General features: G+C 50.2%; 2 protein-coding genes and 1 long non-coding RNA gene across 3 annotated transcripts; 2 read left to right on the top strand and 1 right to left on the bottom strand.

Annotated features, from left to right (window-relative positions):
• Positions 1-11856: 11856 nt before the first annotated feature.
• BPIFB1 (BPI fold containing family B member 1) lies at positions 11857-33068 on the top strand. Its single transcript, XM_074347140.1, has 16 exons — positions 11857-12006; positions 14327-14483; positions 17013-17148; positions 17829-17936; positions 18873-19022; positions 19764-19845; positions 20942-21005; positions 23386-23471; positions 24491-24670; positions 25587-25640; positions 26140-26298; positions 28429-28496; positions 29391-29436; positions 30359-30422; positions 31405-31481; positions 32901-33068. Exons 2-16 carry the CDS (start codon positions 14369-14371, stop codon positions 32928-32930), a joined length of 1419 nt encoding a protein of 472 aa, XP_074203241.1. The 5' UTR covers positions 11857-12006; positions 14327-14368; the 3' UTR covers positions 32931-33068.
• On the bottom strand, positions 13060-14330 carry LOC141574043 (uncharacterized). Its single transcript, XR_012500600.1, has 2 exons — positions 13614-14330; positions 13060-13438 (listed from the first exon to the last, which is right to left on the bottom strand). It is a non-coding gene; the product is annotated as an uncharacterized LOC141574043 (long non-coding RNA).
• Positions 33069-38660: 5592 nt separating the features above from the next.
• LOC105073557 (uncharacterized) lies at positions 38661-56904 on the top strand. The gene is given in 15 exon segments (XM_074346904.1): positions 38661-38769; positions 39753-39969; positions 41908-42012; positions 43053-43184; positions 44016-44100; positions 44207-44270; positions 44625-44710; positions 45498-45680; positions 47984-48037; positions 49014-49166; positions 50242-50309; positions 50552-50600; positions 50988-51045; positions 53703-53782; positions 55912-56904. Coding segments are annotated over 15 exon segments (1476 nt in total). The 3' UTR covers positions 55945-56904.
• The last annotated feature ends 4044 nt before the right edge of the window (positions 56905-60948 follow it).

Raw genomic sequence — 60948 nt, forward strand, 5'->3', positions numbered from 1 at the left:
CACCTTGCTAAACCCTTTAAATGCAGGATCTTATTTAATCCTCACAGACAGGGTGGCTCTAAGGCTCAAGGTCATACTACTTGCAAGCAGTGGCTCCAGGATTCAAATCCCAGACGTCAAACTCTGGAGCCCAAACTCTGCCAGAGTTTGCAAACTCATAATCCTCAAGCCAATTCTGGCACATTGTTTTCCATTCTTATTTTAAATTACTTTAAGTGCTGATTATTCACCAATTGGCTACTGATTTTAAATGCATTCACCTTTTCCCCCAATTCATTATACCAGATTGTCTTACGCTGTTAAATGCTCGGCCCCAAAAGTAGCGTTGCCTGATCTACCAATATAAATACAGGACACATAGCTGAGTTTGAATTTCAGATAAACAATAAATTTTGTGTGTGTGTAAGTATGTCCCAAATATTGCATGAGACATACTTAAACTATAAATTATTCATCTTTTATCTGAAATCCAAATTTAACTGGGCTTCCTGTATTTTTTTCTGGCAACCTTACCCTACCGGCATTTGCATTTCTAACTCCTGCCCTGTATCCCATTCCCTCACAGTGGGGACCATTTACTGAGCATCCACTCTGTGCTGGTTTTGAGTGGAGCCCAGAGCAATCAAGGCCTCTGCAGCAGCTCCAGGCTGCAGTTCAAGCAGGACTGTCGCTTAAGCCATGTGATCTGGTACTAGAAGTATCTGTGATAAAGATGCCACGTGGAGTGTTTGACAAACCCCAGTGAGAGAGTCATAGAGAAGACCACTGGAGTTCTGGAGCAAGGCCATGCCATCTTCAGCAGAGAACTGGGCGTTGTTAGAAAAAAAAAAAACCCAGCTCCTGACCTGCTACTGGCCCCTGGTAGAGAAGGGCCACCTGATCATAAGCCATCAAGTGACCATGAGGCCAGAACTTCCCATCATGCACTAGATACTGTTATGCACCAAGTCATAAGGTCAGGCAGGACAAACAGCTCTCCATCATCAGGTAGAAGTAGCACATCTAGCTTGGGCTCGAGGTCCAGGGGGCATAAGTAAGCTACATGAATAGGTGGCCCAGACACCCATCTCCCATGTCACCTACTAGTGTTGCCCCTACACTTCCTCCTTGGTTCACACCTATGGCCAAGTGACCAGCTTATGGAGGAGGAAAAAAACTTAGCCTGGTCCATGAAGGGGTCGGCTCTGTATCTGTACCTGTGTAAGCTGAAAGTGGATGCCGTTTCAATACCCCTGCTTAGGAGTGACCTTGAAAGACAAGGATGCAGGGGAAATCCTCCCAGCGGGCGAGGCTTCAGGCTGAACACTTGGTCACTGAGTTTGATAAAAGAGAGAAATGGCCAAATACTTATAGTCTCGTGGCTGAGGCAAATGGCTAAATAGTTTAGTCAGGGACCTGGAAGAAATAAGATTTAGAGACTGGGGATGCCAAGTCTGATCAAGTAACTGCCACTGAAGGTATATATGACCTGCCACCAACAGGGCCCAACACTGAGCGCTTGATATGGTACCATCCATTCAGGTGACCAACCAGCTGCTTGGCCCAGCAGAAGGGCTGAGGATCAGGACCACTGAGAATGGATATGAGTATCAGTTAAGTTCTCATGATCAACTGCAGCATCACTTTTGTAAATTTCCCATGAATGATGACAGGACCAGTTTGCTAGAGCTGCCATAACAAAATACTACCGACTGGATGGCTTAAACAGCAAATTTATTTTCTCACAGGTCTGGAAGCCGGAAGCCCAAGATCAAGGTGTCGGCAGGGTTGGTTTCCTCTGAGGCCTCTCTCCTTAGCTGGCAGGTGGCTGCCCTCCAAGTTGCTTGTCAGTTGCGTTGTAATCAAATCTTTAACCATGCCGCGTTAAGTCTTGTCATTTATAAACAACCATTGTTTTACTCTGGGATGCTGTCTCCTGGGCCACAATCCTCATTCTGCCCCAAATAAAACTTAACTCACAACTCTCATGTTGTGTGATTTTATTTCAGTTGACATTATAAAATGAAGAGCTTCAGGAAGATTCATAAAAAGGGACTTTTAAACAACATGTATCTGATAACCTTTAGATCATACTACTGGACTGGTTTAAATTATAAAACTCTAATGGAAAATCTGATGACTTCATCCAAATAACAGGAATTAATTACATGGGACTGAATGAACTGATAAATATAATTGATAACTTTATGACTTTTTGAGAAATATCCTGGCCTTTTAACTTTATTTTCCAGAAAACCTTTCCTCTTATGCTATGACCTACCACAAGCCGATAATGTATGCCTTTATAAACAAGGATGAAACATTTGTCTTTTTCTATCTGCCTGATCCTTTCAGAATTTGACTTCTCCTGCTGGTTCTCCTGTGGATTATTGCAACCAGATTTTATAGTAATCATTGTCTTCATGTGTTCTTTGTTTCCAGATTGTTACACCTTGTATGACTTTATTAATGTTACTAGCTGTATTGCTTATATTCTGCCTATTTTATAAGATTGTTGTCTCTTACATTACCCAGTATGTAACTAGGCTTTCAACAAAATTGATGACTAGACACCTTGAGGGAATAGATCACATTTATAACTCTACATAGAATAATTTTAATAGTGTGATTCTAAGTATGGGAAGAAGCAACAAGGGAAAATATTTCTCGATAGTAACAGACTAGTAAGACAGGCTATCCAGAGAACTTTAAATCATCAAAAGGGCCTGATCCAGAAATTAGCACCCTGAGTGGTGTATCAACAGAATCTTCGCCTCATCTAAGAATAAGCTTTCCTAGTGCCATGGGACAAAATTGGTCATGAAATGTCCCCCAAAATATTGGTCAAATTTAGGACCAAGGGGGAGCGCTGTGAATAAAAAATATTGCCAGCTATGTCAGTAAACAAAGAATACTGTGGCCATCAAGTCATCAGCTGCTACCGTCACCTCCAGCAGTGAGCGGAGGGAACTCAGAATGCAGACAAGCAGGCAGCCCACCTCTGCTGCCACCCCCAATGTTGCCCCTGAGGGAACTCAGGATGGGAAGGAAAAGGATACTGGCCTTCCATAGCTAGGTGCATATCAAAGGAATGATTTCGATGAGCCCAGAACTTTACACCTTCCCATACATAGAAAAGCACTAAATTCCTTAACTTGAGATATCTGGTTTTATATAACAGTAATCTTTTGATGTTCTGACTACCTGGACTTTGTTGCAAAAACTCATATATCCTGGCTTCTACCTTGCCGCTTTGGAACAGCCTCTTAGAGTGATCTGAAACGCTGTGTCCCAGGCTCGAGTCCTCAGAACATCTGCTGAATAAAATATCACTCTCAACTTTTAGGTTGTGCATTTTATTTCAGTCAACAGAAGTGTCTACAGTGCTTAAAACTCCAGAGAGTACTTACAAAACAGAAACAGACTCACAGGCATAGAAAACAAACTTATGGTTACCAAAGGGGAAAGGGGTGGGGAGTGATAAATTAGGAGTTTGGAGTTAGCAGATACAAATTACTATATATAAAATAGAAAAACAACAAGGTCCCATTGTAGAGCACAGGGGACTACATTCAATGTCTTGCAATAACCTATAATGAAGGAGAATATATATATGTATATATATATGTATATATATATATATATGTATATATATATGTATATATATATGTGTATATATATATATATATATATATGTAACTGAATCACTATGCTGTACAACAGAAACTAACACAACATTGTAAATCAACTAGACTTCAATTTTTTAAAAACTCCAGGGAATACAGTGGGTTGGGATGAGGAACATGTATGCCTGTGATTCACTCAATATCCTTCTGTACTGGTAGGAATTTTTATCCTACAAGTGTATGATTTTCCCCCAACATTTTACTATAAAAATATTCATATAGGAAATTTGAAATAATTACATAGTAAGCACACACAAAGAACACCTCAATTCCATAACGAACAGTTTGCTATGCTTGCCCTGTCATACCTGCTGCTCTCCATCCTTCCATTCACCCAACCTTTCAAAGTACATTACATTTCAAAGTAAATTGCAAGTAGCAGTTCACTTTATCTTGAAACACCTCAGGTTACATTTCATTAACTAAAGTTCATGTTTATGTTTTTTAATGTTAAGGTAAAATTCATACAGAATGAAATGCACAATTATCTAAGGGTATCTATGTATCATTTTTATGCCTGATTTTTCTTAAACTTTATTAAAAGAGTGCAGGCACTGGCATCCTTTGCTCCTCTTTCAGCCAGTACTTACTTGGCCCCTACTGTGTGCCATGCGGTGTGGCGATGTGCTGGGGAGGCACAAGGGACACAACTGAGTGGCAGTTCTCATGAACTCCCCGTCCAGTGGCAGGGGGAGGGGAGCAGACAATAAGTACATAAATTATTATGTAAATAAGATCACTGCAGGCTGAGTGAAAGAAGCCAGAAGCAGCACACACTGCATGTTTCATTTACATGGAGACCGTGAACAGATGAACCATGAACCAACCTACGGCGGGAGAAAATCAGAACCCACCCCCCACAGAGGTCTGGGAGAAAACTGGCTGGAAAGGGGCATAAGAGAACTTTTTGGGATGATGGTGAAATTCTGTATCTTGAAAGGGGTTTGGGTTACACAGATGTATGTATCTGTCAAATCTCAGCAAATGGGCACTTAAGATCTGTGCTTTTCATTATATATTGAAAGTTTTTCCATTGCAGCCCACAGACTGGGCAGTCCCCAGGATCACTTTAATGGTTCCAGAGAGTTCTCTGGCTAAAGATAGGGGCCACATCTGTCGGGCAATGTTGATAGTCTTATCAAAAGTGACATTTCCTCTGCTCTTAATGTATTTCTGCTCCTTTCTGTCTCTGTGTAGTTCCTTGAGGGCTGTGATGATCAGGTACCTCTCAGTCTGGGACTGTGTGTTCTGAACGGTCAGTTCCACTGTAATCTGCAGACCTTTCTAGCCACAAGTTGTCTTGGCGATGTCATCACTAACCTTTTTTTTTTTTCATTTTTATCGAAGTATAGTCAGTGTACGATGTTGTGTCAATTTCTGGTGCACAGCATAATGTTTCAGTCATATATCTACACACATATATACATTTTCATATTTTTCATTGTATGTTACTACTAGATATTGAATATAGTTCCCTGTGCTATACAGAAGAAACCTGTTTTTAATCTATTTTATATATAATAGTAAGTATCTGCACATCTCAAACTCCCAATTTATCCTGTCCCACCTCTTTCCTCTCCTGGTAACCATTAAGTTTGTTTTCTATATCTGTGAGTCTGTATCTGTTTTATAAATAAGTTCATTTGGATCTTTATTTTAGAACCCACATATAAGTGATATCATATGATATTTTTCTTTCTCTTGCTGGCTTACTTCACTTAGAAGGACTAACTCCAGGTCCATCCATGTTGCAGCAACTGGTATTATTTTATTCTTTTTATGGCTGAGTAGTATTCCATTGTGTGTATATATATTTATATGCATGTATGTATGTGTGTATATATATATATGTATATGTATATATATGTGTGTGTGTGTGTATATATATACATATATATATATGTATATATATACCACATCTTCTTTATCCAGTCATCTGTTGATGGACATTTAAGTTGTTTCCATGTTTTGGCTATTATAAATAGTGCTACTATGAACGCTGGGGTACTTACATCTTTTCAAATTAGAGTTCTCTCTAATGCCGAGCAGTGAGATTGCTGGATCATGTGGTAAGTCTATTTTTAGGTTTTTGAGGAATCTCCATACTGTTTTCCATAATGGCTGCACCAAACTACATTCCCACCAACAGTGTAGGAGGGTTCCCTTCTCTCCACATCCTCTGCAGCATTTATTGTTTATGGGCTTTTTAATGATGGCCATCCTGACTGTCATCACTGTCATCACTGCTTCTGAAGACCCAGGGAGCCAATTTGGGAGGCCAAAGCAGTTGTGGCACCCACTTTCTCATGGGCACACAACTTTGATCTTGTTGGGTAGAATGTGGGCATCATGGAGGAGCTGGTATTGGATGAACCCAGATGCCAGACGACCAGAGACAGGTGCACCTTGGCCTCCTCTGAGCCAAAGTCCAACTGCAAGCAAGTGTTGAACTCTAGGTTAGGATATGGGTGCTAAGTACTTAATGGGAAGCCTACTGACATCTGCAACTTAGCTTGCAATGCATCACACAAATATAATGAATGGGCAGAATTTCAGTGGTAAAATTTAGTGTTATCTGTAAAACAAACTGCTCTATATTTTAAAGCTTTCTTGAGAAAATATTAGGGCTCTGGCTACAGTGCAGAGGGGAAATTTGAGGGGACCAGACCAGACTCAGGGAAGCCAGTGAGGAGGCTGCTGCCACTGCCCCAGGTAAGAAATGAGGAGGCTTAAGGTGAGGCCAGCAGCGGGTGGTGGAGAGGAGGGAAGTCAGAGACACCATTTCTGGAAAGACGCAGGAGGTGAAGGGGAGGTGAGAAATGAGTGGAAACAGTTCAGAAGAGAGGCCCCCTGTGAAAGCCTGGAATGGCCTCTCTCAAAAGCGGCGGACACTGAAAGTGCAGAGAAGCAGAGGCGGGAGGGGGCCGGAGGGTGTCCTGAACGTCCCCTCCCAACACAAAGCGGAACAAGGAAAAGAGTTCCTGCGATGCCCCCACCTCCAGTTGGGTCTCCTGGTTCGCCCACTAACTCCCCTTTCTCCTCTCCTAGGGGACTGGGTGACTGAGCACGGAAACCTCCCGGGGGGTGACTTCGAGGAAGGTGCCAGTGGGTCCCTGTGCTCCCCTCCCAGCCTCCAGGAAGTCGAGATAAGCAGAGCAAGACATTCATAATCCAGGGAGCTCTAGAGTCCAGAAAAGGTGCCAAGAGGTTTGAGAACTCATTCAGTTCGTGTTTTGGAGCCTCCACTCGTGCCACTGGCCACAGCTGCCCACACGGTAAGAGATTTGTGACCCGGCTCACACACACTTTGAGATCCAATCCTTTCTTGAGGCATGAGAGGTAGCTTGACGCAGTGTTTTCCAGCAGCAGAGCTGCCCCTGACACCATCACCGGGAGACAGTGATTCGCCTCATGCTCTTTCTCAGTCCTTCGAGTAGGTGAAAGGCTCAGCGGAATTCAGGTACATCTCCAACGCCTGTTCTCCCTGGGCGCCTCGAGCCAGCGACATCCCCAGCCAGAGCTCCACAATGTGTTCTGTTTGTTTTCACTGTGACTTTAGAAAAAGTATGTCACAAGGTTGTTCTATAACTTTGGGGAGTGTTATACAGTTTCCTGTTAGAAGTAGAAAATCAAGTGTATTTAAGTTTCAAATGTGATTCCACTCATCAAAATGCATGTTGAGTAAATAGTAAACTTAGGGGTTGGCAGATACGGCAAAATGTAACTGCAGGTGTGACACGCAAAGAAGGCGGTACTCAAACAACAGGCTTGTGGGGATGACGGCTGGAAGATTAGGAGCACAAGTTTCGGAGTCAGATAGACCAGAGTTCAACTCCTGGCATCTTGTCCCGGTCGCCGTGTGACCTTGAGCCAGTCTCCCCACCTGTGTGTACCTGCATTTCCGCATCTGTGCAATGAGGAGAATAGCAGTGAACGTGCGGGCTGGAAGCTCAGTCTGGCTGGTAGTGAGCTGTCCCTGTCCTATACGTCAGGCAGCCTCTCCTTTCATACATCATTAGCCCCCTAAACTGTTCCAAACTTGGGAAATGTGAAAGTCGAATGAGGAGAGATTTACACAAGGGGGTGTGTGAGTGTGTGTGTGTGTGCGAGGTGTTGAAGGAGGGCAACCAGTTCCCAGGGGGCTAAAGCTGCTTAAACTCTCCTGACACTGTGGGTACCGTTCCCGCATCCCGTAAGCATTCTCTGTCCTTGCGACTAAGACAACTGAACACTGACAGTGTTTTTCCATTTCTTTGTCCGTTTCTGGTTCACTCTCTGTCTCCCCAGGAGAATGTCCCAGGAGGGCAGGGGGCAGTCTGTTTGCTCCCTGCTATGTCCAAAGCACCCAGAACTGTGTCCGCACACAGAGGGTGTATGTGTAGTCCAGTTAGCTGACTGCCCCACTGACTGCTGACTGCATCTGACTGTCCCACCAGACCTGAGTTATTAAAGAGAATGAAGGAGTCGGGAGAAATACTGGGGACAGAGCCCTAAAACTGCATGAGTCCCCACACACAGGAAAGTCTCACGCTCCAGGCGTAGGCATCTTCCTGGTCCTGCCCTGGGCTGCTGCTGAGGCTTCCATCACCATCCTGAGCTTAGAGGACAGGGGTAGGGTCGGGTGGGGCCAAGCCCTGAGAGTCTGTCTCTGAAAATGTCCATTTGTGGGGAGATGAGGCTGAAGCCCTGAGTCCCCCCAAACTGAGGCTTCCCATTCCCTCACTTCCCTTAGAATCAAAGCACCTGGTCCAGCACAAGCACTGTGGCCAGGCTTAGATCACAAAATGGCTATTGCCACAATGGCCCCTCTTATGTCAAGGAAGCCTTTCTGGTTCTCTCTCTCCTGGGGTCCCTTAACCTGTCTGCTTATACAGACAAGTCCCCACCCCAGACTCACTGTTTCCAAAACCTACCTCCTTTCTTTGCCCCTCCAACTGGAAAGCCTTCTTCTCCTAACCCACCACGTCAGCCTCTTTTCATCAGCCCAGACCAAAAGCCACCATGAAACCTTCTCTGAACTATCCCCCTCCCCAATCAGGCAGTGCACCTCCTCCAGGCTGTTGGCAACTGTCACCTTCAAGACGGGTGTGGACCAAGCTTCCTGCTCTACCATCTGACACCCTCTGCCTGTGTGCCACACATTGGCCTCCGTCACAGACCTCCCAGCTGGGCCCGGGCTCACTGCCATTACAGCACAATCGCGCTGTCTGGGTTTCCCTTTGCTAGAGCACTTACTTACCGGGGCCCAGCTGGCCGCCACCTCATCGCGTGCTCCTGCATTGGTGGGAAATCTCAGTGCTCAGCCCTCTGCCCACATTGACTCTCCTGCGACCCAATGCCTGTCCTTTCTGTCACTTTAACTGTGACAGGACAGATCTGTTCTTTGTTCCCCCACCCCTCCCAGAGCTAGGAGTCTGGTGTAGTCAGGATTGTTTGCCTTTACTCTAATCTATTTCTGTCCCACAAAAGAGGAATTATACCTGCAAGTTTTCAATACAGATTTCTTTTTTCCTTTTCCTGGTGGTTCCAGGACTAGCGTGACCAAGCTTTTATTTCAGCTATTAACCTTGTCCCCTGGCAGTGTTCCCCCGGAATCCTGACTTGGTGGGGGCTGTGGCCCAGCTCTGGGAAAGGAATGAGCTTCCCTCCACTCCTTTGTTCTCTGTCCAACCTGTATTTACTCATCTTCAAGCCATTTCATGGGGTTGTTTGCTGAACAAAACACGAAGTAAATGGTAAAGGTCACCTCTGATGATAAAATCAATAATAGGCATTGTTACCATTTTGGTGCATTTCCTTCCAGTCTTTTTTCTAGCTGGAAAGAATACTTTTAATAAACACACACACACACATGTGCTTTGACCCCTAGCAGAGAGCAGTCATTTTTCCCTCGCAGAAGCCGCTCTGCCCCGGTGACTCAGTTCAGCAGCCCGTATCTCTCAGACAGGAGACAGAATCCAGTCCAATGCATGTCCCTGCTCCAGGGTCACCCTCCCCCAACCCCCGGGCCTGCACGGTGGGGGACAGACATGCCCTGCTGTCCTCGGTGAGAGATTTGGAGGAGGGACCATAGCTGTCTCCTAAGAAATGTCTTCACAGATCTTCCTCCTTTACCCTCTTCACCCTTTTGTAACCTCCATCTGGATCAGAAGCCCCCACAAGACGGACCCAAGAGCTGTGCCTGTGGCTCTTGGTCACCAGCTTGCACTGTGGTCTGGCCCCTCCCCTTGGTTTATAGCATCCATAGAACTGTGGAGCCTCAGACAACACTTGAGTTTTCGGAGTCAAATAGACATTAGTGAGGACACTCACGAATGGGCAGCGGTCAGGCAGCTTCCACAGGTCAGATACTGCCTCTGAACGGGGCCTTAACGGTCAGTAATGTTAATACTTCAATCATGATAACAGTATTTCCCGTTTACTAAATTCTCAGATACTCCAAGCATTTCAGTTTATCTTCTGTGACCCTGAAAACAGTCCCGTTTTACAACTGAGGGAAAAGAAGCTCCCAAGGAAGCCGTTTTCCCACAGCCGCACATCTGATAAGCCCAAGAGCAGGGATCAACCCATGTCTGTTGGATTCCAGACGCTTCCCGGGCCCTGCTGCCCAGACAGGGCAGGAGAGCGTTTTCAGAGGGGTGGCTGAGGCCTTCCAGGAGAAGGACATAGCAGATGAGGCCGAGACAAAGAGGCCCTGAGCAGTCCCAGGGCTGGGGTGTTGAGCAGCACTGAGGGCAGGGCGGTGCAGACCCATGGTTCCCAAATGCGCGGGGCCTGCAGGGGCACCGGGCCTGCGGGGGCACCGGGCCTGCTGACCCCAGCGAGCGTGTCAGATCCAAGAGGCAGAAAGCGGGAGCTACTGCGGGCCCAGGCCCTGGCACTGGCTCAGGCCTCCCACACAGGTGCATTGTCCATGGGCAGCAGCATAACCAGCTGAAGAGCCCAGGAGAAGGCGCTTACCTCTCTGGAGATGTACTCAAGGACTGGCAGGGTCCCTCCAGCAGGACTCTGGCTCCAGAAGCATTTCAAGTGGGCACTTTGCAGACATGGCAGGACGGCCTGCGCTCTTGCCTTATTCCTTCTGACAGCTCCAGGAGAGGGGGGCGGCCAGCGCCTGGCCGTGCACTGGATGGCCCCGTGCCCCTCACTGTCCCGTCTTATCCCCCTGCACATGAGACAGGACTCAGCAAGGGCCCACCTGGCTCTGAACCACAATCCCAGCTTCTAGACTGAAGTCAGGCAGCAAGGATGATTCCAGATTATGCCAAAAGGCCCTGTTTGGGTCCTCCTCCCTGATACCAACCTGGAGTCCCTGGGGGAGGACAGTGCAGTGAAGAGCTCTTGGTCTGGACTGGACAATAAACTCAATCCCAGCTCTGGAATCCTGAGGCATGGACCTTGAGCAAGTCACTCACCTCTCTGGGCCTCAGATACACGGGGGAAATTCAAGGCTGCTGACACCCCACTCTGGGTGACTGCAGGTTAAGGGAGCCAAGTTCTGCACCTAGGCAGCGGGTGAGAGGGGTCCTGTGGGCCTATTCATTTGTCCCCTCGGTTCACGGTCATTATTCATTCTTTCCACAAATAATCCCTGAGATTCCTGGAGGCACAGGCAAGGCCAAGTTGGTGTTAATTGTTGCAGAATGAATGACTAAGAGCACGTGCTAAGTCCTGGGTGAGCACACACCTCAGTGCATGCTCTCAGCAGCCTGTGAGGGAAGTGCTACCATTATCCCCATTTCACAGATGAGAAACTGAGACTCAGAGAGGTTAGGGAATGTGCCCCGGGTCACACAGTGTGGAGATAGTGGAGCCAGGACTCAAACTCAGTCTATCCCAGGACCCCCTGTGTCTGCCAGGCCACAGGGACGTCCTTAGATAGGTTTTGAATCATTGCTCTGCTGTTTGCTGATGCCTCCATGGTAAAAACAGGGTAACAGCACTGACGCTGGTGGAAATAAGACTCCACTGATAACACTGGAGTGACACCTGGTGCTTAATACGCTGTCACTGCTCCAGTTCTCATCACTGTCCCCATGGGAGTGGCTGCCCAGGAGGCAGGGAGCCCCTTGCACAGGCCACAATGAGCCTGGTCCAGCTCCCTGCCACGTGCCCAGTGCCCCACCCACCCCTCAGGTCAGCCAGATCCTCCTTTCCCCAAACCACAGGAAGCTGGAGTCCCAAGGCTGATTCCGGCCAGGACTGTGGTTCACCAATAGCCACAAATATTTACCTTGGAGACCTCAGCCCAAATGCAGAGGGTGGGCAGGATATAAGTCTGGACTTCCAGATAAACTTCACAGATGAGGAGAGCAGCGGGCCGAGGACTCCGTGTGTCCAGGTAAAGATGTAGGGAAAGAACTGGAGGCCTATGTCATCAGGAAGGGTCTTAGCTGGAGACAACTGTGGGGGTCAGGTCGGAGCAGGAGGGAGGCTTGGCCCTGGGGTAAGGCCCCTCAGTCCATGAGGACCCTCTGAGGGTCAGGACCGGGCGTAGAGAGGTACCCAGCTCCAGGGCCCAGAAGACCAAAGAGCAGTGATGAAGGAATTGGACAGGCTGAGTCTTTTTCCCTGGCCTCATCCCGATGACAGAAGCCCACTCTGCACACACCAGTTGCTCTGTGCCCAGCCCTGTGTTGTGGTGATTCTGGGGATAAGAAGCATCGGGGCAGTCCTGGCCCTCAAGCCCTCAAGAAACTCCTTTACGAGACAATGTGGTCCAGGCTGTGCTCAAGGAAAGCCCAGGGACAATATGGTGGAGGACAGTCAGGGAAGGCTTCCTGAAAGAGGTGATATGTTGGTTAAGAAGCTGAGTAGAAGTTGGCTGGACAAAGGAAGGGAGAAAGGTATTCTATACAAAGAGAACAGCATACACAAAGGCCAAGAAGTGAGAAGCCACGTGTGCAGGGGGTTGGTGGGGAGGGTTTATGGTGATTGGATGTGCAGAGGAGATAATTTTCCACAAGAGGGGGTGCTACTCTCCTCTTGGTTCCCTGAGTGCCCCTGATCAGAGGAGGACAGAAGGGTGTGAGAAAATAATGGAGGAAAAATAGAATTAAGGTAATTGAAAGAAAAAGGTTATGGCTTGGGGATGGGGGGTTTCCCAGGTAAAAGAGCTGGATGCAGGTGTCACCTCAGTCTTCTGGCTTTGACTGCAAGGCGGTTCCCTCTGACCCCAGTACTAGCAATAAAAACTGTCATAATCACAGCAGCAAGTAGTGAGGGCAGGCATCCAACTCAGGTCTGTCTGACTTCCAGGTCCATGATTTTCTCTTCCACCCTTGGGTTTCCTGACAGAGAAGAGGGGTCCTGTGATTTGACTGGGGTTCCCATGGCCCAGACCTCCATCAGGGTCACATTCCCTCCTTCTTGCTGGTGTCCCAGAGACCATTCATTCATTTAGCAACCATTTATTTATTAAATACCTACTAGACCAGGTGCTAGGGATACAGTGGGGAGCAGGTAGACCCAACCCTTCTTTCCGGAGCTCATGGCCTGGTCAGGGAGGCAGATATTGAATTGTTCTTGCCAGCGCCTCAAAGAGCCCACCCTGTTCAGCCCACGGAAGATGCACATCATTCCACATTTGTCTTTGGCAACAGGAAGCCCATGTGCTAAGCCAGGCAAGGGCTCAGGTCTCTGGGTCAGCATCCTCCATCTCTCCGAGCAAGAAAGTCCACAGGTGGCAGAAGCTTCCATGGGGGCTTGAAGGCAGAGCCAGGGTGCAAGCTGGGAAGCTCAGGACGAGGTTACAGCCGCTGGTGTCCCATCCCCTGGAGAAGACAGAGCAGCCCAGGGGCCAGAGTACCCTAAGCTCCTCTCCCAGGAGCCACCCATGGGCCTCTCACCTCTCTTTGCCTTCCTCTCCCTGGCTCCTAGCAGCCACCCACTCCCTCTGCAGGCCCCTTCCTGAGTTTCTTGGATTAAGCAAAGCCCTCTGAGTCCTACCTGAATTCTCATCTCTCTCCTGCTTCCAAACTTCCTGTCCTGGGCATGCACCAGCCACCAGGGCAACACTTCTCCAGGGTCTGTGGCTGCAGGAAAGGGAAAGTTTGACAGAGAAAGGGATGCAGAGGTAGAGTTTTAAAGAACAAGTAGGAGTTCGGCAGGCAGGGGACGAAGGGGGCAAGCACTACGGGAAGCAGGCAGAGCAAGGGCAAAGGCAGCGGGAGTGAACAGGGATGTTCTGGGAGCTCCAAGCAGCTTGCAGTGACTGGAACTTTACAGAGCAAAAGGGAGAAGGCAGGAAGTGAAGCTGGCTGGGGTGGGAGGGTTTGAGTGCCACAGTGACAGGGTCGGGGAAATCAGCAGCAGAAGTGTTTTGTCTTGAGCACTGATAGTGGGGATCCTTCAAGAAAATAACATGTTTTCCAAAAGCTTGCCATTTGAAAGGCACTGTGCTAAACGCTTTCTAGATACGAACTCATTTAATCCCAACTTTATAAGTGGAGTTATGACGCACATTTGCCAGATAAGAAAACTGAAGCACAGAGAGATTACGTTGATTGTCTAAGGACAGAGGCCCAGTTGGGCTCCAGAGCCCACTCTCTTCACCATCTCACTAAACAGCCTCTCCTGGACCCCACGCCCCCGTCATCAGACCTGGTGGGCCTGGCCAGGCCTCTCTGCCCGGCTAACTGGGCCCTCTGTGCTCACCTCAGGTTCTGCCACCTGCTGCCTGCTACTGACCAACCCTCAGGAAGATGGCCAGCCCACGAACCTTCATCTTCCTCTGTGGTTTGATGGCAGCCAACTTGGTGGGAGCCAACTTCAGCCCTCCTGCGGTTCTCAGCCTCAGCCCAGAAGTCATCAAAGAAAGTAAGTCTTGGCCACCCTGGCCTCACCACCATAAGGCAAGGGGGCAGGTGGAGCAAAGGAGGAAGGGAGCTCCCCATCAGTGGGAGTGTGCAAGGCCCACTGGGATCCCAGATCCTGGGTGAGACTTGATTGGGTAAGTTACAAAGACTGGGAGTGTCTTTGATCAAGAGTCCACGACTCCAAGGTCCCCTTCTTCTTAAATTCCATGATTTCAAAACCCACTACTCTGTGGTTCCCTGGTCTGTGGAAGGGGTGTGTGGCCTCCGAATGTGACGGTGCAACTACCTCTCTGCCCACTCTTGCTTAAACCCCATTGCCAGAGCACCTTCTCTGAGTTAGACCCAGGGCGCAAGTAGTCGTCAGAGCAAAGCCCCTCGGCTGGGAGTCTGGCTGCCTGGCCCTGGCACAGCCTTATCCCACTCCAGCTCTGTGGCCCTGGCAAGTCTCCAAGCCTTGGTTTCCTCCTATAGAAGAGGGCCTTCCTCCCCGGGTTGCTGGAATCACCCAGTAGGACAGGAAGTGACAAGAGCTTAATGACCTCTCCAGCTGAACTTCTCAGTCTCATCACGACTGATCTTGTGGGCCAAATACGTCTTTATTGTGGTGGGCTGTCCTGTGCATGTCCTTCCTGTGTTTAGCAGCATCCTGGGCCCAGCTGTGACCACCAATAATGTCCCCATACATTGCCAAATGTCTCCCAGGGGACACTGCCTCAGTTGAGAACCAGTGCTCCAGTGTTGTCCCTTGAGAGGGAACGAACCAGTCAGCTCCGGAGGGACTGAAGCACGTAGAGCCCAACCCTCTGCGTGCAGTGGGCCCCGGCTGTGGCTGGATGGGCAGGGCCGGGCCAGGTCCTGCAGGGCCAGACAGGCATTGTAGCCAGAGGAACTATCCCCAAGTAGGGATGGGGAGCAGAGAGGTCTGGGTGCTGGGCGGGGAGGCAGAAGTACCCCAGGCCAACACTGAATTGCAAGCACGTGGAATTTCAGCCAGAAGGAGCTTGGAGAGGAGCAGCCAGTCAGGTTCCCCGAGCCACAGAGTCTGAGTTGAGAGTGTGCCAGTGGGGGGATTTCAGGCAATCCCGGGAAACACATGCAGGAGATGGGAAGCAACCCAGGTAAGGGCAAGCCAGTTACCACCGCAAGCTGAAGCTCAGTCCGACTGGGCATCTGCGTTATTCATGGCCAGGCAGGAGGCAGAAACCATGCAGTGAGCCCAACAGATGGGTTTGTTTAAAGAACTATTAGCAAGAATTGGAATAATGGGAAATTGGCTAAGGAGGAAAAAAGAGAGAATTCCAAAGGATACCCTAGGGATTGGGACACAGCAGGGGGCTCAAATCCATGTACAGAAGAAACCTGAGGGGAGAATCCTCCCCAGACCTCGTGGAAGAAGAGGGGTTGAAGCCCCCTGAGCTGGCCTGGGTCAGAGCCAGTTCACGGTTGGCAGGCTGAGGCCAGCTGGCAGAGAATAGCCTACCGGGGAGCCAATGGAATTCTCTGGGAAGCAGACCCAGGAGGAAGGGATTGCTCTTGACTCCTTGGGATGCTGTCTCTGGCAAACTGCCTGGAAGGGAGCTGGGGTGCCCGCAGTCACTAGCTGCCCATGGGAGTGCTGCTCGACTTGCAGCCGGGAGCCCTGGGAGGTGACACCACTGGAGTCTGGCAAGAGGAGCACACCAGCGCCAAGAGGGGAAGCTCCTTCCTCCTCCATGTCCCCCCACTGACAGGACTTAACACTGCACCAGCCGGGCAAAGAGGATGTTTACAGGGACGAGCTCCATTGTCACAGGGCAGACAAAAAAGCTAGCTTTGTCAATGAGAATCAATAACACACAGGGACTCTGGGACATAGTGGGGGACACACACAACTGAATCATCCTGCCCAAGAGTTGAGGGAGCTGGGGTATTTATACACCAATTCCCATCAGTCATTGGCTGTGGGCTGCTTCCAGAGTATCAGCTCTCCAGCACTCGGACCTACTCTGTACACAAACCAAAAGGGCTCTGGCTGCCAGGGAAAAAGTACAGTAGGGACTTGAACCCAGGGCACCTGGCTCCTCCTTTCTCTGCTCAGCACCTGGGGTTCTTTGGACCACAGGCTGTAGGATATGGATGCCAGAGAATCAGTAAGTTTGTTTCAGCAGCGAAACAACCCCAAACAGGGCCTTATGAGTTCCCTGCCTCTTGGCTCTGGAGTGTTTGCCCCTGGCCAGTGAGAGGGATGCAGCTTCTTGTGCCAGGTGTCCTGGCCAAAACTCCTGGCAGAGGCTGGCGATGTTCAAGGGTGTGAATGGTCCCACATGTGTCCCCATTGCAGACTGCCTATGAAAATGACCCATCTGGACCATCATCCTCAAGTTCACATCTACACAGTGGAGATGGTCAGAATGGAGTCATCTATATATACCCTTGCCTTATGTCCCAGTCCAAGTAACCCTGAGTGATGTCCCCTCCCAGCCTGGAGCCCGCCCCAAGCCATTCTTCTCTCCCCTCCTGCTGGACCCTAATCTCTGGGCTCTGCCTGCAGAACTGGCAGAGAAACTGAAGAATCGAGATGCTGTCAACACTCTCCAGCAGCTGCCACTGCTCAGTACCATACACAACGAGCCAGCCAGTGGCATCATCAGTAGACTAGTGAAGTCCGTCCTGAAGCATATCACCCAGTAAGTGCAGCAGAACCAAGCTGGGAGCTCGCTCTCGGCCCACACCTCTGCCCAAAACACACTTTGCACGCTCAGTTGATCAGCCAGCAAGTATCAGTTGGTGTCAACTCTGTGTCTGACCATGAAGAATGAATCAAACAAAGCCTCTCCCCTCAGAGGCTCCCAGAGGAGTTAACAATAACCATAAGAGTGACATAGGCACTCTAAAGAGGGGCGACCCCCGAGGAAGGTCGCCTGGGGTGGGACGGTGAAGAGACAAGGTGATGTTTCTCAGTAGAGGTGACAGGTAAGTCAATGACTTCATGCTCACCAGGAGACAAGGAGAAATGGCATTCTGGGCAGAGGGACCAACCTGAGCAAAGGCACAGAGGGTGAGAGTCAGAATGGCTGGTGCTTAGACCCCAAGGCGAAGAGTGAGAGGCCAGCTGGCCCAGGCACAGAGGCTCTTATAGGTCAGCCTCAGGAGCCCAGATTCATCTCCTAAGTGAAGGGGGAGCCATGGAAGTGTTCTGGGCAGGGGTGAAGGGAAGGGATGGGGCAAGACCATGCTGAGGAGGAGTCAGGGCTTGAGTCCACCTGCTAGCTGGGCACTGGGTGGGGGCCAGAAAAATGGAGGGGACTGGTCTGGGGATGATGATCAGTTGAACATATGGCTCTCATTTCTCTTTTGTCCCATCCAGGCTGAACATCACCTCAGCTAGCATCCTCCAGCTGCAGGTGCAACCCGGGGCCAAAGACCAGGAGCTGATAGTCAAGGTCCCCCTGGACTTGGTAGCTGCATTCAACATGTGAGTGTTCTCCCCGTCAGACACAGCGGGCCTGACAGCTTCACCTACTAGGTGCTCCCCGCCCCTATCCTCCATGCAGGTGTCTGGAAAAGAGACTTCCAAGCAGAAGGAAAAGCAAGTGCAAAGGTCCTCAGGCAAGAGTGCACTTGCCTTGTTCAGAGAAAGGCATGGGGGGCAGGGAAAGGGGGCAGAGTGGTAGGAGGTGAGGCCTGCAGGCAGCTGTGGCCAGATCATGCAGGGCCTTGTGCGCCAAGCTGAGGACTTGGTTTTACCAAGATGGGAGCCAGGCAGGGCTCTGAGCAGAAGAGGCACATGACATGACATTCTTAAAAAATCCCTCTGGCTGCTGTGCATGGGGGCGAAAGTGCAGGCAGGGAGGCTATCCCGAAGACACGGCAACAGCTCAGGAGGAGACAATAATAGCTTGGACTGGGGTTTGGAAGCAGGAGGTGGTGAGAAGTAGTCGGATTCCAAATATGTCCTGGAGGTGGGTAGGAACAACAGGATTTCCTGATGGATTGAATGGGGGCTCTGGGCGGGGCCGGGGCCAGGGGAGATTGAGGAGTCAAGGCTGCTGGGCAACGGGCAGCTGGAGTGGCCAGCAAACAAGGCAGGGAAGATCGGGAGAGGAGCGGGCTTGGGGAAGGGTCCAGAGTTCAGTCTGTATACATTAAATCTGAGATGCCTGTAAAACCTTTGAGTAAGGAGTTAGGCATAAGTTTGGAAGCTAGTGGCATATTCAGAGGATTTAAAACAGCAGAGGATTCCAAAAACTGAGCCTGGGAACCAATGAGGTAAACATTTGAGAAGATGAGGAGGCCCCAGCAAGGAGACCGAGAAGGGAGGTGCCAGAGCCGGGAGACAGAGAAGGACAGCAGGCTTGCTCCAGCCTGAGGCTGGGATGGAGCTCCCAGCAGTGGGTTCCTCCACTCACAGGCCCCTGCTTAAGTCCTTCATGGAGATGCACATGCAGTTGGAGGTTGAAACCATCATCCAAGTGGAGACAAGCAAGGCGGGCCACAGCCATCTGGTCCTCAGCAACTGCTCCGACATCCGCAGAAGCCTGCACATCAACCTGCTGAAAAAGTGAGTGTGGTCACCTCCCACTGGCCACCTCCTAGCACATCTGGGAGGGAAGCCAGGTAGTGGCCTTGCCCCCATTTTACAGACGGAGAACACTGAGGCCCACAGAAAGAAAGGGATTTATCCCTCCTGACTCCTGATCTGGGGCTCCCTCCAGGAAATCTGTAATAGCAAAGAGAGTTCAAGACACCAGGGGACAAAGCAAGAAGGATGGGATTTCAGGCATCATGCCAGAAATTGCGGCAAACATTTGAAGGTGGAGAGGAGGCTCTTTCCTAGGCCTCCTCTAACCAGTGGGCAGGGCTAAGTGGAGCCATGGGTAAAAACTGTGGAGTCAGGCAAACGCATCTCCTTCATCTGCGTCCAGGTGACGCTGAGCAAGTCACCTCCCCATACCTCGCTTTCCAGGCCACAGTGAGAGGATTAGATGGGGCAGCAGCCCTCAGCAGTCAGCAGATGCTCAAAGACATGGTGCTTCCCTCCATTCCTCCTTAGCAGGCCAACTGCCCTCATCCCAGTGTCTAGCACAAATTTCCAAAGACAAGCCCCAGCCCCCATCCCTAAGAACTCTCTGCCACCATCTACACTGGACTCTGGGTCTATACCCAGCCCTGTCTCTACCAGGACCTGTGCCTCAGGCAAGTTCTTTCCTCCCCTGGACTCAGTCCCCTCTTCTGTAAAATGGGGGAGGGGGTGATCATCTCTGACCCCTCCTAATCTCTCTCCTCTTCTCCTCTTGGGAAGGTACTCCTTCCAGGTCAACTCCTTAGCCAACAAGTTCATAAACCTCCTGGCACCAGCCCTGCCCAAACTGGTGAAAAGCGAGGTAAGTGGCTTCAGGGTATCTCTGGCCTGTGAAGACTGCTCCCCCTGCGGGGCAGGGGTGGAACTGCAAGTTGGTGCTAAGGGACCTGAGTCTCCTTGAGTGGGAAGCTTCTGGGCATGCGTCAATCTGTCAGCAGTGGATGGTCGAGGTCAAGGTAATGAAACTGCTATAAGTCAGCCAGGAGTCCTTGAACAGTGATGTGCTGATAAACTGTCAACAATTTGACTTAGGAGGGGCTGAAGGAAGGGAGCCCTGATGTGTAGCATTTACTGATTTCCCTGGTATAAACACTCCCTCCATGGCTAATTCAGGCTACTAATGTGACGTCACTGAGCAGAGTCAGGAAGAGATGCGTAGTAGCTCGCTCTTGTATGGCATTTCCTCCATGCAGATATGACAGGCGTAAACTCGAGAGCAACAGATAATAGTAAAACACAACAAAACAATCAGGACGCAATGAGTTTTGCACTGTGGGGTGTTCACCAGCATCCCTGGCCTCCACCCACTAGATCCCCCTAAACTGTGACAACTAAAAACATCTCCAGAAATTTCCAAGTGTCTCGGGAGACAAAATTACCCCCTGCTGAGAACTTCTGGAATTTTGAGGGGAGAAGAGTTCAGGGGGCAAAGAGATGTGCTGGGGCTAGAAACCCACAATAATTGTTCACAAGTCTGGTTGGGTCTGTCTTGCTGGCCTCTGTTCTAATCTGACGTGTGGGAGGGACTCAGTAACGACTGTTTGAATAAGTGAAGGAAGGAATGCGTTCTCCATTTCCCTCTTACGAAAATGTGGGTTCTTGTGAACTCAGTGAGTCTGATGGGGAGGGCAGCTGGCAGGCCAGGCACACCCTGGACACAGGGTAGGGGACAAACCATCGCAAAAGATCCCAGACGACACCAGGGGACTGTGGTGGGCTCTGAGCAGCGGTGATGGCTGGGGGAATGGACCTATCACCGAGTCCTCAACCCCATGGGTGAAAATCTGGCTGGCCATGGGCACAGCGACCAGCCCAGCCCAGGTGAGCTGGGCCCAGGTGACCGTGGGGCTGTGTGCTGGCCCCTGGCTGATGCAGGCCCTGCATTTGTGCGGTTGCAGCTGTGTCCTGTGGTCAAGGCGGCCTTTGAGGACATGCGTGTGGACTTCCTGAACCTGGTGAGGGGTAGGTACACCACTCTCTCCCGCCTTTTTCCTTTACTGCTGAGCTGGTTTGCAGGCCCTGGCTCGGCCCAAGGCAGTCCTCCCCAGATAAGGCCTGAGCAGCAACCCAGCCCAGGAGCAAGTGGGACAAGCATCATTTGACCCCTGCCCAGGGTGAGCAGGCAGGAAATCCCCACAGCTGTGACTTCAAAAGCACATAGTATGTGTGAGGTTCTATGTGAGCCAGTGGGCGCCCCAGATAAACCCAAGTTCAAATCAAGTTCTGCCACTGACTTGCTCCATGGCTTTGAAAAAGCCAACTCCACCTCCTTATTCTGTTTCCTCATCTGTAAAATGGGGCTTATATGTCCCTACCTCATAGGATGGTTGGTGAGGATTAAGAGTTCACAGGAGGCCTGATCTCTTTTTTCCCAGCCGGCCCCATGCTCTGAGGCCGCCGCTCTCCCTTCTGAGTAAGATGGTCCACGTTCTGCCTGTGGCATGTGTATCTCCTAGGCCTTTTCACCTGCCTTTTGAGACGGCCCACACTCTGTCTACAGAGTGTGTATCTGCTTTTACTTTAAACACCCACCCCCATGCCTCATGGCCTCTCTGGCCTTCTGAGATGGCCTGCATCCTGTCTATAGAGTGTGTATCTCTCCGTCTTCACTCTATATAGCTCACTCTTGAATTCTTTCCTGCTTGAAGCCAAGGACCCTCACTTGGTGGGGCTTGTCCCAGGGACTTGACCAAGACCTGCGACACAGCCATCCTCTCTCACTCCATTTTTTCCTTTATCATTTCCTCTACACTCTCCTCTCCCTACACAGTCTTTACCCAGAATATCTTATCCTTTACCACAGAAGCTGTGTTCTGGGAAGGTGGTCGCAGGCTGATAGCCTCAGAAGAATGAACAGACCCTCCAGAGTTTCTCTGAGATGCCAGGTGGATTCATCAGAATTAAGCCTGGAAAATGCCCTGATTGTTGTCGCCTTTCTGTTCTACCCAGTTTTTCCATAAAACCTCAGGACACCAGTCCCAAGATGGATTCACAGTCTCTAAGGCACTAGCCAGCTGTGCCTCCCCTTTGCCTGGCAAAGCAAAAATGCTGTTCTTTTCTAATTCTTCCCCCCCTCCTCTGCCCAAAAAAAGAATGTACAGAAAAGTTCCAGGCACATAGCAGGTGTTCTGCCTGACACAGAGAGGGGCTGGATTGATGTGGGTGGATGGATAGATGATACAGAGACTACTGGAGGCTATTGGAGAAGCAGGAACAAGAGAAGAAACAGGTTGTATCTTCAGATCCCTCAGAGTGAAATTCTGAATTCTTGGACCCCTCAGAGAGGGGTGGGTGGGAAGAAGAAAATTCTACCATCTACTTTTTTGGGATCTGAAGAGGCTCATTCAAAGAGCCACCAGAGAAGAGTGGGAAGAGGAGAATCAATAGGCATTCAGCTTCCACAGAGCACCTACTTTGGGCCAAGACCTTGGGCAGCGTATTTTATATACATGGTCTCACTGACTCCTCAGACAACTCTGTGTAGTAGGTAGGGATCATTACCCCCACTTCACAGATCAGGAAACTGAGGCTCAGAAGTTAAATTATTTATCCAAGTTCACAGAGGAGATTAGTGATAGGAGAAGGCTTAAAACCCAATTCTTCAAGTTCCAAGTCTGGTTTAATTCAGATTTGAGCCAAATTTACTATGTAGCAGTCCTGTACAACTTATGATGCAGGTATGCTATTATTACCCCCACCCCATTTTAAGATGAGGAAACTAAGGTTCAGAAGCAGGAGGAGGCTTGGGGCAGGGCGGGAGGTCTCCTCTGGAGTAGGCGGACCAAGGACCAATTGGCCCCTGCACTCTTGCGCCCTTCTGTGGTCCTCTCTCCATTCTCCACCCAACAGCCGGTGGCAGATGGGACACCACCGCCACCTGGCGGCCAAATGGGGAATCCCGAGGCAAATGCAAGTGATCCCCTGGACAGACTCAGACCCTGCTGAGGTGGGTCAAATCACACTGGTGGGGGAGGTGGAGAGTTATAAACAATAGGTCAGTTTTGTTCCAAACCAGGGCTTTGGCATAGGACCGGCTGGGTTCAGATCCTTTCACAGTATACCCTTGAGCAAGTCATTTCACTTTTATGAGCCTTGGTTTCCCAATCTGTAAAATAAGGTCATCGTGAGGATTAAACGAGCTAACACAAGTAAAGGTTTAGCGCAGTGCCTGGTGCATGATATGCGCTCAAAAAAATGTCAGTCATGATCATCATTATGTTTATCATTGTATCAACATTACTCCTGCTCCTCCCTACTTACCCCAGCCTTTGCAATAATGCAGCTCTAGCCAAAAGCAGCCCCACACCACCCCATCCAATACTTTCTCTTTGTTCCTGAGCAGTGTCCATTTCTCTCAACTCTAACCACCTGGAGTTTGATCTTCTGTCTTCTGCCATCTTCAGTAATGCTGTCCATCTCATCCTGGGGGTGAGTGTCATGGGACCTCAAGGGTAAGTGGGGACATCACTGCCCTTCTCTGACTGCCAAGGATCAGACACCATGAGTCTGTTTCAGGGGAGAAAACACAGGTCACGGTTAGGACACACAGGTGGATTTAGAAAAACCTCAACAGGCTGAACATGTCCCTTGTAAACCATTCTGAGCTGAGGGAGAGAAATCAGCAGATACAATCTAAGGGCCACATACAGGACATTGACCCAGTGTCTTGATTTCCTCTGACCCTTATTTCCCCAGTCAGGGGCCAGAGTGTGTGCACTGGGTCTCCTGGTCTTTCTCTCAAGCAAGCCCCTGCCCAATCCTCAAATATCTGGTGACCTTGAACAAGAGCCCAGGATTGAGACATATCACTGAGGATCACACAGACCTAAGTTTCTCTCCCAGCTTCACAACTCCCTGGCTGTGTGTCTTTGGGCAAGTTCCTTCACCTCTCTGAACCTCAATTTCCTCATGTATAAAATGTAATCACAATAGTCCCCAAGGAGAGGATGAAATGAGGCTGCATGGGGCCTGCAGGCAAGAGAAGAGAACTGTCAGCTCTCTGTAAAATGTGGAGCCACACACCCACACTGGCACTGGATGCCCTGGGGGACCAGGCCAAGCAAGGCAACACGAATCTCAGACTAGTTTTTGTGGATCCCTTGGAAAACCAGCATCAAACATTTCCTTCCATTTTGTTGCAGTTTTGAATCTTCCCTTCATCGAAAGGGTCCGGGAGGTATCTGAGAAGTTGAAACCTAAATGTCAAACAAGACATCTAGATTTTTTTTTTAATCAGAGATTATCTGAAGGGTGCAAGTGGAGTAGATGTTGCTAGGTACCTGAGATAAGGCATCATCTACAGCAAGGCACTGAATTCCAGGCTAAGCTTCCTGGTAGCAAATGTAAAAGGGGAAACAGGCTGAATGGTGTCATTTCCTTCTAGGTTACTACTGAATATGTAGTGGAATTAAAGTTCCAAGCCAACTCTCTGCTCTGTGTCTCCTTAGGCCAAGTTGTTGAACTCAGAAGGAAAGGTGACCAAGTGGTTCAATGTGTCTTTGGTTTCCCTGAGGATGCCCACCCTGTACAACGTCCCTTTCAGCCTCACCATGAGGAAGGATGTGGTGAAAGCTGCAGTAGCTGCCTTGCTCCCTCCAGAAGAATTCATGGTCCTGCTGGAGTCTGTGGTAAGACTCAGCATGGGACAGAAGATGAAGCCACCTCTGCTGCATCATGGGGAGTTCCTGAATCAAATCAGGGCCCCCTCAGCCCCTGAGCAGGAATCCCCTGTCAGGCTGGTTTACGTACCTCCAGTAATGGAGAGCTCACTCTTGCCTCTAACAGACCAGACCCTGCCTCTGACATTAACACTGAAGTTGAAAACTTCCCTGTAACATCCTAGTTCTGCTCCTTGGAACCTGAAATACCTCTTCCTCTACCAAATAACAGTCCTGCCCAAAAGACATCTTAGATACTGACTGGCCTGTGGCGGCAATCACACCACTGCTGTCCACTACAGGACCTCTGGCAGACAGCACGAATCTCTCAGGGCCCTCCTTCCTTCTGAGCCTAGATGATGACACAGCCTTGGAATCCTCATCACTCCCGCACAGCAGATGACCACCAGTCAGCTGGAGTGCTACCTCTTCTCAGGGGACGGATGGGGAAACTGAGGCCCAGAGGGGGATAGAGTTGGCCCAGTTATGGGAGCAGGGCAGGGCTTCAGGTCAGCTGACAGAGCCCCAAGCTCTTGGGGATTAGAAGTCAGGGTAAGGGACTGGTAAGAAAAGGGGAGTGGTCACCAGCAACCACATTCCTGAGGGTAGTAAGAATTGAATCACTTCTCTACGTCCTCTGGGAACGAGGAGCTGCCCACAAACCCACGACCCCCATCAACTCACCACAAAAGCCCAGGCCAGCTAGGACTTCATTCCCCACAGCTGCTGACCTAGGGGCTGTTTCCCACCAGGGACAGATGTGTGCACCAGACCACCGGGCTCTCTTGGCTGCTCTGGGGTTCTGGGGACCCCAGCAGTGGGGCTGCTGGAGGTGTGTCTTCCCCTCCCCTCCAGCTGGCCTGCTCTGTCTTCCTCTCCTCCTCAGCTTCCAGACCTGGACCACCTGCTGAAGTCAAGTATCAAGGTGATCAGTGAAAAGGTTGGTCCATTTACCATCTGCAGCTTGAAGGGTGTTTGCTGTGGTCTGTTCACTGGCCTCTGGGCAATAAAACACACATGGGACTGCTCTTTTCTTCCAGCACTGGTGACTGGAAAGGACCGGTCCCTGTCCTCATGGAGATTTCAATCTAACAGGACAGTTTGACCTGGATCAAATAATTACATAGATAATATTTCAGTTACAAATGTGATCAAGGACAGATTCTAGGGGTATGAGAGCACTACTGGGGCACCTGATACAGTCTGGGAAATTAGGGAGGGCTTCCCTGAAGGGAAAAGTATTCCAGACAGAGGAGGAAGCAAAACCACAGGCTGTGAGACGGGGAAAGCAACAGTCTCTTCCAGGATCTGAGGATGCACAGAGAAGAAGTGGGGAAGCCAGGAAGCAGGGCAGCGGCCAGGCCACACGGGGCCACATGGGGCCTGTGAGCCATGGTGAGGCCTTTGGGAGGCTGTACTCTGGTCTGATGTCTTTCTAGGCTGCAGATCAACTGGGGCCCAAACAGACTGTGAAGATCCTGATTCAGGGGACCCTGGATCTCCTTCTGGACCAGAACATTGCCAGGGTGGCCCAAGAGATTGTGCTGCTAATATTCACCACCAGTGAAGCCAAACGTCCCCTCCTCACTCTGGGCATCGTAAGTTCAAGTGTCTGAGACATTGGCAGCAACCTGGAGGGCCCTGCTGTTCACTGTTCCTGTTCACCCCCTCTTCTTTGCTAAACAGTTCCACCATTCTTTTTAGCCAACAGGGGTGGGGGAAGGGAATTCTGAACTAAGAATCAGAAGCTTTGGGGGCCCAACTCTTTATTAGTCAGGATCTTGGGCAGAAATTTTAAGTCACATGCACAAAAGAAATTGTATTAGCTCATATAACTGAAAAGTCCAAGTCAAAATGGCTTCAGGAATAGCTGGATCCAGGTGTTCAAGCAATGTCATCTTCATTCTGCTCTCTTCCCATCTGGCAGCCTTGTTTCCTTTTGCTACCTTCATCCTCAGGCAGGTTATCCCTTCGTGAAAGTGCCCCCAAGCTGCATCAGGCTTATAACCTATCAGCTTGGCAACTCCAATGGGAAAGCTTCTCTTTCCTAGTAGTTCCAGCAAAAGTTCCAAAGCTGACTCTCATTGGATGAGCTAGAGTCAAGTGCTCACTCATGAACCAATCAGTATGGCCAGAAAAATGAAATATGTAAATTTTCTGAGTTGGGTCATGTGCACACGCGTGCGTGCACACACACACACACACCCCAGAGCTGGGGAATAGGGGTTAGCTCTATCCAAACCACAGGCCTGAGAGGGAAAGAGGTAATTCCTCTTCTGAAGTATGAAAAGAATTAAATCATTTCCAAATAAGTTCTTAATTGATTTTCTCAGTAACCCCAGCAGGTCAGAGCTCAGAGCTTTGATCCAGGGGGACCCTGTGGGTAAAGGTGTGGGGGTGGTGGTCATCAAAGGGCAAGTGCAATAGGAAGGTATCTCAGGTAGGGCCCCTAGAAACAGGCCCGAGACAAAGATTCTTATAAAGTGATCTATGAGGGGAGAGATCCAAGGAGGAGTACTGGGCAAGGATGTGGTCTCAGCTGGAGGCTGGCTTCCGCCTCATCCCACAGGGACATCTGGAGGATGGTTGCATAGAGTCGAGCCCAGGTTGAAACAAGAAGGCCAGCCTTTTGGATCCCATTGTCAGTCATTGGTGGTCACTAACTGCCCCCAGGGGTAGGAAACGCTGAACCTCCCAGCAAGGCAGCTCTGGTCAAGCAAGGGCAGTTCCCCAGGGTCAGGCACAGCTGTGAACTGTTAGAAGCAGCATTCAGCAGCTGAGGAATGGACGCCCCCCCCCCCAAAAAAAAGGGATCTGAATGGGGCACCACCTTCATGCTACAGAGGACAAGGAGAAGAAAGAGGCAAGGCAAGATTCATGATTGAGCACTGGGTCACTGAGGCCTTCCATGCCTCACTGAGGAGGCCAGACAGTGCCAGGTTGTAAGAAGCTAACGTTACACTCCCCTTACCGGAAGGTGGCTGCAGGTAGCCATGCAGGTGGTCCGCACGCACCATTAGGGAGTGCCGTCCACAGAGCCCGCAGGATGCACGGCACCCTGGCTTCCTGTGTTGGGGGATATTCTGATCCCCCAACCTGCAGCCCCAGCCAGCCTCACTCCCTAGTGACTTCCCCTCTATGGCTGATGGCAGGCACTTTTCAAAAGGCCACCAAGCCCAGGCCTGCAGGAGAAGCTGATTCTCTGGATGCAGCTGACCTGGCGCTGGAGCCAGGCACTCAGGCTCACCTCAGCCCACAGGTCAAGATGATGTCATCTTCGGCACCTGTGTTTGAGATCTGGCTTAGCTTCTGACCTTTCCAATAACAATACTGGTTAACATTTACCAATCTGTCTGTCCCTCAGTTTGCTCACCTCTGCAATGAGGTAGCAAAAGGACCTACTTCAAGGAGGTGTGAGGATCACAGGAGATAATCAGATAAAACTCTTAAAACACCACGTGACACACAGCGAGGGCTCCATGTATACAGCTACTGTCATCATCATGGGTCCTATGTGAGGTCTCTTCGAGGGGGAGGGGGTACAGATTCCATCCCCACAGATGAGGAAGTGGAGGCCCACAGAGCTCAGAGCCTTTCCCAAGTTCACAGAGCCAACAGCTGCAATTCAGACCACGTCAGCCTGGCCCCAGAGCCTCCGTGCATAAGCCCACACCCCACAACGGACACATCCTCTAAAAGAAGTGGGGCCTGGGCTTCTCTTGTTGCAGGAAGCCACCTCGGAAGCTCAGTTTTACATGGAAGGTCACCGACTTATGCTCAGCTTTAATAAAATCAGGTAAACATGAAAATCGTTGTGAGGATTCTGGTGATGAAAATGGGTCCTGCCTGGCGATCACTGGGTTTCTTTAAACACTCGGTGTTTTGAGCCTCTTGGGTGTGAGCGTGGAGGGAAGGGTGCTCCAGGAGGGCAGAAAAGCTGTCCCACTGTGGAAGACTGAGGATGAGAGAAAGAAGAGGAGAGGGGCGTGGCCTTGTAGCAGCCCTGGGGCAGGCTGACCTCAGCCAGGGGAAGGGCCTGCCCAGCACCATCCCCTCAGCCTTGGGCAGCTGGACCCCTCCAGACAGTGGCAGTGACTGTCTTGCCCAAATGCCAAGACCCTGTGGAGCGCGGCCCAGCAGCACGTGGCTCCCAATGCCTTCTGTGCCCCTGCGTGCTCTCCCCCCGCCCCACCACCCTCCTGCTGCCCCAGAGGGAGTTCAGGGCTTGCAAACTGGAGCCTTCTGGGACAAATCAAGCCCATAGATGTGTTTTGATCAGCCCACATAGGGTTAGGGTTATTTAGTATAAATTAGTTGCCAACATATAAAAATCAGAACATCTGACCGCCATGGGCTGCATTCCTACATGGCAGCAAACAGATGAGCTGGGAGTGAGGACGCCCTTTAGGAGAAAGAGCTCCTCAGCGCACCATTGTCCTCACTCCTGGGCTGATGTTTCTGCTTGCTCTTTGGGCAACTCTTTGTTTTCTATCCCTCCCCTTTACCCCATGCATTGCAATGGAAGCACCATGAAGCAAGGACGTTATGTGGTTCACTCCTGTTTATCCAGAACCTGCACTGTCTGGTCCATAGTAGGCGCTCAGTAAATAGTTGTTGAAGTAATGCATGAATGAATGACTGAATGAATGGGACTCGGAAGGACCATTCTCACGGGCATCTTCTGTTGCAGATCTGATCGGATCCACCTGTTGAACTCGGGCATTGGCCTGTTCAAGGTGAGTTTTCACAGATTTTCCCTGGGGACACAGGGGATAGCCCAGGATGGTCCATTTCGAAAGGAGACATTTCCCAGGATTTGATCTGAACAAGGTCCCCACGGGCAGCCCCATGGTAAGCTGGCTGGCCTCCATGTTCTCAGCCACAAAGTCCAACCTCCCGGTTCAGGTGTTTACTGAGCAGCTGCTGTATGCAAGACACGGCTGAGAACACACATATTCTCACAGATGCACAGATACACTTTCCTTCTGTAATGTTTTGACTCTGAATTAGAAAACAAATCTCCAGTATTCACAATCTCATTTCTCTCATACAGACTCATCTCACTGACCCTGGGCAGCCCCTTGCCCCCACCCCCCATCTTCAGTTTCCCCATCTGAGTCAGACTGAATCAGAGATGTCAAATTGGCTGAATCCTGTCTTCTGCTGTGGTGGAGTGTTTGAGTTTGTTTGTTTGTGGCGGGGAGGGAGGGTTTTTTTCCGCCCTTGTGTTTTGTCTTGTCTTTCTTTCTTTTTTTTTTTTTTTTACAAATATTTTTTAATGGACAAGTTTCCAAGTGAAAATCAGGACTTCTGGCTTCCCTTGAGAAGTCAAAAACTCAGGAAACAGAGCAAAATTCCCTCGGGGAATTCTGCTGGAACAGAGCAGTGGAGTGAGCCCCTGAGATTGGGGGTGAGCGATGCATCCCACGAATGCACCACACCGCCCCGCCTGCCAGATCCAGGGCCAGCTGGTTTGTGCCCCACCCCCACAGCCCGCCTGGTCCCTGGAACCCTGGCAGCTCTGACCAGCAGGGAACCTGAGATTCCTGCATCTTCAGCAGCTGCCCTTGCCACAGGGCAGGGCGGCGCCCATCCTAGGAATGACTGGGAGGACTTCAGATTCTCAGCCAGATTGACAGGACCCCTTCTCTTTCACAGCCTGACATTCTGAAGAACATCATCACCAAGATCCTCATGTCCGTCCTGCTGCCACACGAGAATGGTGCGTCCCTCTGCTATCCGTCCCCTCCACCCCTCCTGCCTGCCCCCAGGCTTTAAGTGCAGGTGCTTTTCTTCTCCTGCCTGTGTCTCCATTTGGAGTCCCTTTTATTTATTTTCCACCCATCCTCAGAGCCTAGTTCTAATTCTGCCTCCTCCAGGAAGTCTTCCTGGTCATCTAGCTGGAAATGAGCTTTCCCATCTCCAACTTCCCAGCCCAATTCTTTTACTCATGCCAGAGCCTAAGCATGCGTAGATGAGGCAGGCAATGCCTCAGCCTCACAGGACTGACAGCAGAAGAGAGACAGGGGTGTAAACAGACAACTAGAGCACACTCAGTGTGCCTCAGACAGACCTGGGCTCAAGTTCTGACTCCCCTTCTTGCTGGCTGCCTCACCTTGGACAAGCTGCCTTATCATTTTGGGCCTCAGTTTCTCCATCTGTAAAATGGGAAAGATAAGAGCACCTTCCTCAGAGCAAAAAGAAGAGGTTTGTAATGGGCAGGAAGGGATGCCTGACAGTCAGTGCTTAACATTTCTTAGCCATTGCTGTTTTTGGCATTGTTATTTGTGTCACTAGTGGAGGAATCCAAGAGAAAAGGTGGCATTATTTTTATTCAGCCCCCGTCATAGGGGTGGAGAGAAGTGGTAACCTCTGCCCACCCTGCCCGTTTCAATTCTTCATTTTATTAGAGTGAGTAATCTCAAAGTATAGGCACTTCTACTACGGAAGATGGGAGCCCCTGATGGTTCTTGAGCAGGAGTGTGAAAGGATGTGAGGGGTGCCCTTTGGAGCAGCCAGAAGCTGGTGCTGGAGACAGTGAAGGGAGAGATGGGGTAGGTGGATGCCAGAGTTGGAGAACAGGCGAGCAGAGGCAGAAGGGACAGTCTGAGTCGGACGTGCCAGGCTTGGGAACGGTAAGCCTGCCCCTGGCCGCCTAATCCCACCCCAGGCCCACCAGTCTCTGACCACATTTATGATTTCAGGCAAATTAAGATCTGGAATCCCATTGTCAATGGTGAAAGCCTTGGGATTCAAGGAAGCTTCATCTTCTGTGACCAAGGTGAGCGGGGTTGAACATCCTGCCCCAGGGAGGGCACCATCGCAGGGAGAGCCGTGGGCTGGGAGGGGAGGCCTGTGCTCCAATCCTGACCCCTCTGGTCATTTGTGGGGGACCTTGGGCAAGTCCCTTCTCCTGTCAGGTCCTCACGTCCTCATGTGTAAGTCTAAGAGGGTGGCTGTCCTAGCCTGGGGTCCATGCGCCTCTAGCTTTCTCCATCCTACCTCATTCTGGTAGGGGGAGGGGGGGAGGCTTTGTTAATTGGTTTCAAAGGCAAGGTGACATTTGACTTACTTTCAGCTGCCCACCCTCAAAAACCGTGCCCACGCTTCAGATGGCTTTGATGGAGAATTATGAGGGCATATTGTGGACGATACCAAAAGAGGCTGGGTCTAGACTCAGGGACCAGAGGACTGGTTCAAATCCCAGCTCTGCCCCTCTAGCCAGGGGACCTGAGGCAGGTCCTTTGGTCTCTCTCAGCCCAGTTTCCTCACCCATAAAACCCAGCAGATGTCTGAAAACACAGTTCATGCTCTAGTGAACCACATATCATGATCCAATTATAATATAAGCAGTTTATCTGACACATACTGCATTGATTCATGTTGGATGGACAACTGGTGTCCACATAACTGGATGGCTAGAGCTTAGTTTATTTCATATATCTCTTATTAGGGGAAATTTAGCAACTGTCCTCTTTTTTTTTTTTTTTTTAATCAAGTTGCAAAGCGTAATCCATCATTTGCAGTTTGGGTTGGAAAGGTATCATCTCACTCTTTGGATCTGTTTCCAAATTTCCTGTTTTGCTCTATTCGCTTGTTTTGGACCAGCAGCACATTGGTGTCCCTTTTATAGCCTTATTATAGAACATGTTTTTATTTTCACTTTTTTAGAACATGTTTTTAAATATAGTCAAAGGAATGAATAAATGGAGAGATATGAGATAAAGCGAGTATGGTTTAAAAAAAAGTTAATGGTAGAATCTAGGTGATGAGTCTGCATGTGTTCGCCATAAAATTCTTCCAACCTGGCTGTATATTTGAAAATTTTCATAAGAGAATGTTGGGGGAAATCTAATAGATTATGTTCCTCTAGTCACACTTAGTTTCTCAAAAAAGAGCAGAGTGTTATTAAAAAATTTAGCTGCCTAGGAATCCGAATTTTACAAAACTTCTTGGGAGTTTTGTGATCTGCTGGGCTTGGAGACAATGGTCCTGTATAATCTCAGATAATTTACCTGTTCCCCCAACCCCGGCATGGTGTCCCTGTTCTCACACAAACCTTCCAAGAATTCTTTATGTGTGAGTTCAGGGTCATGACCCCCGGTGGCAGTGATCACCTTGTGGAGGACAAACCAGCAAAAACCACAACAGGGCAGGATGTTAAAAATAACCTTTTTTGACTTTTCTCCTCCAATTCCAGGATGCCCTTGTGATCACCCCAACCTCTTAGTAGAACCCCGGACCACTCTCTTCTCTCCCAGTGAAGACTTGGACGCTGGCCACCCAGGGCGGGCTGGGGCTCAGTGGGAGTGTGGGAGTCTGCTCTGTAGACTGTCCCTCTCTGAAATAAAGAAACACTTGTCTCTGACTCCTGCCATCTGGAGTGTGTCTTTGTCCCAACTCAGGAGTCATTTTTCCCCTGGCAGGTTATGAATTGGACATCCAAGCCACATCTAGGTCCTGTTCAGGCACATTTGAGGCAATCTAGGCCATGCCCAAGCTATGCCTGGGCCACATCAGGTCACCCATGGACAAGGTCCAAGGTCTTGCCCACCTCCCTGGCCTTCAGAAATAAGAAAGCCAGTTGTCCCCTCCTGTCTTCCATGTCAGCCTCAAGACCACCTATGATAGGACAACCTTTTCCGTGGGGGACACACATTGTGTTGACCTTGGCAGTGTGGTGGGTCGAAGGCTTTCTGAGCAGTGTGACTCTGGAGGCACACTGTGAGTTCTGGCCTGGCCCCCACTTCGCATGGTTGTTTGACTCTGGGATGTATCTCCCACTCTGTGAGCCTCAGTTTACTTCTCTGTAAAATGGGAAGAGTCACAGTCCCTACCTTGGAAGCCTGTGGTGAGGATGAAATGAGAGAAAACGGTCCCTGGCACATGGGAGGTGCTCAGACAATGTCACTTGTGGTTGATGTCATTGTCACTCCTGTTAGCTGGCCTCCAGGATGTTGGGTCTTATCACTGACATCCTGCTGGGACAGTGCGTGACTGCCATTGTCTCCCTGTCCACCCTCATGCCAGCAGGTTCAGGACAGACAATGAGGCCCCTGTCCTCCAGAGTCTGGGCCTTCCCCAGCACACAGAACCCTTTAGTCTCACGAGGGGCCTGGCAGGAAGGGACGGGGGTGTGTTTCAGGAAAAGATGTTACCGAACTTCAGAGTAAATACAGGCATAAGGACAGCTCACAGTGTGGAAAGGCAGCCAGGAAGGAGTTTCTCCTGTCTCCAAGCCCTGGGCTAGGCCATGAGGGACACGGAGGGGCCGGGACAAGACTCTGCACCAGGTGCTTACACCAGGGTCGGCGAACACTCCCTGGGCAGTTGCTAAGCGCCAGGCCCTGTGCTCCCCACGCATCCTCGACTCCCAGCCACACTTTGTGGTCCACGCCCCACACACCACATTCCACTGTTTTTCTAAATCATATGAAATCTGGGTCTGAACCCCACCCCCAAGGGAGATGACAAAGCCCATCCCCATCCTGTCTGGGGTAGGTCTCCTCCGGCCCCCTAGGGTCTTACAAGGTTCTGTTGTGAGGGCTTCCAGGGAGCCTGGAGGACGTGGCAGGGCCTCTGGTCTTCGGTCCTATCCAGTCCCGATGGAAGGGTCTCCATTCCAGCCCACAGGATCCTGTCAGAGGTGAGCAGCTTGGACACCACAGGGCTACTTCTCCAAAACAGGCATGGCCATGGCTCCCGGGTTCTGACCACCCCCAACCTCTTGGGCTTCCTGGAGGTTGGTGGATAAATAACCCGGCTTCCTCATCCCTTGGGAGCAGAGAACAACTCCACACTGGCTCCCGGCATCCCAGCGGAACTAAGCCCCAGGTGCCCACAGAGTCACTTGCTTGATAACACACCTTTATGAGCCGTCTCCCCCTCTCCTCACTTTCTCCCTCCTCTACCAGTGTCTCCTGGCATCACCTCCCAAATCAACTACCTGCCCTCAAATCCTGGTCTCAAGGTCTGCTTCTGGGGATCCCAAACCAAGACAAGCGTTTGCCCAGCAGATACAGGGGCTAAGGGTCTCATGGACCTTCACTCACACCACCCCCACCCCCCACAGCTTCTGGCTCTCCCACTCGATAAATGAGGAAGCTGAGGCTCTGACAGCTCAAAATGATGACCAAGCAGCTCCTAACCATTACCCCACACTGCTTGCCTCTGCCCTCTGCTCCCTCATCACATCACTCCCCCTCGGCTCTCCACCCCCATAAAGAAGAGGAGGGATTGTCTTCTGTGCCAGCCTCCTTTCGATTTGCAGCCTGAAACACAAATACCCTCCATGCACCCCTGAGGCAGGAGCCCCAGGCCCAGAACTCCAAGATTCCAGCACCTTCCTGATCTGGGGAAGGGGAAAGACCTCTGCTTCTCTCTGAGTCTTAGCAGCAGCCGCAAATGAAAAAACACCAAGGGATATCTCAGTAACTCTTCCTGCCAATAACAAAGGAGTTATTATCTTTGTCTTACAGATGAGAACTCAAGTAACCACAGAACTGGTGAAATGGTGGGAACCCAAGCCTCACCCACTTGGCTCAGCCTCCCACCGGAAGCCACGGCTGAACAACAACCCCTATTAATTCGTCCTCAAAATAACAGAGACAACTCACAACCTCTAGTCCCAGAGGGCTACTCAGTTCCCAGCACAGTGCTAAACACTTCCTGTAGATCAATTTTCCCATTTTACAGATCAATAAACTGAGGGTCAGAGACAGTAATGATGTCTAGTACCTCTCTGTGTCCTTCCTATGGCTTCCCTTTCATTGAGGAGACCCCCAGGAAATCTCCCATCTCTCAGCAGAGATTAGTCAATGAGGTAAACAGAATGAATCCATGGCACTCCAGCCAAAAATCTTCCCTCCTATCCTGTTCAGAGAGGCCAGATCTTGGAAGGGAGAGGAGACCTCCATGCTTCCCTCAACACCCCACACCAGTCCCCAGTGGCTTAGAAAATAAACCTTAGAGCCTTTCTCTGCCCCAGGCAAGAAGACGACATTTGGCAGTAATGTTGAGACCCAATCAACAGAAATAAGGGAGACCTGCCAACTTTTAAAGCATCTTACAACCAAAAGTCCATGATTTTATGACTCTGAGATCATAGAATAAGTACATCTGAAATATGGTACCAAACCACAATAACATTAGCCATTGGCTTTTGATATCAGCCAAAGTCAGACGTTCAGAACTAGGTAACACTGACCTCGTATTTCCTGCACAGCTGCTGCCTTCCAGAACCAGCCCTTCTACCTCAGCCCCATGTGTCCAGCTGAAGAATGGAGTTTAACACCTGCCCTGACCACGTCTCTGATTGTGAAAGGGAAAGGAATGAGCCACAAGGAGGACCCTGTGGAAAATCGAAAAGCTGCCTAGACATGAGTCATGCCCACCATTGGGATGACTGCACCGGACAGCGGTTAATGAAGGAGTCAATGCTGACACAGCCAGGTACGTGCACTCACAATGGTGGCGCAGGATTCCCCACGTAAGAGAACCTCTAAACATAGTATTTTGGTTGGGAGTGAGGACTCGAGGTCTTGGAGCTGCATTATGTAGTAATATTGAATTTCCCCTTCTTGGATAGCCAGTTTCCTCTCTGGACCCTGATGTCAAATCCCAGTTTTGCCACAGACATGCTGTGTGACCTTGAGCAAATCACTTAACCTCTCTGAGTCTCAATTTTCTCATCTATAAAATGGAAATTAAAAGAAGCAACGTCTTTTGAACCCTTCTTATGTGCCAGGCCCTGTGCTGATACTTACATTAATGAACCTTCACAATAACCAAAAATCATAGATGGATTTATTTTTTGCAGACATGAAAAGTGAGGCTCGGGAGGGAAAGTAACTGGCCCACAGTTACACAACAACTGAGTGACGGTGGGGATTTGAACCCCAGCCCGTCTGGCTGGAGAGGCATGGCATGGATGACAAATCTGGAAAGGACATGGGGAGTGGCCACAAGGTGGTCCCTGGGCCCCTCCCAGTCCTACCTCTCCCTCTCGCCCACTCTCCTCCATACACCCCCTCACACACCCTTACTCCCTTGGATTCTGTGACTGCTACATCCTGTAACAGGAGCCACCTTGGGTCCCTCCCGAGAGCTGGAGGCCCTGCCCAGGTTCCAGCGCTCTGATGTTGCTTCTAAGGAGAAGGGCCCATCCCCCAAACCACTGGGACCCCACCCACTTCCTCCCTGGGGTCTTTTGGTCAGGCCCAGAGCCTGTCCCTTTGGCCTCAGAGAGCAGTCAGAGTTTTGGCCAGAAGCCCCTAACCATGTGGTGCCAAGAGGACCTGTCCCTCCACTGAAGGGTTCCTCTGAGCACAAGTCTGGCCAGGAGGCTGGACTTCCTGCCATGTGCCCACCCACCCGAGCTTCAGAGCTCAGGTTATAAAAGTTGTATCTTTCTGAGAAGCTGGAGACAGAGGCCAGGGAGAGATTCAGCACAGCCCTATTCTTGGAGAGGTAAGGACAAGGAGGCTAACGTGGGCATTTCACAAATATTTCTAGAGCATCTACAGTAACATGGTGAAAGAGATTCTCAGCACCAGGACCACCTGGGTTCAAATTCAGGCTCTGCAACCACCACCTGTGTGACCTGGGGCAAGCCATTTCTCCTCTTTGTGCCTCAATTTTGTCATCTGTAAAATGGGCCTACTATCAGTGACCCCAGCCCATTCTGGTAAGGACTCAATAATGCAATGAAGCTGGTAAAGCTCTCAGCATGGGGCCTGCCACTTAGTAAAGACTCACATAGAAGTCGGGGCTGGTATGACTCAAGGGAAGAGATGGAGAGGCCTGGGAGACGGTGAGAAGTACTAAGAGCAGGAAGGGAGGAGAGACCTGACTTAGGTAGACTGATGAAGAAAAGTGCCTGACATAGGTACTGCCTATATACTGTCTGGATGGGTGGTGGATGAATTTAAGATCAGCCTGGAAGCAAAATATAAATAGCTAATGCTATGAGTACAAATCTCCGAGTCCAAACTTCACATCTGCAAACACATAAAACTTCCTTTCTGTAGTACCCAATTTTATCACTGTTTTGAGCTCCTGCCATCAGGCAACAAAAATACTGGTTGTTGCTGATTCGAGGCAATGCCAGGCTATTCTCAGGCACTCTAGAGTAAGCTCAGCACTTTGGGGTGTCCAGTCCTTCCTTGCTCGGGGGCAGCGTTTACCCTCCAAGTGGCTTCTTGATGGACATGGGGGTAGGGCTGTGGCGGCTCCTTAATGGGCCCTGCTGACAGTGGCATCTGCCCTGGAGATGTCTGCATCCCACGGGTCTCTGCCTTGTAATTCCAAAGACTGCATCTGGGATCCCAACTATGCCCTTCTGGCCACTGAGGCAGGGCTGTGGTTCAGCAGGAACCAGTAAAAACATACAGATTGAAATATTGAAATATTTCCCTACTAGATGGTAAAGAGCCATGGCTTCGAGCCCTGCAGGTGCCTACCCTGGCCACTATGGTGCCCCCCCCCAACCTCCCCAGGATCCAGACACCTCCACAGTTAAAAGGGAGCACTATAACTTTCAACATCTCACAAAGTCGCACAGCCACATTAACCACTGTTGGGCTCCCTGCTTGCTAAGTGCTTTGCATGTGTTATTGAATGCATCCCCCACAACAACCTACAATTGTCCTCATTTTACAGATGAGAAAACTGAGGCACAGAGAGGTCAGGTAACTTGCTCAGGAAGTGGCAAAGCCCAGATTTGAAGCCAGCACACCTGAGGGGGAAGGACATTTGAGCAGCAGGAACCGAAAACACTAATGTGAGGTGGTAGGAAGTACACTCGGTGCTCAAGGACCAGCGGATCTAGAGCTGAGGGGAGAAGGAAGTGTGGAGAGATGGTGCTAGTAGAGGCGAAGCTGGGAGAAGCTAGGCAGCGGTCCCGGGAGAGGACGTGGAGGTGGGGCTCTGAGCTCTGTGTCCACAGGTCCTGACCAAGAGGATGCTGCTATTCTGGGAGTCACTGCTCTGCTGGGGGCTGCTGCCCCTGGCCCAAGGTGGGGGCCAGCACATGGTCTTCTTGAGGGTCAGCAGGGATCAGCTGGAATCAGGTAAATTTTAAGGGGTGAGGGGCAGGAGACAGGAACTCAGGGAAGGGCGGGTAGAAGATGGCACCACCTTCCTGCTCAAGACTTTTCCTCTCCTGGCCTCTCCCTCACCTGCAGCAGAATTTGCCTTCCTTTGCCCAGAGCTGATCCCATCTCCAAGGCTCTGCATCTCCAGCCTTTTCCATCATCACCTGCCCTGACCACCTCGATAGGCTTCCCAGCCACCTTCCTTCGTTTGTGCTGTTCCTTCTGCCTTCTACAATCTGTCCCTTCTTCTCAACATGGTGAATTCTGACTCACCCTTTAAAGCAAAGCTCTAACAATCCCAATTTCCTCAGTAGAAGGAGTCTCCTTCCACTGGATTCTCACAGCCCTTTGGTGAAGCCTCATCTGTGGCTTTATCCAAGCATAATTGTACTTGTTGTCCTGTCTGTCCATCTGTCTCTTTCCCTAACTCTTGGCTGTGAGCTCCTTGTTGTCTATCCACTTCCTGTCTCATTCTCCACAGTCCTACTTCACTGATCTTTCTGTTTCATACACTCACCAGGCTCACTACCACCTCAGGGCCTTTGCATGTGCCATTCTCTCTGTCTACATTGCTCTCTCCCCAGATCTTGCAGTAGTGGATGTCTTCACTTCATTTGGGTCTCAGCTCAAATGCTTCCTCCTCAGAGGCTCTCCCTGACCACCCTATCTAAAGCAGACCTCCCTCCCAGTCACACCCCAACTCGACTCCATTTTATTTTTGAAAATTGCTTTGCTCGCTTATCTGAGTGCTCATTTGTTGTCCATTGCCCGCACTAGACTGTAACCTCCATGGGGGCAGGAGCCCCATTGCTTCTGGTCCCTGAGCCCAGAAGAGAGTAAGCTTAATAAGTGCTTGTTGCTAAATGACTAAATCGCTGACTCAGAGCAAATGCATGTGGGCATTTGTTGAATAACTGGATGAAGGGTGAGCCCCACGCTGAGAAAGGGCTGGTCCTCAGACATTTCAGACCTGTTGTTGAAATACCACGTCCTGGACCACGTGACCAGGATCCCTGTGACGGGGGCCACGAGTGAAGGTGTCGCCATCCTGGACCACCTTCCCTTCGTAAGAGAAGGCCTCTCCAAGAAGAGTAGTGGGCTAGACCTGTCGCTGGTCAGGGACCTGCTCTCGGGGCAGAACCTCCCACTGCTGGGGGAGCTGCTCCAGGCGGGCGGGTGAGTAGCCTTCTGGCCTTTTCCCCAACAAGGCACAGTGTTCTCACCGGTCAAGTGGGACACGGGGAGGGGTGGGGCGGGGAGAGGCCCAGGTGTCTTTGGAGCTTTTCTACAGCCTGGAAAGCACACAGCAAGAGTGCTTTTATTGTCCCTAAACCTCTCTAAGCCACTTGAAATCTGCCAAGGGACAAAGCAGAGTCTCAATCAGGGATCTTAGCCTGGCAGCCCTCCAGCCCTCCGCATTCAGCTTACACCTGGGTATTGCAAACTTGCAGAGTGTCTTTAAAATATTTTAGTGAATTGCTAATATTTAAAAATCTGGAGAGTTTTAATAAAAATCTAGATTTTTGTATTAACTTGCTAGGACTGCAGGAACAAAGTACCACAAACTGAGTGGCTTAAACAAGAAAAATTCTGGAGACTAGAAATCCAAGATCAAGGCGTTTTCCATGTCTCTCCCCTAGCTTCTGGGGGTTTGCTGGTAATCTTTGGTTTTCCTTGGCTTGGAGAAGCATCACCCCATCTTTATCTTCACTTGGCATTCTCCCTGGGTGCGCGTCTGTGTCTGTGTCCAAATGTCCCTTTTCATAAGGACACTAGTCATATTAGATGAGGGGCCCCCCTTACTCCAGTATGACTGCATCTTAACTACACCTGCAACAACCCTATGTCCAAATAAATTCACATTATAAAGTACTGGGGGTTAGGAATTCAACATATGAATTTGTGTGGAGGGGGCAGGGGACAATTCAACCCAGAAGGACCATTCTCTCTGTAACAAGGATCTGGCCACACCTGGCCTGACTTCCCATGTGGCAATCATTGGTGTAGTGTCTGCAGTCCCTCAGTCAGTCCCCAGCCACCTCCTCCCCTCCCTTTCATATTACCTTCTTGGACCTGAGGCAAATGATTTGGAGACTTCTGGTAAAATAAGTACCAATATAACTGAACGGTATTTATTTATATTGGGGCAGAGGTTCCTGCAAGGTCAACCTATGTAGCCACTGTTGTGCCTCAAATCCATCTCCAAGCACAAGCAGGGAGAGCCAGACAGGACCTAGGTGATAGAGTCCAGAAGACGTTTTCTGATGGGGGTGAAATGAAATGAAAAGCGAGGTGCTGAAGAGTGGAGGCACGTCTCAGAGAGGCTGGGGAGGAAGGTGCTGGGTCCATGCCTGCCCCAGCACATCCTAAGGCCTAGGACTGGCCACCACTCACTCCCACCCGAGTATTTGCCCTGCCTCTGCTCACCCATGCCGGGAGGGCCATAGGAAAAACCCCACATGGCCCAGTCATTCTTAAAAACTCCTCTGGAAGGTTCTGTGCTGGAGCATGCAGCCTTTAGGGAGCCTGACCCAGCCAGGTCTTCCTCCAGCACTGGAACTTGTTGCTGCCCACACCAGTGGGCTCCAGATGAGTCACCAGCTTGCATCTAATGTTCAAAAAGTACGTAAAACTCTGGGCTCCTCTTAGCTCAGGGAGATGCTGGGACCTGAGGCCATGATGGGATCAGAGGGCTCATGTCCTTCCTCCCAGATGCTCAGCAGGGCAGGTGCCCCTGAGAGGAAGGCAGTGGGACCACCAGCATCATGCTTTCTCTGCCTCCCATCTGCTTGCGTGTCTTTTGCAGGACACTTATATTTGAATTCAGCCCAGTTATATGTGCACGGACAGCTCCTCCACTGCATTCTCCCCATTTTGTAGAGGGTGACACTGAGGCCCAGATAAGGAAAGGGACTTGCCCAGGTCTTCAAGGCTTTGAGGCTGGAACTAGAGCCCAGTGCTCTGCAGCTGGGCTGGGGGTGAGGAAAGGGGCTGTCCCAAAGCTGCCCACCCCTCCTGGGGCCTGCCCCTATCCCAGCCATACAGACACACACACTCCACAGACACAGGGGCCTTACTGGGCCACACCACCAACACCCTCCATGTTACTCACAGGTTGGTCATAGAAGAGGCCAAAGGACCTGAGGTCACCCTGCAAATCCTGAGTGACAGCCTGCTGCAGGTCACATTGCGATGCAAACTGTACCTCTCGTTCCAGAGGTGAGGATGTGCACTGGGGGCTTCCTCTCCGTCTCCCTCAGTTCCAGGCAGCCGTGCAAGGCTAGCAAAAGCCTGTGCCTATGTCACCAGAAGGATCACAATAATCCTTTCCACTTGAGCAAGTTTCAAAGTCATTTTCTCCGATGAGGAAATCGAGGCACCGATGGGAGAGGGACCTGACTGGGATCACACAGTAAATCTGCAGCAGAAGCTGAGATAAAACCCTCTGACTTCCATGACAGGGGACATGTGCCCCATCCGAGTAAAAGGTGGATGCTTTCACAGGATGATCCGAGGAGGGTCTTGTTCAAGCTCAGCTCGGAGTCCAGCACACCTGGACCCTAATCCCACTTACCATCTGGGCAACTTGAACAAAGACATCCGTCCTCTGGGCCTCACCCACAAAATGTTAATATCAAGTCCCCTACTGCCTTTGGCTGTTTTGAGAGTCCACTGCCCATCTCAGAGTTTAGATCGCTTGCTAAACCGTGGCTGATGCTGGCCTGGGGTTGTAAACAGAACAGCGACAGAGGGAGTGATAGTGGCACCATTTGCACATGAAACAGGAATATTCTTAAATGCCCCCGAGGAATATGTCCACTCCAGCTTTTCTTGTAAAATATGGCATTCTTTGCCTCACTTCCTTTTTTAATAGAAAAGTGAGAACAAAGAAATATATTTCTTTGATAGAGATGTGGGCACAGAGAAATATTTCTCTGCTATACGATAAATATATCATAGCCCCTATAATCATGTGCAGTAAAAATGCAACTTGACCCTTTGCCTGCTAGGTAGCAAACTGGAGAGCATGTGGTCCATCTCAAGGTCACATCAGCCCCAGGTGAGTGCCACCCGGTGAGGAGACGGGCCCAGAGTTGTCAGATCTTTTACAATTTCCACAGGTTGAACTCTACATTTTTAATGAACTCTCCTAGTTTTTCATTGGAGCCCTCCAGGCAACAATGGGCCACCAGCCTGTGACTTTTGGCCTCAGTCTTGGACTGTGGCTTGGAGCCTGCCCAGACACCCTGCCCCTACAGGATCCTGGAGCTCAAAGTCATCAAGAATATCCACATTGGGGTATGGCTAGAGCAGACGGGGAACAAGACCAGCGTGGCCTTCGAGGAGTGCCACACCCCACCAGGATACCTGAGCATTGAGGTGCTGGAGCAGTGAGTACCCACCTCTACTCCTGCGCTTCCACTGCAGGTGCAGGCCTTCCTGTGCCGCTCCTGCTGCTCAGCCCTTCACTGAGACTCCAGGTTGGGGCTGCCTCTCCCCAGCCTAAGTTGTCTAGAGTGACCAAGGGTGTCAGTGACAGGGTCATCTCCAAGGCCACCAGCTGTACACACCACCCATCAGCATCTCCTGCCTCCATGTTGAATGCCATGGTTGTAGTGTACATCCACCCAGGTCAAATCTTGGCTTGTCTGCTTCCTAACACTGGGACCCCTGGCCAAACTATTTGACTTCTAGGAGCCTCAGTTTCCTCACGAATAAACGGGATCACTCACAGAGCCCAGCCAGCTTGGGGTGGTTGCGGGGAACAGATGAGCTAACCCATGGGAGCCACTTAGCACAGAACCTGCAGCATAAAGTGGCCATTACCTATGAAATATACCCAACACAAAAGCCACCTCCTCCAGGAAGCCTTCCATTGACTTCCACTGCCAGGTGTGATCACTCCCTCCTTAAAAATCCCAGAGAACTTTATCAGACAGGCAGAGAGGGAGAATCAAGAAGAAATAAAGAGAAGGAAGACAGGCAGGAAGAAAGAAAGCAAGAAGGAAAGAAGGGGGAAAAAAAATAAGCAGAAAAGGAAAGTGGGGAAGAGGAGAGAGGAGAGGAGAGGAGAGGGATACCAGGCGAGGAAGGAAGCAGTCACCCTGAGCTTCCATGTTACACAGGCCCACTGGGGCTCTCCTCAGCCCTGCCCTGGACTCCCAGCTCTGGCCTGTCTCTCTATGGTGTCTCAGGCCCCACCTGCTTTCCCGTGTCCCTAGGATAGACCCCCTCCTGGTGAACAAAGCTCTGGCGATGGTGACAGATGTCCTGGATGAGGCATTGCCCTTCCTCCTGCAGAAGACAGTAAGTTGCTCACCCCCACACACCCTCCTGAGAGATGTGACCCCAAGGGACAGCCCCTTGACCTCACCTCGGCCTCAGTAACAACCCCCTCGTGCCTCCCTTCCAGGTGTGCCCCCTGGCCACAACCCTGCTCAACTTGCTGCTGAAAGACCTGTTACACAGCACTCTGTGTACATAGCTCCTGGTCAGGGAAGACGCTTATCTGCTGTCTCCCACACTGTGTGCCAGGCACTACTTCCTAGTGGAGGGAAAAGAGAGCACTATGACCTCGGTTCTCCCCACAAACCTGTTTCACAGTCTGTAAAATGGGATTAATCATAGGCCCACAGAGAACCATTGCAATGCATATAACCTGGCACAGAGTTATGGCCATAATGTTGTTACAAGAAGCACAGGCCCAGCCCACAAGGAACTTAAAGATAAGCAGAGAGGGAGAACGAATTTCTCCCTGCTTCGCAACCTCCCCATTCCCTTCCATCCATCCCCCAGGGAGGCTGAGCCCCAGTTTCATTTCTTTGTTGTAGCCCCAGCCAGCTCGGGCCTGGAAGACTTCCAGTACTATGTCATTACCACGGAGTTCACAGAGGAGGCCATCCTGATGAAAGTCAGGGTGAGCCAGCCCCCTGGCCAGGCAGAGCCTTGGGGGACATCCACTGGTCTGTGGGAGGCTGGGCAAAGAGGAACATGAGGTGGGGCTTCTGTGGAAAGGAGGCACAAAGAGGAGGAGGAGCAAGCAAAAGAATTGGGAGGCGAAAGAGGAGAGAGCAGGGAACGGAGAAGAAAGGAAAGACCCAGCAGGCCCTGCCCTCTGGAGCTCGTGCTGAGCCCAGGGAATCCCGCTCAACCCTGGAGAGCAGGAGGCCAAGGGGCTGCGTGTCCCATGAGTGAGAATTAGGCTCCAACAGAGGGTGAGGGAGTGGCTCAGAAGCAGCAGGACCATGTGTAACGCCCAGCTGGAAGGGACCTCTCAGATGTGGAAACTGAGGCCCAGAGAAGGGACGAGGCTGGCTGCCCTGCTCCTCCATGGAATGGTGGGAGGTGGGTCAGGAGGATGGGGGATTTGAGTGGATAGGAAAGAGAGGTGTTAACAAAGGCACAGAGAAAGGAATGAGGTTACATGGGGGCAAAGCAAGGAAGCATAGTTCATAGGTTCTCAGCATGTGTAGGATCTTGAGAAAGTCACCTCCCTTCTCTGGGCCTCAGTTTCCTCATCTATCAAATGGTGACAATAATAGTTTCCATGCCATGGCACTGTTGTCAGGTTGAAATGAGATTGCACACATAAATGTTCAGCACTGTGCTTAGCACACAGTGAGCCCTCCATATATTAACTGCAACCAGTTTTTGGTTGGGGAGGATATTCCCACTAAATTTCTCCTTCTTCCATTTTTCTGAAGCTTGTGACCCGCTGCTGCCCAGCCCAGAGAGCCCCAAGGCCTGACCACCTGCCCCCATGGCCCCTCCCAAAATTAACCCAGGGCAGCATGGCAGACCTGGCCTTTCCACTGGGAACCTACAATGACATCCTGTCCTGCCTCTACACCAGCAAGGAAATCCATGTGAACTCCCAGGATCCCGTGGTGAGTGCTTGAGGAAGGGGAGTACATAACTTTATTGCTCTATTTTTCACATGAAGAAACCAAGGCCCAGCTGGCAGAAGTGCCTTTCTGGGTGGGTTCTAGGTAAGTCACTTGCCCGATCTCAACTTCACCTGGAAAACTCCTATTCAGCCTTCAGAACCCAATTTAGAAGTTCCCTCCTCTGGGAAGACTTCCTTGAACACCTAGGCCCCTTTGCTGTAACATTTATGCTGCAAATATGTACCGAAGACCTACAGTGTGCCATGCCCTGTGCAGACAGGGTCCCTGCCCTTGCAGAGATCAAAGTTTCCTGCAGGAATAGAAACTGAAGAGGAAAATGGTCAGATAAATAAAATAATTTATCTTATTTATAATAAGCAGAGCAATGGATCAGCAAGTGACTGGTGGAGGTGAGAGGGCTACCCTGGACACAGTAGTGGGTGAAGACATCTCTGAGGAGGTGGCCTCATTGGTGACAAGGAGGTGCACACACAGAAGTCTCCAAGGAGAACAAGTTCCCAGGGTTGGTGAGGGGATCAAATGAGGGGAAACCAGATAGATCACTGCTCAGAAGCCCCAAGCAGCTCCTCACCACATTCTGAATAAAATCCAGTCTCTTCTCTGCAGCTCCCAGGGCCTTGTATGATCTGGCCCCTGCCCACCTCTCTAGCTCTGTGACCTCACCCACTACACGCCAGCCACTCAGGCTGAGCTGGTGCTCACCTCAGGGCCTTGGCATATGCTGGTCTCCCTGCCTGGAACACCCCTCTCCACTGTTGGTCTCAGTGTAAATGTCATCACCTCAGAGAGCCCCCCCTTGACCACATCTAAATATCTGAAGTAAGCCTTCTCTCTCTCTCTCTCTCCACCGTCTCTCTTTCTGTTTTTTTCCCTTCAAAACATTGATTACACTGTGTATGCATGCATGAGTCAAGTTTATGTATATATATGTATACACACACACACATACACACAGATGTGTATTCTGTGTGTGCTCATTTATTTAACTTTGTGTGTTCATGTCTCCCCTATTTTGAGGACAGGGACTATGAGCCATATACTCTATGAAGGGCACACAGTGGGTGCTCAGTAAACACTGAAATATGAAATCCCAAGATCCATATCTGGAAGAGAGCCAATGTGACTGCTCCATTTTTCACATGAGGAAACCAAGGCCCAGACAGGAATAGTGACTCTCAAGTCACCCAGCAAGTGAGATCAGGACTGGAGCCAGGTCTCCTGCCTCACCACACTGTTCCCGCCCCTCCACACAGGTGTAGCAGCTCTGAGACAATTAGAAATAAACCCTGTGATTCCATGTCTACAAAAATTCTTACACCAGTGGGTGAGGGCATATGTGCAAGGGTGTTCTTTGCAGCTTCACTTGTTACAGGGTGAAAAATACAGTTAACCTAGGTGTCTATCGATAAGGAATTGGTAAAATAAGTCATGTTATGGTCATATAAGGCAGAATACATGCAGCTGTTTAAAAGAATGGGGCTGTTTTATATGTACTGATGTTGAAAGGAACAAACAAGGTGTAGGACCTTGTGGTTAGAATGTCCCCATCTATTCATGCTTATATGTGTGTAGAAAATAGTCTGTCAGGATATACTCCCAAATGTCAACAATGGTTAGCCCTGAGAATACGATTTAGGGAAAAAGGGAAAGAATTATTGGGATGGACTTTTAATTTTTACTGTATACATTTGTGTAGTGTTTTCTATAATGATTTATGATTTTCAAAAATCAATGGAAGTGGGTAGGGTATATAGCTCAGTGGTAGAGCATGTGCTTAGCACGGACAAAGTCCTGGGTTTAACCCCCAGTACCTCCACTAAAAATAATAATAATAAATGAATAAATAAGTGAACCTAATTACCTCTTCCCCCCAAAACAAAAAATCAAAAACAAACAAACAAATAAAAATCAATGGCGCATTTATAGATGAATACAAATATGATAAAGCAAGTAAAGGAAAATGCTAATAGAAGAATCTAGGTGATGAGGTTATAAATGTTTTCTATAAAATTCTTTCAACTTTACTGCATGTGTGGAAATTTTCACAGTAAAATGCTGAGGGGGGGAAATCATTGAAACCATAAAAAGTCAATCTTTCCAGATAAATCATGATGAAAAGCCAAGTGAATGGTTCCTCCCATGCTGGGACTGAGTGGTGTGCCGGTGGTACATTCAGTTGGGGACAATTACATGTCATTGAACACCAATGACACCCCCACGAGCCTGCTCAGAACCGACCTGCAGGATTCTCAAGGCCAACACCCACCTTGCCCTTCTTCCAGGCTGCCGACCTCATTCAGCTGTTGTCACTGAGAGAGCTGGAGCCTGGGCCCAAGGTGGGTGTGTTGCCAGCTTCTCCCCTGGCACCTCAGCCAGGATCTCAGGATAGATTCTGGAATGGGGGACAGGACTGGGCCACAGAGGCGTGTTCCATTTGGCTGGACTTTCCTACTGTGGACCCTGGAAATTACCACCCATTCTTCACAGGTGTTGTGAGGATTAAGGAGATGATTCCCGTAGCTCACTGCCCTATCTGGGTGACAGGCCCTGTGGCTGCCACTATCACTCACTATGGGACAAAACCCCAACCCTGCTGAGCCACACCTCCTGAGGCAGATGGAGGGGCATGCGGTAGATGTAGTGAGCAGCTGGGTACCAGGCCCGTACCCCTGTGTTGACAAAATCCTTGCAAAGCCTGTCCTCTCACCCTCCTTTTATAAGGGTGCAAACTGAGGCTCAGCAAGGTGAATTCACTTGCCCGAGCTCACATTGCTCAGTCAGTGGTGGATCCAGGATTTGAAGTCAGTCCCAGACTCCAAAATCCGTGCTCAATGTTCTGTCTCCAAAGGCTCTGAGAATAGGGCACCAGATGAACAAACAATAGTAACAGTAACCACAATAGGTAACAACAGCATGACTGGATGCCAGGTTCCATTCTAAGCACTTTACATAAATTAACTCATTTATGCAATTAGTATCCCCATTTTATAAGCATGAAGATTGAGGCACAGAGAAATGAAGAAACTTGTCTCAGGCCACACAGTGTGTAAGAGTAGAGCTAGATTCTGGCTCCAAAATCTATGCTCTTACCTGCTATGCGTGCCCAGAGAAGAAGGATGTAATCTTAACTCAAAGGAGCTCAGGGAGGGTAAGTGACCTTCCCAAGGTCACACAGCAAGTTGCTGCAAAGCTAGAATGAAAACTCAGACACCCTGACTCCTAAGACAGTCTTGTTCCCATTCCTCCAAGCTGGGGGCTGAGGAACTCCATCTTCTGTCCTGGCATGTACCATTCCGCTTTAACCTCATTTAGACTCCTAATCAGTCCAGAGGGAGTGTGGGACTGACTGTCAGCACCCCTGATGCTCCGACTGTCCACCTTGATGGCCACACAGCTGCAGTCGTCCAGCCGGGCTCCTTGGTGCTGCTGGGCCCCGGCAACACCGCCTCCGTCTCAGTTTCCTGGGTGAGTAAGCCTCAAAGTTCTTTATTCCCCAGGGGGCCTGGGTCCACTTGAGGGCCCCTCCAGGGCCAGCTGACTGAGACAGGGTAACAAGAGGGCAGTGGCAAACCTCACTGCCAAGTCATCTGCGAATATTCCATCAGTTCACACCCAAACAGCTGCGCCGGCTGTGAGAATATTAAAATACTTTAACACCAGCTCCCCTCAGTTCGGCCCCCGGTGCTCCCCCAAGGACCTCTTTAGCAACTATAGGGTTTTGCCTCCAGCATCCTCTGTTCAGTGCCCTTGACTGTCTCCCCTGGAGATGGCTGTGTTGAAAGCCCTTGCCCACAAAACCAGGGGAAAGATTAAAGAAACAGAGTTCACAGAGGGCTAAATGTGTCTGTGTTCTCTGCTCCCTGAGAGAGGTGACCCAAGCTAGAGAGGGAGGAATTCTGGGGAAATACAGCTCCCTCAAAATCTTGACCTCTCTATTCTGAGCCCTCTTGGAATTCCTATTTCCCACTCTATGGACCTTGAAATTGGGACAGGGCCTCAGATAAGGAGATGGGGGGGGAGGGGTCACCCCACCACAAGTGAGCCTAGGAGCACGTGGTATTACAACAGGACCCTGGGATCTTAGTTGGCACGATTCTGTGGCCTAGAGATCAGTCATCTCTGGCTGGTGGTAAAAAGACTGGTTTCTGGTTTATAAGGTGACTTACGAATTATAGAGGCTCAGAAACAACCCCCCGGAAACCAAGGGGTCCTCTGGCTTCCAGCAGGTGATTCTACAGCCAAAAGACTCACTGTAAAAGGCTTTCCCTCGGCTAAGCCGAGCTTCTCCTGCCACCTTGTACCCAGCCCGGCCCCCCCTTGCCCTCCAGGAGCACCCAGCACCCACCAGGGCCCTCTCCCATGGCAACACCCACACATTCACTGTCTGAACACCCGTGAACCAGCATCTGGGGCCAGGGGAGTGGACCAGGTGAGAGGGGCAAGGCCTGGACAAGTATTCACAGAGGGTAGGGGGAAGGAAATCCCTCCGGATGGAACATAAATTCCTCTCCTGTTCTGACTTCATTTCAACTCCTCATAGAAACTCCTTTCAAGGGTTGTGTTTTTCTCAAAAAATCAGGAATTAAAACTCCAGTTCTCTCCAAACAGGTAATGTGGTTTTTTTAGGTTTGGGATTTTCAGAAAAAATAAGATGGCTGACGGGGGAGGGAAGGGTGGTGGGGCGAGTGTGGTTACGGGGTGCAAGTTTCCAAGCTTGCTGCAAGTTGAATGGAGTAGTTTATAGGAGGGAAGGAAAGACGGGGAAGGTGTATTGTGACTTGAAGCTCACCGACAGTTGTAACCCCCAAGCAGCTGCCATGACCTAAAGGGTGATCTCTTTTCTCTAGTAGCATCACAGTCACCCTGGGACTTTACCCCCCGGCCTTGCAAAGCAGGTGAGTCTCTTTCCTTACCCTCGGACTCCCCGTGGTCCTGAAGTCCCCACCAGCAGGCCTGAAAAAAGGCCCTGAGTCATTGGTGTAGGGGGTTGAAAGCCTCCGTCGCTTTCCATGGGTGATAGCTTGCCCTAGAGCCCCCATGCCCCTGGGGTGGAGGAAAACCCCAGAACTTAAACGTGTCTGCTTCATTCTTCTGTACACTTAAATATTTACTGCATTTGCTACTACTATGTGTCTACGATATGCCAGTCTTGTCTTAAGTACTTAGGATATGAGTGAACAAAATAAATGTGGGCACCTGTGTACTGGAGCCCTCCCACTCCCGTGACCAGAATTTGCCAACCCAGCTGAAGCGACCTTCCTGTTCCCCTTTCATCTCTTGTAGGAGGAATGTCTGGAGGCCCTTCTCTTAGAGCTTCTGAAGAGGTTTTTGCCCCATCATAACAGTGAGCCCCACTGTGTTTCTCCTCATGCCCACATACCGTGTGCATCAACCATGCCCGAGGCTCTGTGCAGAGGTGGCTTGTCTTGTCCCCTGGGACTGGTTAAGAATTGCCCATGTGCCAGGCAGGAGGAGGGTGAAATCTGAAATCTGGGGTACAGCCAGTGAGGAGGGTGGGGAGGGGTGGGTGTGCCCTCCTGTTCTTCACCCAGGCCACGAGTGGCAACAAGAGCTCAGAAGTGGAGTGAGGAAGGGCTTCTTGGGGGAGGTGGGGGATTAGTGTTATGGGAAGTGAGACAAGGAAGGGCGCTCAGAGCGGTGGAGCCCACAGCCCCCAACTCCAGGGCCTGCGGGGGCCAGGAAGGTAGCACACCTGAAGGAAGCAGCCCAGGTAGGGCCTATGGCAGACATGTCCCGCTTTACATGGGCAGCCAGCCCTCAGCTCAGTCAAATGCCAGCAGGGCAAGATATTTTTTATCTTTGCCAGAAAGCTGAACTTTTTGCGACGTCACCCCCAACTTTAGGTATCAGTGACAAAATCAAACTTTGCCCAGACACCCTTGTCTTAGTTTGGCCTTCCGCGGAAGAAGACGGGAGGTAACAGAGGTCCGGCAGGACGTTGGGAAGTGGTCCCAGGAAGTTGGAAGGGTGTGGAAAGTGAGTCCTTTGGGAATGTAGAGCCTGGTCAGGCCCCTCTGCTCCGTAGAACTCACCACTCTCCTCTCCTTACACCTCCCTGACGCAGTCTGTGTAACAATTGCCCATCTACCCAGATGATTATTTGGTCTTTGTTCTTGTCCCCAACAAGATGGTGAGCTGCTGGAGGGCAGGGACCCCATCTTTGTTTCATTGTGTCCCCCACACCATGTCCAGTGCCTCCCATCCAGAAGATACTCAGGAAGTACATGTAAGATAAACAGCTCAGACCTTACTTGCCTCTGAGAAATCACCTGGCTCAGCCTCCTCATCTTTCAGATGGGCCCAGAGAAGTTAAGTGACTTACCCAAGGTCACATTGCAAGTCTCTGGCTGAGCTGAGTCCAGAACCCTGGCTTCCTGTTTCCCCAACATGGGCTTTTCCCTGCTCCAACTCGAGGACTCATGTCTGCAGAGTGAGGCCAGAGGAACAGGCAGGGGCTCAAATGCTGACCAGGTTGAAGGGCTTGCCATCTGTTCTGTGGCCCATGGTAGCCAGGGACGGTTCAGGGCATGAAGCGAGCAAATCTGTATTCAGGATGGGGAATCACCTGGAGGCGGGGAATGCTAGTAATAGCAGCCAGAGTCCAGGTGGGCAAGGATGCACCCTGACTTGGGATGGGGAGAAAGGAATGAAGACAAAGGGTCCCACCTTCACCAATGCCTACCATGGGTGGCTCACTCAATAAGTGTATCTTGGATCCTAGACTATAGATATCCATGGCGAGGGTCAAGAGATGAGCTAGGGGCTAGGCCTGACCCAGGAAGCCTATATAGTCCTGCAGGGTCTGAACACCCACGCCAGTGGACTGCACAATGCCAGTGTGTGCTGTTTACACTGGAGTCCTGTCCAAAGCTCCCCTACAAGATGGAAAAGAGTAAGGCCAAAGCCACTGAGAAAACACAGGAGGGCTGCCTGTAAGAGGTGGCCTAAGGGTAAAAGAATTGGCAGGGGAGAGACTCATGAAGGCCTGTGCTGCAGGCAGGGTCATCTGGTTCCAACACAGAGAGGACTGAAATGAGGTGGGTCCAGAGGCTGGAGCAGGAAGGCTAGTAAGGAGGCCTCTGCATGATCTGAGGACAGATGGGAGACCAGAGGCACCATCCTACCCGCTGCAATGGGATCAGAACAACACATTAGACCATCAAGGGTGAATCAGATCTTCCCCCGATCCCAGAGCGATGACAAGGGAATGGCATGGGGTAAGGGCTGGTCAGAGCAGAGGAGGAGCAGGGGTAGCCCATGCTAGACCCTCAAGATCAAATCTCAGAAACTCAGTTTGCCAAAAGTCAACTGGCCAAGTGGATAATTCTTTGAAATTCAATTTGCAAAATGACCAATTCTCCAAGTTTACTCCACTTAAAATTTACCAAAACCTTACTCTAAGGATTATTTTTCATTTATTTGATAAATGAGTATATTTGTGAATGTTATTTCTTTAATATAATTAAGGGATATTTTCTTTTTAGTATAACCAGACTTCTAGTGTTTTAAGGTTAATTCTTCAGTTTATAATGACTTTTTCCTAATCCTTTTCTGAGACATTTTCTGTTTCTGCCAACATTTTAGCATTCGGGGGAGCGCACAGCATTTTCAGCCATTTCCCTCAGTTAAACAAGAAGAATAAAATTCATTAATAGATTCCGAAGAAGCCTTCAACAAATTGAACATTCCTTAAAATGCTGCTAAGAGGAGTATCTGCATAAGAATGTGTTCATAGTTACTGAATATATTCAAGAAAAATTCCCTTAAGATAGATTTTTAATAAATGGGTAGGGTAGCTGTTTAGAGCCCTGGCTTTCTGGAGTGGATGGCCGATGGGGGACCGAGCAGGGAGGAAGACGAACCAAGTCCTTTGACTGTTCTGGGCAGTGGAGCAGCCAGGGGTCAGCTGGCCTGGCCCCACGCTGCACCCACAGACACCTGCCCACAGGGCACTGAGCAGCCGCGCCCTCCCCTCTCCAGACCTGCTCAGAGAACAAGGCCTCTTGTTGCCCAACATCAAGGGCATCTCCTTCGACCAGGCACGAATGGAGCCCTCCGAGGTAAGTCCTCGTAGAAGGAGCCTCCTGAGGCACACGGGGAGGTCAGAACCAGAAGGCTGTGGGGTCCTACAGGCGACTGAGCCACTCCATGTGGCAAGCCCTTTACCTCCTTACGTCACCATCTCCTCACAGCCATCCAGGGTGGGATGCCCCCTTTACAGATGAGCACATTGAGGCTGCAGGGGCTCCAAGAATCCCTCAGGGAGCCAGAGCCTGGGCTCACCGAGAGCGTCAGCGCCTTCCACAGGGCACCTTCACAATTAGCTCCTTGAAGTTGATGCTGTTACTTTTCCCATTTTACAGAGGAGGGAATGAAGGCTCAGGGAGGCAGAGAAACTCGCCCAGGGCAGCAGAGCCAGGATTCCAACTGGGGTTCATCTGACTTCAAAGCCTGTACCCGTCAGCCCTGACTACCCACCACCCTAGAACTCAGGTGATCCGACTGCCAGAACAGGGCTGGTGCCTCTGGAGCCTGCTGTCTGTGAACCACCAGAGGATGGGAACCAGGGCTAAATGACAGGGAGGTAAAAGGTAGCAGAGATCAGAGAGCAGAGAAAACCAGCAGAGGAACCATGAAGGTGCTTCTAGAGGAGTTTGCCAGCTCTGAATCTGCCCCCGGAGTCACCCCACCTCCTTGGCCCTCTTCCCTTCCTCTGTGGGTGAACCTGAGAAGGGGCTGATGGGGAAAGGCAGAGCTTAGAGATGCCCTTCATTTCTTTGTTTCCCACCTTAAAAAGATACCCATCTTAAACAGCAGCACAGAAAGGGACAATAGAGGCAAGGCAGAGAGAGTCAGACAGAATCTCCAGGTTGTGTGACCTCAGGCAAGCCACTGGCCCTCTCTCAGCCTGTCATCTCTGTCTATAAAATAGAGATAAAGATAGTTCTCCCCACAAGCTGGAAGTGAGGGCTTCCCTCACAAACACAAGAAACTGATTCTGACATTTTTCAGGATGTGACCCACCATCCCAGACACAAAGACTGAGATTCGGGACCCCCAGCTTACGTCCAATCCTGGACCGAATCCTCCCAGTTCTCAGTCCTGACAGTCAGAAAACACTAGAAATCTGCTTTCGAGAACCAGCAGTTACTGTGCAGAAGGAGACAGGAGGGGACGGCAGCAGTTTCTCTCATAAAACCCCAGCTCCAGGCCTGTGCTACTCCCCTACCCCCACCCTCAGACCCTCCCCTAGATTCAGCCCAGGGTGGCCCTACTAGGGAGAGGTCGGCTCAGGGTGACCCTAGCAGGCCAGGGCTGGCAGGTAATACAGGGGCTGGGGCTGCTCCAGACATGATGCCACAAATCCTGGCAAGGTGGGCCAGGAGGGCAGGGCCCCCTCTATAGCTCTGAATGCCCCAAACAACAAAGTCAGGGCATAGTCCCAGCAGCAGTCTCATAACCAGACCTATGTAGGCCAGGGGAGAGAGGGTGGGTAGGCTCACTGTCTCACTCACTGACTCACTGATTCATTTCTAGGCTGCCTCGCACTGTCGTGCTGGTTACATATCATACAACTCTAGAATGCACAACTCATACTATAGTTTACATGAACGACACCACCCAGGGTTGGGCAGTGCACAATCTGCACATTCTGCCATGGCTGCCCTCATCGTTCACTCATTCATTTAGTCAATATAGGTCACTGGCTGCTCTGTGCCTAGCCCTGTGCTGGGTGACAGAAATAAGTTAGATCTAGGCCCTGAACCGTCTAAAAGCTCTCATTCTTGTAGGGAAAACAGATGGATTCCAGCAACACAGTCAGGTTTGGGCATTGTGGGTGGGAGCATGTGGAAGGCTCCAGCTGGGTGAGAGGCCCACCTCAGGGTGACTCAAGCAGGACAAACTCTAAGGCTACAGAAACACGAGAGGCCCCATGGTACACAGGCTTTCAGGAAGAGCCCCAAAGACTGGCCTGTTCCTTCCCTCACAAACATTCCCAAGACCCTCTTTTCCCTCCAGTCTATCCCCTTGTCCAGTTGGTCCCTGACTCTGCCCTCTTGTCACCAGGGTACGGTGCATCCTTAGGACACACAGCCCCTCTCGGGGATGGCAGGAGCAGCCTCAGGGAGAGGCTGTTTTGTGTGTGGTGAGGACAGATGGGGCACATCTCCCTGCTTCTATCCAACAGAATTATTTGTTGCTGACCATTCCAGAGAAATAGTCCATTCTTACTGGGCCAGTCCCTCCCCTCAGCCACAAGTGCTCCAGACCCTTGAGAATCAAAGAACAGCTATAGTCACAGTGGAAAATCCTAGTTGCAATAAAGATGATTCTTGCTTGAGAAGGAGTCTGGTTTGCAGAGTTTGCTCAGGGGTTCTGGGAGGGGGCATGGCTGTTTTGGAATGTTTAAATGAAGGGTTTTTCTCCCTGATAGTTCCAGTTTCCCCTTGGCCCCTCAGAGGGGTATTCCGAGTTCTGTGTTCAGTGTCTCAGGGAAGGGAGGTTCCTCAGAAATGGAGAAAGGGCTTGAGCTTCAAAAGCCCAGGCCCTGAGAGGGGAGTAGAAAGGACGTGAGGAATCTGCACCCACCAGAAAGGTTCCCTGCTCAAGAGGGAGGAAGAGGACATGCAATATAATGTATATGTGCACTCGAACTGTAATAATTCTACCTAATAAAACTGAAAAAGAAGAAAAAAATGAATAAATAACAGGCACACATCACAAAAAAAAGGGAGAAAGAGGAAGGAAGCAGGGAAGAGAAGTAGTGGGGTCCCTGAGAAATGGGGGACCACAGGAGCCAGAGATACTTGGGAGGCCCCGAGTACAGGGGGAAGCAGCCAGACCCCCAAGCAGGGAGCTGGGAGCCGGTGAGTGATTGTGAGACAGGTGCCCCTCAGAGCTCCCCTGACCCCAAAAGGCCTGGCAGGCAGCAGAATTGATTTTCATCTGCCCCAAGAGCAGTGTCATGAGGGAGAGAACCAGGAGCCCCCCTCCCCACCACGATCCCAGTCTCATGTGGCCCAGGCAGAGCAGGCCAGTGAACAGACCAAGCACCAGAGGGAGGGCTTTGCAGTCCAAACTGTAAACAGCTCCATGGCTGCCAAGGGTAGAGAGATGGCAAAGCTGACAGATGTCCCCTCCCACACCTGGCACCTGCCAAAGCCCACAGCAGGTTAGGCCTAGCCCCAGAAAAAGGCAAACAAGGAGAAACTTTGGATTGTGATAAAATCCCCACCACAGGCAGGATGGAGGTGATAAAGGTCTGTGTCTTGGGAGTGCACAAGTGGTCAGCAGCCCAGTAACCCCAGCTGGCCTCTGAAACCAGAGAAGTTGTTGGGGAGGCCTCCTGGAGGCCAGTTCTCTACTGTGCAGCCCTAACCATGGAGGGGCCCTCCTGGTCTGGTGCAGGGTCCCCATCCTGTAGGAGGATGGAGCCTAGAGCAAACCATGCTGTGAGTTCTCTACATGACTTCCCATCTGCCTTATAAATATGAACAACAAGTCTCACCTTGAAGGAAAAGTCCCCAACAGGACCCCCAGTGCATGAGCTGTCAAGAGGTCTTGTGGCAAGAGGGCAGGACTGCCCTGCACTTTGGCCTTGTAAAGTCCCCTAGCCCTTGATGTGTCTGACACCCCTAAGATGAGGTGGAGGCTGGGAGACACTTTCCCAGAGGAAATGTGACTCCTTACCCCAAGTCCAGAATTTTCCCACGTTGCTTGGCACCCGATTGATACTGATAACAAAATAATTGAATAGAGGCTTCCTCAGGACCTTGGAGAAAGCTGGGCAGGCCTTGGCTTGCTTCTCAGCAGAAATGACCTGTCCAAGCATGAGAGAGCCTCTCCCACCACAGAAGCCCCCCATTCCCCTCCCATGACTTTATCAGATGCAACCTACTTTACAGTCTGCAGATACTCTCCTCTGTTATCCCATTAGACCCTTACAATAACACTGAATGCTGCCTGATAGGGTGTGTGTACCCCCATTTGCCAGGGTAGCACCACTTCTGATGCTGGAAGTCAAGACACTGGCTCCAAAGACCATCCTCCTACTCCCTCCACCCCATATGGCCTCCCCCTTCCCCAACTGAGCTTCTAAGCTCAGCTGGGGATCAAACAGCCCAAAACATCTCTTCTACTCACCTGCTCTGGTGGCCTAAGGTCTTCCCCAGTGGCATCACTCCTGAAGATTTTCTTAAAGAAATACACCTTTTTAAGAAGTGATCTTTAAATTTTTCAAGCTAATGATCCATTTCTTCAAATAAAAGCTTACGAAGAAACCTGATACATCAAACAGATGACAAGGGAGCTCCTCTGATTACAATGGATCTCTGCTCCACTTAGTTCCACCTTCTAATCCCTGAAGTGGGGCTTCTGAGGAAACTCTGTGCTCCAAGGCGTCAAGGCATTGAGTTACCCAGGAGAGAGGCTATCAATAACCAAGAATGCTGAGGGAAATGAACACAGGATGGATATGTTTTGATAACTGGGATGATAACCTGAAGAATGGGGGGAAATTCATTGGAAGAAAGAAAGGGGCCCAAAAGGAAGAACACGGAAGACTCTCACGCTTCCCCACTGACAACAAATACCACCATTGCCTGGCTAAAGTCTCTGATTCCTCCACTCCTAGTCCAACGCTTGGTCCTACTTTCTAACTCACTCTCACCTGGATTAGTCCAACTGCCTTCTCCCTAGTCTCTCTGCTTCTACTCTACCCCTCCCGTCTAGAATCCATATAGCAGCCAGAATAACCTTTTCAAAACATAAACCAGATCATGTCACTTCCTGGTTAAAACCCTTCAGTGGAGGGGAGTGTATAGCTCAGTGGTAGAGCACGTGCTTAGCATGCACAAGGTCCTGGGTTCAATCCCCCGTACCTCCATTTAATTAATAAATAAATACACAAACCTAATTACCTATCCCCTGCCCCCTAAAAGAATTTTTTTAAAAACCAGAAAGAAAGGGAAAAAGAAACCTCCAACGGCTTCCCATCCAACTCAGAAGAAAATCCACAGTCTTCGTCACAGCCCACAAGGCTCTCCCTGAGTTGGCCCAGGCCAGCCCTCCACCCTCCTCAGCTGCACTGGTCTGCAAGTCGCTCAGACACACCAGATCTTCCCTACCGCAGGCTTGTCCAAGCCGTTCCCTCTCCATCTTCCTCTCACACTGCCTGGGGTGGTTTTTTTTTTTTAATCCTTTAAAGTCAACTTAGAAATCACCTCATCGGTGAGGCCCTCCACTACTTCCATCTCAACCATTACCTGCACAAGGTGGCTACGAGGATGTACAAGATGAGGAAGACAGGCCAGCCCTCCAGAATCTCAGAGACCAGCGGCACAAGAAGACAAATAACATATCCTACATCAAGGCTTTGCTTTCAGGCACACCTGCGCTTGAATCCCAGCCCTGCCAGTTTTGTAGAGGAGTAAGAAGATCTCTGGGCCACAGTTTCTTCATCTCTAAATTGGGACGTGGGTGATGGTAATGTGACTACCGATGAGAACGATGACAGGTGGTTGTAAGAGTGGAAAGCTTTTTCTGAGTGCTCATTAATAGGAGTTTGGTGGTTGTGGCCCCAGATTCGTGACTCAAGTTTCAGTGTGATTTCCACGACATGACCCTCTCTCAGAAAGCTAGTTCTTCCCCATGTAAAACCCAAGCTGGCTGAATCCACGTGCAAGGGACACCTGCAGCTAAATACGGGGCCAACTTGTTGCACTTTCAGAAGAGGGTGCCCACTAGCATCAATGTGTAGCCGGTGGATGGTAAATCAGCAGATGGAAAAACAACAGAAACAAGGGGTAGCCCCTCTGGGTATGAATGAAAAGCCCCTCTTTGACTTACAAAGCAGAGACCACAGGCCTAACACTGGACATTGACGTCTGTGGGGCAAATGGGTGGAAAAGGAACAGCGCCAAAACTGAGATACCTGGTAACGTGGCTTAAAGTAAATACTTAGCCTTTGGAAACCTCTTCAGCATTTGTGACAAGGTTTATTCACATGTATAGTTGTAGTAAAATGTGTCAAGAAAACTCTATCCTCCCATTGAAAATAAAAACTTCAGTGACAATAAAATGTATTTATACCTGCCTTCATTCTGGTAAAAGCATTATAAAGAATCCATTTTTTTTGGTAAAGAAACATAACCCCCAAATCCATATTTTCTTGTAGCAAACAAGATGTAAATCAGTCGTCAAAGTCTAGGAAAATGGTATAAAATTTGAAAGGTGGGCAACAAAAAAATCTGAAAATAACTGCTGTAATAATAAATGATGATAATAGTAAATTATGGAATACTCACATATGCCAAGCCTGGTGCGAACTGCTTGACATATTTCACCTCATTTAAACCCCATGGCAACCCTATGATAGGTACAATACTATCCCTACTTTATGGATGAGGAAACTAAAGCACAAAAAGGTTGGCTAACATCCCCAGGGCACACAACAGTATAGCTGAGCCAGGACCACATCCAGGTCTGTCTAGCCCCAAAGCCTGTGCACAGAAACTTTGCCTCCTCCTAGAACACTGATTGTTCACCTCTGATAAATCCACAGCCCACTGAAAATCTCATGAAAGAGATGTATTCTAAGAAATGAAAATTAACCCACACTTCAGAAGCAACTTAAGAGTGTTCAGGGATACAAATTCCCCACAAGAGGCCCCTGTGAATTCCTCCTATTGGCAGAGATCTGAGATTGATTACACCAGAGAAAGAAATGGGCAGGAAAGCCACACATGATTGATGAGTTCCAGGAGACTAGATGACATAGACAAGCTTCTACGCAGATAAACATATAAATGTGCACACAAGGGTGTGCATGTCAGTAAAGAAACACCTATGAAAGGTCAAGATCCTGATGCTGACCAGGTCACCCACGGCTCAGCCAGGTCTGTTAAGACCTCCTCACACAGAAGTCAGTAAGAACTGGTACCTGCCTTATCATCTGCACCTGTGATTCTAGCCAAGCTGTGGCCAGCCTTGAAAGGACTCTCTCTTTCAAGAATCAGCAGGTCAAATCACTTAGAGCTTGGGAACAAGCACGTCCTCATGCCCAGCCTGATAAACCACACCTGCATAAAATAGCTTCACGTGCATCCTGGATTAGCAGAAATCAAAGGCTGCCCCACCTCCTAAGGTTTAAGGAGAGAGCCAGACAAAGAACTGGGAGCCCCAAGGGCCATCAGAGGCCACCTCCCGGATGTACCCCTTCCCAACC

Source organism: Camelus bactrianus, chromosome 19 (genome assembly GCF_048773025.1).
Source record: "Camelus bactrianus isolate YW-2024 breed Bactrian camel chromosome 19, ASM4877302v1, whole genome shotgun sequence".
Classification (NCBI taxonomy): domain Eukaryota; kingdom Metazoa; phylum Chordata; class Mammalia; order Artiodactyla; family Camelidae; genus Camelus; species Camelus bactrianus.

Coding starts and splice junctions, on each gene's coding strand:
- BPIFB1 (XM_074347140.1), top strand. CDS start 14,369: ATGGCCAGCCCACGAACCTTCATCTTCCTCTGTGGTTTGATGGCAGCC. Junction 17,937..18,872: donor TTGGTAGCTGCATTCAACAT/GTGAGTGTTCTC, acceptor CTCCACTCACAG/GCCCCTGCTTAAGTCCTTCA. Junction 19,846..20,941: donor CCAAACTGGTGAAAAGCGAG/GTAAGTGGCTTC, acceptor GTGCGGTTGCAG/CTGTGTCCTGTGGTCAAGGC.